This window comes from Prionailurus bengalensis, chromosome E4, assembly GCF_016509475.1.
Source record: "Prionailurus bengalensis isolate Pbe53 chromosome E4, Fcat_Pben_1.1_paternal_pri, whole genome shotgun sequence".
In the NCBI taxonomy this organism is placed as follows: Eukaryota; Metazoa; Chordata; class Mammalia; order Carnivora; family Felidae; genus Prionailurus; species Prionailurus bengalensis.
The window spans coordinates 25427070-25499158 of NC_057360.1; the positions used below are offsets into that span (position 1 = coordinate 25427070).

The 72089-nt window shown below is 39.8% G+C and overlaps 1 long non-coding RNA gene across 1 annotated transcript; it reads right to left on the bottom strand.

The window, feature by feature from the left end:
• Positions 1-2151: 2151 nt before the first annotated feature.
• On the bottom strand, positions 2152-59131 carry LOC122475751. The gene is made up of 5 exons (XR_006295300.1): positions 55435-59131; positions 55218-55339; positions 49021-49103; positions 16544-16696; positions 2152-2775 (listed from the first exon to the last, which is right to left on the bottom strand). It is a non-coding gene; the product is annotated as an uncharacterized LOC122475751 (long non-coding RNA).
• Positions 59132-72089: the final 12958 nt, after the last annotated feature.

Sequence of the window (72089 nt, forward strand, 5' to 3'; positions counted from 1 at the left end):
AGTCCTGTGGGGAGCTCACAGGGTTTGCTCTCTTGGGCTAGCAGTGATTTGTCTGTTAATGGGATTAGGTTTTGTAAAGGGGTAGTATTTACAGTAAATGGACTAGTGGGTATATGTGGGTTTATTTTCCGCAATTCTATTTACTGTACAAGTTTGGTTGTTTTTCTGCCTGTGTAGCTTCTGAAGCATTTTTTGAGTTTCTATGGTTATAATTTGTTTTCAAGGGTGGTGGTCTAAATGGTCTAGGTAGCCAAAAGGGCCTTGTAGATTTGGGTCTAGATGGCCTATTTTGATTGCCTTTTTTTTTTTTAATTTTTATGAGGCATAGGCTTCTATTGTCTATATACGTAAGTGTTCAAATTATCCTTTATATCTTGACTTAGTTCCTCAGCTGTCCTTATCAAGCCAATCAGTTCTCCTGTTTCTGGGGCCTACAAATACTATAAATAATGCTGTTGTGACTGTGGGCAGGGGAAGGGGTACAGCTTTTAGACTTCTTAATTCTCTTGCTTCCACATTTAGCAGTGTTGGTTTCTGCCCTTATCATAAATCATAGTTAATAGTCCTAATTTCATTATATTAGTAGCGTCCCCTGCTGTTTCCTATGGAGGTGTTGTGAGGGATGATATATTTGGAGTAGACCATCTTCATCTCCAGGTTGCTGCTACCCAAAGATTTTATAAATTAGTACTGTTTTCCCCCAGATGCTCTAAGGTATTGATTCAATGTAGCAATGCTGGTAATGGGTTTGAGGTTCACAATCTCTGCTCCTGTGAGGATCAGGTTTTGTCCTCCTTTGGACCATAAATCTAATAGTCACTGAGTTTGTAGGTCAAAATCAGTATGTTGGAATTCCAGTTTTTGTTCTTTATTGTTTGGTATAAGGTTTCTCTTTAGTGATTCTGATTGGTTCCATATTATCATTTGTTGTGGTTTTGTCTATTTTCATCGGCCTAGCTTCTAGGTAGTTAAAATGAACAGGGTCAAAAAGGGTTAAAATAATCAGCTCAGGGTGTGGGTTGGTGCCCTAAGGAGCATTCTACCCTGGAGATCACTTTTTGTGCTGGCACTTTTCCTTTCTATCTATAGGCATCTATGCAAGCTAATGCTCTTAATAAGAGTGCTGTGATGTCTTTAGTTGGTCTTTTTAATACAGGATGTAACTCAGTGGGTCAGGTGATCAGGCCAACATCTGGAGTCTCAAATTTTGTCCAATCTAAAATTTCAATAGGTCTCTCAGAATCCTCTGAAGTTAATTATGTAATCTATTCTACCCCTAAACCGTCTCTTGAGTGATTTTGGTGGGATTAGTGAACAAGGCATATTTTCAATCTGTTCCCATTCAGAACTATGTTCAAAATAGGTTTTGTTATGGAAGTCTGCTGATGGGGAGGAAATAGTGCATGTGCAAGACAAGCAAATCAGAGTATCTAGGGACCTGTTTCAGAAAACTTGTCAGGGGTAGCCTGGTCATGGCAGTAGGCCATTGGGGGTATAGGGCATCTTCCCAATTCTAAGCCCTAACCTACACCAATGTGTAGATTCTCCCTGAAGGCAGAGGAGGAAGACCTAGACTGCCTTGCACAGTTTGCTTGTGCAAAGTGGCCCAAGTATCCTATAATAAGGGACACCTGGGTGCCTTGGAGAATCCCAGAAGCCATCAGAAAACCAGTGAAAATATAAACTTTCACCAGTTTAAAGCTGACACCTCAGAAATATTTTTGGGGTTGGCCTCTCAGTGCCCTGGTAGTGATATAGGTAAGATTGGGGACCAGCCAGAGCTCCACAGACCTGGGGGCCCTTGCTACCCAAAGGCTGGTTGATAGGTATTTATTATTCATGCACAGGTGAGGCAGGACAGTATAGCCAGGGGCCTGGAACATAAAAAGTATCCAGAGAGTCCAGATGTCCAGAGCAGGCTCTTGGGTGTCCATGGCATCTGCCTATAGCCAAGCCCCAACCTACACTAAATGCATGTATTCTCTCTGAGGGCAAAGTTGGAGCAGTGTGGGGCCAGCTGGTCTGGCTGGGGTACCCTTCATTAAGAGGCACCTGGGCGACTTGATTATTGTTTTTGGGGAGGAAGAATTTTCTTTTCTACCCTTTTCTTCCCTTCAAACTAGTCTAAGAATTAAATTGACATGAGACAGATTAACACAAGAAAAAAATTTTTATTTTGTATACACAGATGTCCAATAATGAAATTGAGACTCCCCACATGACCAAAGCAAGCAGCTGTTGTATGTTTAGGCAAAGAACCATAAATCTGTGAGGAATGGACAAAGCAGAGAAAACTTATGTTCATTGGCTTTAATTAGCATACAATTCTAAACAGAATTTGGGCTGAGGTAGTAAACTAGTAAAAGTAACAAGACTTGTTGATTTATACAGTCTTCTTGGCTCTAAATACCTATTTCAGGTGATAAGGATGTCTTTCTGCTCCCTGATGCAGGAAGGATAGCTTTCACATTGGAGATTTATTTCCTGCTATCTGGAGACAAAGAGAGTCAGAATGTTCTTCTGTTCTTAAATAGCTTTAATTCAAAATAACATGACAAAGTGGCATATTTTAGGGTGGCCTGGCCTGGGCCCCTAGAGTTCCTTAGAAACTCCACATACTAAAATGTGAGCTGGTAGATTGTTTTATCTCACTGAGCTAGTCTCTTAGAGTTGAAAATAGGTCAGTTCTACTAAATTCATTTCAGGAAGTGGTGATGGATGTGTGTTCCCAAAGTTAGGCTCATGGTTCAAGCAGGTATTAAATAAGAGGCATTTCTGTGGAAACAAGAGAAAAACAATGGTTAAGGGTTGGAACAAATTATAAACCAGTTTCAGAGTTCTGAGGGTACCCAGTTGAGATGAGTTTTAGATGTCAAAGTATCTTTAGATGGATTGAAAGCAGGCAATGGCCATCTTCCAGATTTTCTTGGTTTGTAGTTTGAATGTCTCTGATGATTATTTTTCTTCTTCTTTTTCTAAATATGAAATTTATTGTCAAATTGGTTTCCATACAACACCCAGTGCTCATCCCAACAGGTGCCCTCCTCAATGCCCATCACCCACTTTCCCCTCCCACCCACCATCAACCTTCAGTTATTCTCAGTTTTTAAGAGTCTCTTATGGTTTGCCTCCCTCCCTAACTTTTTCCCCTCCCCAACCCCCCCCCCCCCCGGTCTTCTGTTAAGTTTCTCAGGATCCACATAGGAGTGAAAACATATGGTATCTGTCATTCTCTGTATGACTTATTTCACTTAGATAACACTCCCCAGTTCCAACCACGTTGCTACAAAAGGCCAGATTTCATTTTTCTCATTGTCAAGTAGTATTCCATTGTATATATAAACCACAATTTCTTTATCCATTCATCAGTTGATGGACATTTAGGCTCTTTCCATAATTTGGCTATTGTTGAAAGTGCTGCTATAAACATTGGAGTACAAGTCCCCCTATGCATGAGCACCCCTGTGTCCTTTGGGTAAATTCCTAGCAGTGCTATTTCTGGGTCAAGGGTAGATCTATTTTTAACTTTTTGAGGAGCCTCCACACTGTTTTTCAGAGTGGCTGTACCAGTTTGCATTTGCACCAGTGTCTATTTATGTTTTCTGCCCATTTCTTCACTGGATTATTTGTTTTTTGGGTGTGGAGTTTGGTGAGTTCTTCGTAGTTTGGATACTAGCCCTTTATCTGATATGTCATTTGCAAATATCTTTTCCCATTCTGTTGGTTGCCTTTTAGTTTCATTGATTGTTTCCTTTGCAGTGCAGAAGCTTTTTATCTTCATGAGGTCCCAGTAGTTCATTTTTGCTTTTGTTTCCCTTGCCTCTGGAGACATGTTGAGTAAGAAGTTGCTGCGGCCGAGGTTAAAGAGGTTTTTGCCTGCTTTCTCCTTGAAGATTTTGATGGCTTCCTCTCTTGCTTTTCCGTCTTTCATCCATTTTGAGTTTATTTTTGTTTCTAGTGTAAGAAAGTGGTCCAGGTTCATTCTTCTGCATGTTGCTGTCCAGTTTTCCCAGCACCACTTGCTGAAGAGACTGTCTATTCCATTGGATATTCTTTTCTGCTTTGTCAAAGATTAGTTGGCCATACTTTTGTGGGTCCATTTCTGGAGTCTCTAGTCTATTCAATTGGTCTATGTGTCTGTTTTTGTGCCAATACCATGCTGTCTTGATGATTACAGCTTTGTAGTAGAGGCTAAAGTCTGGGGGATTGTGATGCCTCCCACTTTGGTCTTCTTCATCAATATTACTTTGGCTATTTGGGGTCTTTTGTGGTTCCATACAAATCTTAGGATTGCTTGTTTTAGCTTCGAGAAGAATGCTGGTGCAATTTTGATTGGGATTGCATTGAATGTGTAGATAGCTCTGGGTAGTATTGACATTTTAACAATATTTATTCTTCCAATCCATGAGCATGGAATGTTTTTCCATTTCTTTGTGTCTTCTTCAATTTCCTTCATAAGCTTTCTATAGTTTTCAGCATACAGATATTTTACATCTTTGGTTACGTTTATTCCTAGGTATTTTATGTTTCTTGGTGCAATTGCGAATGGGATCAGTTTCTTTGTCTTCGTTGCTTCATTATTAGTGTATAAGAATGCAACTCATTTCTATACATAAACGTTGTATCCTGTGATGTTGCTGAATTCATATATCAGTTCTAGCAAACTTATTATACATCGGTTTTTCCATGTATTATAATATGTCATCTGCAAAAAGTGAAAGCTTGACTTCATCTTTGCCAATTTTGATGACTTTGATTTCCTTTTGTTGTCTGATTGCTGATGCTAGAACTTCCAACACTATGTTAAACAACAGCAGTGAGAGTGGACATCCCTGTCATGTTCCTGATCTCAGGGGGAAAGCTGTCAGTTTTTCCCCATTGAGGATGATATTAGCTGTGGGCTTTTCATAAATGGCTTTTATGATCTTTAAGTATGTTCTTTCTATCCTTTCTCAAGGGTTTTAATTAAGAAAGGATGCTGAATTTTGTCAAATGCTTTTTCTGCATCGATTGACAGGATCATATGGTTCTTTTCTTTTCTTTTACTAATGTCATGTATCACATTGATTTGCGAACGTTGAACCAGGTCTGCAGCTCAGGAATGAATCCCACTTGATCATGGTGAATAATTCATTTTGTATGCTGTTGAATTTGATTTGCTAGTATATTGTGGAGAATTTTTGCATCCATATTCATCAGGGATATTGGCCTGTAGTCTCTTGTTTTGCTGGGTCTCTGTCAGGTTTGGGAATCAAAGTAATGCTGGCTTCATAGAATGAGTCTGGAAGTTTTCCTTCTCTATTTTTTGGAGCAGCTTGAAAAGAATAGGCATTATCTCTGCTTTAAATGTCTAGTAGACTTCCCCAGGGAAGCCATCTGGTCCTGGACTCTTATTTGTTAGGAGAATTTTGATAACTGATTCAATTTCTTCGCTAGTTATGGGTCTGTTCAAGTTTTCTATTTCTTCCTGTTTGAGTTTTGGAACTGTGTGGGTGCTTAGGAATTTTTCCATTTCTCCCAGGTTGTCCAGTTTGTTGGCATATAATTTTTCATAGTATTCCCTGATAATTGCTTATATTTCTGAGGGATTGGTTGTAATAATTCCATTTTCATTCATGAATTTATCTATTTGGGTCATCTCCCTTTTCTTTTTGAGAAGCCTGGCTAGAGGTTTATCAATTTTTTTTTCCAGAAAACCAACTCTTGGTTTCATTGATCTGCTCTGCAGTTTTTTTAGATTCTATATTGTTTATTTCTGCTCTGATCTTTATTTCTCTTCTGCTGGGGTGGGGTGTCTTTGCTGTTTGCTTCTGTTTCCTTTAGATGTGCTGTTAGATTTTGTATTTGGGATTTTTCTTGTTTCTTGAGATAGGCCTGGATTGCAATGTATTTTCCTCTCAGGACTGCCTTTGCTGCATCCCAAAGCGTTTGGATTGTTGTATTTTCATTTGTTTCCATATATTTCTTAATTTATTCTCTAATTGCCTGGTTGACCCATTCATTCTTTAGTAGGGTGTTCTTTAACCTCCATGCTTTTGGAGGTTTTCCAGACCTTTTCCTGTGGTTGATTTCAAGTTTCATAGCATTGTGGTCTGAAAATGTGCATGGTATGATCTCAATTCTTTTATACTTATGAAGGGCTGCTTTGTGACCCAGTATGTGATCTATCTTGGAGAAGGTTCCACGTGCACTCGAGAAGAAAGTATATTCTGTTGCTTTGGGATGCAGAGGTCTAAATATATCTGTCAAGTCCATCTGATCCAATGTATCATTCAGGGCCCTTGTTTCTTTATTGATCCTGTGTCTAGATGATCTATCCATTGTTGTAAGTGGAGTGTTAAAGTCCCCTGCAATTACCATATTCTTATCAATAAGGTTGCTTATGTTTGTGATTTATATATTTAGGGGCTCCCGTATTTGGTGTACAGACATTTATAATTGTTAGCTCTTCCAGATAGACCCTGTAATTATATAATACCTTTCTTCATCTCTTGTTACAGCCTTTAATTTGACGTCTAGTTTGTCTGATATAAGTGTGGCTACTTCAGCTTTCTTTTGACTTCTAGTAGCATGATAGATAGTTCTCCACCCCCTCACTTTCAATCTGAAGGTGTCCTCAGGTCTAAAATGAGTCTCTTGTAGACAGCAAATAGATGGGTCTTGTTTTTTTTTTATCCATTCTGATGTCCATCCTATGTCTTTTGACTGGAGTATTTAGCCCATTTACATTCAGTGTGATTATTGAAAGATATGGGTTTAGAGTCATTGTGATGTCAGGTTTCTTGTTTGTAGTGATGTCTCGGGTACTTTGTAGTCCTTGAAATATTTCACTCACAGAATCCCCCTTAGGATCTCTTGTAGGGCTGGTTTAGTGGTGATGAATTCCTTCAGTTTTTGTTTGGGAAAGCCTTTATCTCTCCTTCTATTCTGAATGACAGACTTGCTGGATAAAGGATTCTTGGCTGCATATTTTTTTTCTGTTCAACACATTGAAGATTTCCTGCCATTCCTTTCTGGCCTGCCAAGTTTCAGTAAGTAGGTCTGCCACTAGTCTTATTGGTCTCCCTTTATATGTTAGAGCCTGTTTTATCCCTAGCTGCTTTCAGAATTTTCTCTTTATCCTTGTATTTTGCCAGTTTCACTATGATATGTCATGCAGAAGATTGATTCAGGTTACATCTGAAGGGAGTCCTCTGTGCCTCTTGGATTTCAATGTCTTTTTCCTTCCCCAGATCAGGGAAGTTCTCAGCTATGATTTGTTCGAGTACACCTTCAACCCCTTTCTCTCTCTTCTTCTTCTTCTGGAATTCCTATGATATGGATATTGTTCCATTTGATTGCATCACTTAGTTCTCTAATTCTTCCCTCATACTCCTGGATTGTTTTATCTTTTCTCAGCTTCCTCTTTTTCCATAATTTTATCTTCTAATTCACCTATTCTCTCCTCTGCCTCTTTAATCCGTGCTATGGCCGCCTCCATTTTATTTTGCATCTCATTGATAGCATTTTTTTTAGCTCATGACTCTCTCTTAGTCCCTTGATCTCTGCAGTCCTCTATTCATTTTTCAAGCGCAGCAATTTTAGGACATTATTCTAAATTCTTGTTCCATTATATTGCTTAAATCAGTTTTGATCAATTCATTAGCTGTTGCTACTTCCTGGGAGTTTCTTTTGAGGAGAATTCTTCTGTTTTATCATTTTGGGTAGTCATTGGCGTGGCTCCAAACTGCAGGGCACTTCCCTTGTGCTGTCGGGAGTAATTTGTGTTGGTGGGCGGGGCTGCAGTCAGACCCAATGTCTGTCCCCAGCCCACCGGTGGGGCTGCAGTCAGACTGGTGTGTACCTTATGTTCCCCTCTCCCAGGGGCAGGACTCATTGTGGAGTGGTGTGGCCCCTGTCTGGGCCACTTGCACACTGCCAGGCTTGTGGTACTGCTTTAATGGGATCTGGCCAAGGGGCTATTAGCAGGGGTGGATCCACAAGGTGCACAGGGGTGGGAGGGCAGGCTTAGCTTGCTTTGGCATCAGTGGTCCCCTGTGGGAGGGGCCCTGCAGCACGGGAAGGGAGGCAGACCCCTCGGAGAGATGGATCCACAGAAGCACAGCGTTGGGCATTTGTGCAGTGCAAGCAAGTTCGGTGATGGGAACTGGTTCCCTTTGGGATTTTGGCTGGGTGATGGGAGAGGGAGATGGCACTTACCAGCACATTTGTTCCCTCACTGAGCTGAGCCCTGTCCTCCAGGGCTTGACAACTCTCCCTCCCAGTGTCCTCTTGCCCTCCCTGCTCTCCGAGAGCAGAGCTGTTGACTCTTAACATTCCAGATGTTAGTCCTGCTGTCAGAACACACTCCGTCCGGCCCCTCTGCTTTTGCCAGCCAGACTCGGGGGCTCTGCTTTGCTGGGCGGGCTGCCCCTCCACCGCCCCGGCTCCCTCCTGCCAGTCCGTGTAGCACACACCACCTCTCCACCCTTCCTACCCTCTTCCATGGGCCTCTTGTCTACACTTGGCTACAGAGAGTCTGTTATGCTAGTCTGCTGGCAGTTTTCTGGGTTATTTAGGCAGATGTGGGTGGAATCTAAGTGATCAGCAGGACAAGGTAAGCCCAGTGTCCTCCTACACCTTGATATTCCTCTTGAATACTCTGTTGATCTTTTTGAGTGGACACACAGCAACCTGCACAAAGATCATCCATGCATGTGCTGTTGTGACAATTTCCCTGAAGTTTACATCAAGTCATTCATACTCAGTTTGGAAGGCCTCAGGAAAAAGGGCAGATTTCATTTTCAATGATTTCAAGTCCAAAGGATGGGAGAAAATTGTAAATGTTAGTTTGGATGAAACCAGAAGACTTCAGGATCTGGTCAAGTTTACAGGTAGAAAACAAAATCTCAGAAACGACGAACAGAAATAGAATCTAGAATCCAAAAGTACATTTCATAGTTTCAAATGAAACAGTTTTTTTCTCTGTACACTTACAATGGTTATCACTGATAGAAATGAGGGTAAGACTAATTTGTTTGCCAATTACGTATAGTTTCAAGAAACCTGATTATTTACAGAGTGCAGCAAGAGTAGCAATTGGTCATACAAGCTCTTTTAAACCTGCTTTGGTGGAACTTTCCATCGGGAATCTCCAGACTGAACTTTTATCAGCCTCTTGAAGCAAAGAAGCCAACTCAAATACTTGCCATCAGATTTGCCTGCAATATCTGTAGAATTAAATTCTTTCTTTCTTTTCAAGATCTCCCAAATATCCTGATATTTCTCCATCTGCCAGATGTGACCTTACTCACCTGGTAAGGCTGCTGAGATCCTTGTAAGCAAGATAGCAGGCTGATATTCCTAGGGGGATTTATTGGCTCCATTAAGTCATCCTTAGTTCCATAAAGCATAGACTCATAAATCTGAGTCTATGCATGTTTGTCTCAAATATGACATTTCAGTCAAAGCCTTGGTAATATAACCAATGTTTCCAACTGTGTCTTGTCACAAAGAGAAAAGATTCTTATTGATCTTAGGCAAATATTTCTATGAAACCATAAGAATGCTCACTGAGAGATTCCAAATTCTGGAGAGATCAGGTAGGGGAGAAAGATAGATGTTGCAATTCTGCTTACAAAGGTACAATTTACCAAATTGCTGTGAGTCATATTTAGTTTAAGAGGAAAGGCTTTCTTATATCTGGAAAACAAAAGATGAAATAACAAGCAGTACTGCCAACAAAAAGCCATAAAAATTATCATCATTCTCAGTTTATTCATTCCTATGTGATAATTTTTTGATCTTGATCTTTTGTTAGTTTTAAGAAGCCTTCAGTTTCTGTTAGAGTTCTATAAATTCTTACCCAGTTCAATGGCATGATCTTAAAGTTAGTAGAGACCTGTATTCGAGAGCACTTGTCAGAGTCCTTTCCCTGAATCTCTTTGAAGATGAAACTTTTGCAGTGGCATCAGAGTTAACCTTTTGTCTGTAAATGACAAAAGTCTTAAAATTGCAGTGGTTAAGGATCTGATCAGAGTTCATTACAATGTTACTGACAAGGTAATTTGGACATTTCTATCACACAGCACTTCAAGATTAGAACTAGAATGGCAAGCGATAACATATTGAGACATATCCGATTTCTAGGAGTTTCATACAATTTCTAGAACACTAATCTTAACATATTTACACAAATATAATCTAAGAAAGGTTAGCATCACTTATTTGACATTACTTCCCAGGTGATTCAACATACCAAGTAAGACAATTCTCTTTCTTTTACAAGGAGAACAAATCCTTCAAATGTCCTAGGGATCTGCTGGAATATTTCAAAGTTAGTTGGTGGTCAAGACTTCATTTTAAAATTTGATTTTGGGGGGCGCCTGGGTGGCGCAGTCGGTTAAGAGTCCGACTTCAGCGAGGTCACGATCTCGCGGTCCGTGAGTTCGAGCCCCGCATCGGGCTCTGGGCTGATGGCTCAGAGCCTGGAGCCTGTTTCCGATTCTGCGTCTCCCTCTCTCTCTGCCCCTCCCCCGTTCATGCTGTGTCTCTCTCTGTCCCAAAAATAAATAAACGTTGAAAAAAAAATTTAAAATTTGATTTTGGGAGGTTTGTCAAATATCAAAAAGTTTGGACATTTAATTAAATAGGATCACAGATCATTATGAAACCATACTTAGTTATCAATTTAGCCAAAGTGCCAATTAAAGACTTCAAAGACAAACACAGGTAGTTACATGGCTGTAAAAGCCTTAGCTCTTTTAATATTAAATAGAAAAAAACCCAAAGACCTTATAAAGACAGCACAGACTCTTTGTTTTCCTAGGTAGATTACATAAATGGTAAAGAAAAAAATTACTTACAACTTCTTATTAAAAGAAGACCAATAATCTAAGTTTATCCTTTTAACAGAGAGAGAAGTCAAATTTTAATTTTGTACAAGCTTACTTTTGATATTAAAACTCAGTTTTAAAAAATGTTTATGAGAGAGAAAGAGTAAGAGCATGAGTTGGGGGGGTTGTGGTGCAGAGAGAGAGAGAGGAGGCAGAGATCCCAAGCCGTGCTGTATGGACATCAGAGAGCACAATGTGGGGCTCGAACTCACAAACCATGAGATCATGACCTGAGCCAAAGTCTGACTCTTAACCAACTGAGCCACCAGGTGCCCCTTAAAACTCGTGTTTAAACTAAATTCATTTTATTTTTTAATTTTTTTTTTTTTTAGAGAGTGCGTGCAAGTGTGAGTTGGGGAGGGGCAGAGAGAGGAACAGATAATGCTAAGCAGGCTTCATGCTCAGCATGGAGTCTGATGAGGCACTTGATCTCATGACTGTGAGATCATGACCTGAGCTAAAATCAAGAGGTGGACAGTTAACCAACTGAGTCACCTAGGTACCCCTAAATAAATTCATTTTAATCTTAACCAACTGACCACACATTAAAATCTCTTTTTAAAGATTCCTTTTTCAGAGATGAAAAACGTATACACTGAAGACTATAGAAAGCTTATGAAAGAAATTGAAGAAGACACACAAAAATGGAAAACTATTCCATGCTCCTGGATTGGAAGAATAAATATTGTTAAAATGTCAATACTACCCAAAGCTATCTACATAGTCAATGCAATCCCTATCAAAATAACAGCAGCATTCTTCACAGAACTAGAACAAACAATCCTAAAATTTGTAATGAGCCAGAAAAAAACCCGAATAACCAAAGCAATCCTGAAAAAGAAAACCAAAGGTGGAAGCATCACAATCCCAGACTTCAAGCTATATTACAAAACTGTAATCATCAAGACAGCATGGTATTGGCACAAAAACAGACACATAGACCAATGGAATAGACTAGAGAGTCCAGAAATGGACCCACAAAAGTATGGCCAACTAATCTTTGACAAAGCAGAAAAGAATATCCAATGGAAAAAAGACAGTCTCTTCAGCAAGTGGTGCTGGGAAAACTGGACAGCAACATGCAGAAGAATGAACCTGGACCACTTTCTTACACTAGAAACAAAAATAAACTCAAAATGGATGGAAGACGGAAAAGCAAGAGAGGAAGCCATCAAAATCCTCAAGGAGAAAGCAGGCAAAAACCTCTTTAACCTCGGCCGCAGCAACTTCTTACTCAACATGTCTCCAGAGGCAAGGGAAACAAAAGCAAAAACGAGCTACTGGGACCTCATGAAGATAAAAAGCTTCTGCACAGTGAAGGAATCAATCAGCAAAAACTAAAAGGTAACCAAGGGAATGGGAGGAGATATTTGCAAATGACATATCAAATAAAGGGTTAGTATCCAAAATCTGTAAAGAACTTATCAAACTCAACACCCAAAAAACAAATAATCCAGTGAAGAAATGGGCAAAAGACATGAATAGACATTTTTCTGAAGGAGACATCCAGATGGTTTACACATGTGTTTTAGACACATGTCGAAAATGCTCAATATCACTCATCATCATCAGGGAAATACAAGTCAAAACCATAATGAGATACCACCTCACACCTGTCAGAATGGCTACCATTAACAACTCAGGCAACAACAGATAGGCGAGGATGTGGAGAAAGAGGATCTCTTTTGCATTGTTGGTGGGAATGCAAGCTGGTACAGCCATTCTGGAAAACAGTATGGAGGTTTCTCAAAAAATTAAAAATAGAACACCTTATGACCCAGCAATTGAAATACCAGGTATTTATCCAAGGGATACAGGTGTGCTGTTTCAAAGGGGCACTTGCACCCTAATGTTTATAGCAGCACTATCCACAATAGCCAAAGTACAGAAAGAGCCCAAATGTCCATCGATGGATGAATGGATAAAGATGTGGTATATACATACAATGGAGCATTACTCGGCAATCAAAAAGAATGAAATCTTGCTATTTGCAACTATATGGATGGAACTGGAGGGTATTATGCTAAGTGAAATTAGATCAAGACAAATATCATATGACTTCACTCATATGAGGACTTTAAGAGACAAAACAGATGAACATAAGGGAAGGGAAACAAAAATAATATAAAAACAGGGAGGGGGACAAAACATAAGAGACTCATAAATACGGAGAACAAACAGAAGGTTACTGGAGGGGTTGTGGGAGGGGGGATGGGCTAAATGGGTACGGGGCACTAAGGAACCTACTCCTGAAATTGTTGCACTATATGCTAACTAATTTGGATACAAATTAAAAAAAAAATTTAAAAAAAAAAACAGTTGTGGTTAGATCACCCACAAACACTTCATGAGATATCACAGAAAGTCAGCCAGTCTTCCAAGCTATTCTGTTCTTGTTGGCATATTTTGTAACCTAAATAACATCAACTTATTGACTTTCAGTAAACCCAAGCAGAATGAAAGTTTTAATTTTAACGCTGATACTATAAAGATATTTCTATTTTATTAAATTAACCTTAAATAAATTTTCATATTGAATATTTTCCCAGATCATTTGAACCTGAAATTCATTTGGACTATTTCTGAGAATTTTTATCATACTAAATTTCTTTCTTTTTTTTTTTTTTTCATACTAAATTTCTATAAACAATTTTTAAGCCAATTCAATAGAGCTGTTTACAAATAATTTTTGGAAACGAGAGGTAGAAAAACACCGCATCTATAATGCACATACATACACAGACACAGCTTCTATTTTAAAACAATATAAAACTCACTAGTTTATAAAGTATTTTACTATTTGTGGAAAAGACTTAGAGTTTGGGCACAAACTTTAGTGGTTTGTTTTTAAAAAGACCTGCTCCTTTTTTCCCTTAAGTCTAAGGTGACTGGGGTTGTGCTTATATTTCAAGAGCATAAAATGCATGACTTTAAGGGACAGAGAAAGAATGCAAGTTGTTTATTTTTTTATTTTTATTTTTTAAGAGATTCAGTGTTAATTGCTATTTACCTTTTTGAAGCAAGGGGAATTTTGTCCTAATATCCTGATTTTTTGTCATATCTGCAAGCATTTTGAGAGAAATAGACAAAGTTTGAGGATTAGTAAAGTAGGTTTTGACTTATTTCTAGAGTTGCATTTCTGGTTTCCTAGAGATTTGCAAGGCAAAGGCAGTTGTTTTTAATTCCCTCCAAAGAACTGGGTTACAGCCTGAATACTAAGGGACTGACTCACCTTTTTAAATTAAACTAGCTACTTTATATCAGGGAGATTTTACCCAAAATGGCAATCAAAAGACTTATGGCTTTGTAAAGTCTGTAAAGCATTTTAACAAAAGCCTTCTTTCTGAGTACATAATTCAACCTTGGCTTCTATCAGTCCCTAAACATGGGCCTTCTGCTGATCATTTATAGGAAGGCCTAGGAGATTTTGGTCACCTGTTTTTTGTGTGTGTGGGGGGGGGAGGGGTGGTGTTGTGAATGGCCATTAATCTTTTAATTCTTTTCTAAATTTGGGGAGAAAGAGGATGGAAGTAAAAAGTCTCTATGATTGAAAAGATCTGCTGTTGTTCAGGGGAAATAAATGTGTTGCCTTTGGGTCGGGGGTCTAGGATATATCTGCAAAGGACACTGCACAGGAATGCCTGAAGCTGGTACAACCTGATTACGGAGCCCTGGAAAACAGGAGCAAAGGGAGACTTACTGCCAGTGACCGGAGCTTGTGTTGATTCATTATGTGACTTTCAGTACTTACATGAGTAATCCCTATACTTTGAACCTAAAGATTAGGCCAGAATGCTCTCTGTAAATCATATAGGGAAAGGGAAGTTAAAACAGGTAGATGGGGCCAGAGTGTGAGAAGGATAATTTACATTAGATGTAGGATTTCTGTTCTCTCATCTTGTCAAGGGAATCCCTAAGGTTAGCTGTTAAACCCATAAGACAATTAAGAGATCTCTATAAATAATTTTCTCTTTTTGCAAATCTAGCCAATTAAGGAACTCATCATCTGGCCATTGATAAGTAAGATCTTATTTGTCTGTATTCAGACCAATACATCTTTTTTTGGAAAAACATGAAAGCAACTTTCCAGGCTTAGACCATGGACACAAGAAGTATCCCTAGAGAAGCCTTAAATGATGCAGTCCCCATGGTCCAAAAGTTTACTCCCCAAAATAGTTTAAAAAAGCAAAAACAGAGGCACCTGTATGGCTCAGTCAGTTAAGTGTCTGACTCCTGGTTTTGGTTCAGGGCATGATCTCATGGTTTGTGAGTTCAAGCCCCACGGCAAGCTCTGTGCCAACAGTGTGGAGCCTGCTTGGGATCCTCTTTCTCTGCCCCTTCCCTGCTTGTGCTCGCGCGCGCTCTCTCTCTCTCTCTCTCTCCAAATAAATAAATAAACTTTAAAAAAAAAAAAGTGAAAACTTTTTTTTTTTTTTTTTTTTTTTTTTGCACAGGCAGTAAGAATGGTGCAGTAAAGACTGTGTCCCAGATCTCTCCTGAAAACATAAGACCCCTCCAATTACAGACCCACTAATCTGGGACGCTGGACAAGCACTAGTGGAATGGGACTTTCCAGTACTAACAAACAACAAAGATTAAGATGATAAAGGTCCCTTATGAGCTGGGACCGCTTATGACAAATTCCCCTGAGAGCTGACACAGCCAAACAAAGAAAGTGCTGTTTGTAATTTTGTCCCTCAGAATCCCAGTCTATTCAACTGGCCACCAAGGTAAACCCAGATTGACCCTTGCTACCAGGACTGGGCTGAGCTGGGACCCTCTCACCCTCTCCAGCTATCTATCTGAGGGCTTGGCTGGCAGACCCAGCCCCGAGCTGACACCTTTGGTAAATAAAGCCACATCCACAATTTAAAAAAAAAAATGGAGCACCTGTTTGGCTCAGTCGGTTGAGCTTCTGACTTCAGCTCAGGTCATGATCTCATGGTACGTGGGTTCAAGCCCCACAACGGGCTCTGTGCTGACAGCTCAGAGCCTGGAACCTATTTTGGGTTCTGTGTCTCCCTCTCTCTCTGCCCCTCCCCTGCTCACACTCTATCTCTCTAGAACAAACAAACAAACAAAAAGCATCATACTTTGTGGGGGACTCACAGCACAGGAAATTCTTGGTGTGTGGGATGGGGTTAGAAGTAAAGCAGTTTCTTCCACACACCCTGGATTGTGGAGACCAGAGAGAATAATCTTACTGGTCATAAAGCCAAGCTCTTTGGACACAGAAGATGACAAAGGAAAAACTTCATTTTGTTTTTATGTAGAGGACTCACAGTAGATTTTGTCTAAACAGATGCCAGTCTTATGAGAACCACGAACCCATCACTTTTTGAGGCTGGCTTGAACAGAAGTCTTAAAAAGACCTAAGACCTGTGTTCTTTCTCTCTAGTAATTTCTTTTTATAACAAATGACTCAAAAGACAGAGACAAAGAAAAACCATGACCATCTCTATGAGGCAATGAATCAGCCACATGAAGAGTACCCTACCAAATCTTACCAGAATCACCAAGACCAAGAAACCAGCTCCACAAATATTTTCTTTTGTTGATATAAATTTAGAGAAGATAGATGTTCACCAATATCACTCCATTAGACCATGCAGGCAGAGATCAGGAGGCTGATGTGGTAACAACTTAAGAAGCCTGCCAAGGATTCTTACCTTCTGCTGGCTGTTTGTCAGATGTTCCAGGATGTGTCAGCTGCAAGAGCCTCAAAGCAAACAGTGTCCAGTGAGGGAAGTGTATCCTACTGACTATGCCAAATGTTGGGAAGGAAAACTTTTATTCTACCCTTCAAGGTTCTTCTAGGTGGCCTAAGAGTTAAAAGTGATATGAAAACATGTTAATAGAATAAAAAAACACTCCAAAGTTTATTACATGTGCACAGAGGCCAACTATTAATACTGATACCCAAAGAAATAATCAGGTCACACAGCTTTTGAAAGTTATAGTCAAAGAAGCATAAATCTGTGAGGAAGTGACAAAACAAAATCTATGTTTAAGAGCTTCAGTTAGTAAGGAATTCTAAACAGATTTGGGCTGTGACAGTAAATCAGTAAAAGTAATAAGGTTTGTTTATTTAGGCTTCTTTGAATTTCCTGTCTCTGATGAAAAGGATGTCTCCCTACATCCTGGTGCAGGGAGGCTCCTCATGTGAGAGATTTATTCATTGGTTTCTGGAGACAACAGAGAGTCAGAGTGTTCTTCCTATACTGGCTGTTTTTTAGGTAACTTTAAATGAAAATGATTAATATGCCATTGTTGAACTTTTTGGGGTGGGCTACTTTGGAAAGCTATACTGGTAAACCTGTGACCCCACCAGGCAGCAGATCAAATGAAGACTGTCCCTGGTTTAAAGCTACCTTTCCAGAATGATTTTCTTGGTGTGGATTTTCTCTGCCCTGGAGGCTATGCAGGTGGTTTGGGAAGGTTGCAGCTACACAGCCCAGAAGTCCTAGGCTGCCCAATGCCTGATAGGATAGGTACTCTGCATGCACAGACTGCATAGGTCAGGGTAGCTAGGGACCTCTTAAAGGTCAAGTGTCAAGCAATGCCAGTCACAGGAGAGAGCTATTAGGGGTATAAAATATCTTCCTAATTCCAAAGTCTGACCTATACAAATACGCATATTCTCTCAACAGCAGAGCTGCAGGAAAATGGACCACCTTGCCAGGGTGTAGTCTGGCAAGACTGATGGAATATCCCTGAATAACAGACAGCTGGGAGACTTGATAACTGGTCCCATTCTGGCAAGGCCATCCAGTTTCCTCCAGGGATGCCTTCAGGAGGAATATGAACATTTGTTTAGGTTAAAAATTGGAATTAGGCAGATGCCAGGGACCTCCAAGAGCTTACTCTCGACACCTAGACACTCTCAACAGTTGCCCAGTTCTGGGTTCCTGGCATCCCTGACCCATGTGGCCGGCACATGTGCCATAGGTACCCTGTCAGCCCGCCGGTGTCTAGCCGGACCCCTTCGCCCTGTGGAGCTGGGGCTCATATCCAACCACTCACCTAGCTTCCAGAACAAAAGAACCCACTTCCAGGAAATCTTTCTGAGGTGGCAGCTTTAAAATGGCTACAGTCAGTACACATTTGGACCAGTTACTTGATAGGGTCCCAGGCTTCTCCAACAATCAAGACTCTCAGGTGTCTTTTAGTGGTGGGTACCCGGTCCAGTCTGCTCAGCCCCACTCTGGCAAGTCAGTCCAGTTTTCATCAGTTCTGTCTTCAGGGGCATTCTTCACATTTGTGTAGTTTATAGCTTGGAATCAGGCGGTGCCTTGTACCCCCAAAAGTCCTCTTCAGTGGCCTGGCCTCTCAAGACCGGTGCTCTATTCCAGTTCAATGTCTAACCTGAAGGAAGCTGCACTGAAAGCTCAGTACACAGTCTGTCAGCCATCCTTGGGAAGCTGAGGCCCTCTAGGCCTGTGGAGCTGGGGCCAATGCCTGACCACCGGTGTGGCCTCCAGGGCAGAGGGAGCCCACTGCTCATAAATCCTCTTGAGGTGGCAGCCAATCCATTGGTTGCCTAAAGAAGTTCTGGATTTACCACTGATCATGGCTTTCAGGTGTTTTTATTTATTTTTTTACTGAGAGAGAGCATGAGCAGGGGAGGGGCAGAGGATGAGAGAGACAGAATCTCAAGCAGGCTCTAGGCAGAAAGTGGAGCCATATGGATCCCGAGCCCTGTGGACCATGGGATCATGACCTGAGCCGAAATCAAAAGGTGGACTCTTAGCTGACTGAGCTACCCAGGCGCCCCATCCCAGGTGATTTTTAGTGAATGCTCCCCTGGCTAGCCAACAGTCTGGCCTCATTCCTAGAAAAGCAGTCCAGATTCCTCCAGCTTTGCCTTTGCTATGTATTGGTTTGATATGATTTCAAACCCATTTGTTTATGACTAAGACAAAAAGTATTTTCAGAGGTAAGTTGTTTTGATAGAAGAATAAAGTCAACTGTGTCAGGAAGTCATTATGTCATCTGTTCTCACAGATAAGAACTAGTAGCTCAGCAGCTGGGAGCTTGTCAACAAAAACTCATGAAGAAGTAAGTATGCCAAGGGGACATTAGATTACGAATACTGAAAGTTTACGGGTTGATCCGAGAATGATTGGTCTGCACAAGTCTCCACTTTGCTGATCTAAAATAGCTCTCTGAAGATGCTGAGACAATTAGTTCCTGCCATGGTAAAGGTGATCCCTTTACTGACAGCAGCAAAAACCACGCAGAGGCCTTGCTAAGATCATCATTTTGCCCATCAACACCCTAGCCACCGTTCCCTAGTAACCTGCTCTAGCAACACAGGACTTTTCCTGTTACACTGGCAGCTAGACGTCAGCTCTCAGTTGGCTAACCTGTCCCACCCCAGTATCAACTCATATAAAGCGTTTAAAGAAGAAACAAGTAGTCCAAAATGGAGTCCTTTGCCTTCAACCTCAGCGAACCAAAACCTTAATGACAGTTTCACCCTATCCCAGGAATGTGGTCTTTTAAAAGTCAGTCTGAAATTTCCTGATCAGTACCAGTGAGGTGGTGACAGAGAAACAAACCCTGCTGGTCCCCACCCTTATCCTTAAAAGAAGCCATCCTGGCCTGAAACAATCCTTTCTTTTCTTTTGCTAATAACATCTTTGCCCCACCCTCCTTCCTATTAAAACCTTCCATTTAGTACAACTCCTCGGAGCAACTCTTTGCTTGCTAGATGGGATGATGCCTTATTAATGAATTGCTTAATAAAGTCAATTAGATATTCTGATTTATTAGGTTGAGTTTAGTTTTTTAACAAATGTTCATCTCAACTAAACTTAGACTTTGTTCCTTTCATTGCCCTTTGCCTGGAACAATAGTGTGATTAATCTGTGATTGATTCGGAGTATGCTATTTCTTTATTGGCTTATTAAAAGACATTATTGTATGTCCTATTGGCTTATAAAATTCCACACTGAACTGTGTTAAATATAGAACATTCTTGTAATTTGATGCTAATGTTGCCCACAATAGTTACCTTAATACTGATTAACCATAATATGAACCATTTGGAATGCTCTATTAAGCATCTTGATGATAAAATATCATAGATATTTGTGATTAGCAGAGGAAATAGTAAGTATACTGAAAGGGCGGGCCTACGCCAGCCGACTCCATCTTGTTCTGTGTCCTTCACCTTGACCACACCTCCTCCCCTTGAGTAAACCCTCCCTCACCTGCCGGACCCTTCCCCAGGACCCCTCCCCAGCCAATCGGCTGAGGCCATAGCCATTACCTCACCAACTGCCCCCAGGCCCCAATAAAACCTTTGTCCTTTTGAAACTCGCTCTCTTTCCCTGGTATCTCACCGCTGCGTCGGTGCAGGTAGGGGATTGAGCTCGAGCTAGCTCGAATAAAGGCTCTTTGCTTTTGCATCGGACTCGGCTCCCTAGTGGTCTTTGGGGATCACGAATTCTGGGCATAACAATACCTTGCTCACAAACCCTACCAAAATTAGTCAATAGGTGGTTTAGGGGTAGAACGGGTTGTGTAGTAACTTCTGAAGATCCCTAGAGACCTACTGAAGATTTCATCTGGGCAAAACTGAAAATTAAGGAAACTCCAGATGTTAGACTGATCATCCAACCCAGTCAGTTGTATTCTATATTAAAAAGTACAACTGAGGAAGATGTTACCAAGCTCTTCTTAGGAGCATTAAGTTACATAGATTTCTATAGGCAGAAAGGAAGAGCACTAGTGAGACAGGGAAGCTGCAGGACTCCATAAACATCTGTTTTTTCGGTCACCTGAGTGGCTCAGTCAGTTAGGCGTTCAACTCTTGGTTTTGGCTCAGGTCATGATCTCACAACTGGTGAATTCAAGCCCCGCACTGGACTCTGTGCTGATGCATGGAGCCTGCTTGGGATTTTTTCTCTCTCCCTCTCTCTCTGTCCCTCCCCCACTCACTCTGTCTCTCTCCAAATAAACTTAAAAAAATTTTTTTAAAGATTTAAATTAAAAAAATCTGTTTTCTGCCTTTTCCTGCTTCTATTCTTGCTAGAACCAGCACCCCCACTTTACACATGCCTCATAATGCAAACTGTACATTCTTCTTGTAAGGGTCAAGGAGTTCTTTAGAATAGATCCCATCTAAGGAAGGACCAGGTGAGAATGACCAGACAAAGCCATCATATGTGCATTCCAGACCACTGGTACTTGACAACTCAATGCCAAGCCCCCCTGGCTCCAAGGAATAACACCTGGGCCCCCATCTTTGTTCTCACCAGTTCCTTGATGCCTGAGAGGACACATACAATAAACCACAATCCTCAATAAAAACCCCAGGCCCCAAGTGAAGTTGAGACTCTCTTCTTTCCTTTCTGAGTCTCCCAGATACCCTGTATCTATACTCCCTCTATACCATCAGTAAACTCTGCTTTCACTTTCTGCTGGCTCACATATCATTTCTATCCTGTGTGCAGCCAGGGATCCTCCTGGCTTGTCCTGCAAGGACCCCTCTGGGTCCTGGGATCCAGCCTGCTGGCATCACTAACACAAAAAATGTATCTCCAGTCTTGAGAAACTTAACAGAAGACCATGGGGGAGGGGAAGGGGGGAAAAAAAAGTTAGAGAGAGGGAGGGAGGTAAACCATAAGAGACTCTTAGATACTGAGAATGGACTGAGGGTTGAAGGGGAGTTGGGGAGAGGGGAAAGTGGGTGATGGGCATTGAGGAGGGCACTTATTGGGATGAGCACTGGGTGTTGTATGGAAACCAATTTGACAAGAAATTATATTTAAAAAGTTTATCTCCAGGATAGGAAGAAATCCAGAACCTTTTGCCTCTGAGGGACTAATTCACATCCTGAAGATGACACTTACTTTAACTTTTTTGACCCTAGTAACATTAACTAGAAGCTAAGCCCATGATAATAGACAAAATGACAAATGTGATAATAGGGAACCAATCAGTCCTGAAGAGAGAGCTTATACCAGGTAAGAGATGATAAAAATTAAAATGGAATCCCAATAGGGGTGCCTGGGTGGCTCAGTTGGTTGAGCATCTGACTCTCAATTTTGGATCGGGACATGACTTCACAATTTTGTGGGTTTGGGCCCCATGTCAGGCTCTGCATAGGCAGTGCCAAGCCTGCTTGGGATTCTCTCTCTCTCTCTCTCTCTCTCTCTCTCTCTCTCTCTCTCTGCTCCTCCCCTACTCATGCTGTCTCTGTCTCTCTCAAAATAAATACATAAAAATTTTTTAAAAAATAAGAAAAATAAAATAAAATGGAATCCCAACAAACTGATTTGGATACAGAAACCCAGTGGCTATTAGATTTATGGTTCAAAGGAGGACAAAACCTGATCTTCACAGGAGCAGAGGTTGTGTACCTCAAACCCATTACCACTGACACTAAATTGAATCAGCACCTTAGAGCAACTGGAAAAAATAATATTAATTTACAAAGATCTTTGATTGGGTAGCAGCAACCTGGAGGTTAACATGGCCTATACCTAACATATTATCCCTTACAAACATCTCCATGGAAAACAGCAGGGGAAGCTAATATAATAATGAAATTAGGACTATTAACTGTGATTTATGAAAAGGGACAGACACATACACTGCGACATGTGGAAGCAACAGAACAAATTAAGAGGTCAACTTTTAAACTGCATCCTGGTGGGACAGAACAGCATTATTTACAGTATTTGCAGGCACCAGAAACCCAGGGGAACTGATTGATAAGAACAGCTGAGGAAGTAAGTCAAGATAGAGGCTGTAAGAGAAAGGCTGTAAGGGGTGCCTAGCTGGTTCAGTTGGAAAAGCATGCTATATTTGAACCCCACTTTGGGTATACAGAATACTAAAACAAAACAAAACAGACAAAAAACTTAGAAAGATAAAGCCTGTAGCTTGTAGCTTTAACACTCCTCTTTATAGACAACAGCTACAGCTAATAAAATAGACCCAATCAAAATAGACCATCTAGACTATCTACATAGTCCATCTACAAAATAGACCATCCAAATCTACAAGGCATATTTGGCTACCTAGACCATTTAGACCACCACCCTTGAAAACAAATTATAAAACTAGAAACTAAAATAGATACCCCTGAAATATATAGGAGAGGTAGGGAAACAGAAACAACAAATCTTCATAGTAAATAGACCTACAGAAAATAAACCCACATATACCCACTAGTCCATTTACTGTAAATACTACCCTCTTATAAAACCTAATCTCATTAGTGGACAAATCACTGCTAGCCAAAGAGAGCAAACCCTATGAGCTCCCCATAGGGATTCAGCAGTCTCTTCCTCTTGGCTCAAGCCAGAGACAATTGTTTGTACAAATAGAAACCTCTTCTGCAAATAAAAACACACTATGTATACCACTATGTCGTTAGATACTGGATCCCAATAACAGTGATACAAGGAGATCCTACTAATTTAGAAAAATTAAACAAAAAAAAAGGACTGATTGAAGGATTAGAAGGAAAACTAACCCCCATACACATGGGTATATATGTAGATTCCTAACAATGAGGACAGACTTTAAAACTAAATGCCTTATAAGTCCCAATTTAGAAAACATTCTTAGACTGGATATAACAGGACAAACAAATAAAAGGAAAACATTCAGGAACTTCTAAAGGAACAAATGATTGTGTCTCCTATTTTATAATATAAATAACTCAATCTGGCCTGTGAAAAAGTCCAGAAAGGTCATATAGATTTATAGATTTTAGGAATTTAGGAAAATAATCTCCCCAAATTGAGGGAGCACTCCCAAATAAGGGCATTATCATGAACAATATCACCACTGGATCTGGCACTGATTACATGGGGTAGACTTAGCTGTCATGTTCTTTGCTATTCCAATTGATTAAGACAGCCAACCCAAGATGCATTCACAAGGGAAGGCAGATGATATGTTTACTAGGTTACCAACAGGAGACCTTAACAGCCAGTAATAGCTTGCAACTTTATTTCTTTTTCTTTTTTTTTTAAGTATATGAAATTTTTTGTCAAATTGGTTTCCCTACAACACCCAGTGCTCATCCCAAAAGATGCCCTCTTCAATACCCATCACCCTCTCTCCCCTTCCTCCCACCCCCCATCAGCCCTCAGTTCTCAGTTTTTAAGAGTCTCTTATGCTTTGGCTCTCTCCCACTCTAACCTCTCTCTCTCTCTTTTTTTTTCCTTCCCCTCCCCAATGGATTTCTGTTAAGTTTCTCAGGATCCACATAGGAGTGAAAACATATGGTATCTGTCTTTCTCTGTATGGCTTATTTCACTCAGCATAACACTCTCCAGTTCCATTCACATTGCTACAAAGGGCCATACTTCATGCTTTCTCATTGCCACGTAGTACTCCATTGTGTATATAAACCACAATTTCTTTATCCATTCATCAGTTGATGGACATTTAGGCTCTTTCCATAATTTGGCTATTGTTGAGAGTGCAGCTTGCAACTTTCTAACACAAGACATCTAGGCCATTTGGGAAAACACAACACAACACAACACACACACACACACCAGCATTTCTTATATTGATGACATGCTCATTTATGGTGCTAACTTGGAACAGACTAGGGTTGTAACAGAGTTCATTGAATTCCTTATACTCAAAGCATGAACAATTAACTCAAGTAATGTCTAAGGACCCTACACTACAGTAAAATTTCTAGGCACAATTTGATCCTCTGAAGGCAGAAAAATAACAGAGCCAGTCATAAACAAGGTAGATTGCATCCCAGCTCCTACCACAAAAGAAACAGCTCAGAAACTGATAGGACTGGGGTGCCTGGGTGGCTCAGTCGGTTAAGCACCCAACTTCAGCTCAGGTCATGATTTCACGATTCATGAGTTCGAGCCCCGTGTCGGGCTCTGTGCTGACAGCTCAGAGCCTGGAGCTTGCTTTGGAATCTGTGTCTCCCTCTTTCTCTCTGCCCCTCCCCCACTCATGTTGTCTCTCTGTGTCTCTCAAAAATAAACAAACATTTAAAAATTGAAAAAAGAAAAAAGAAACTGATAGGACTGTTTGGATATTGGAAACAGCACATATCGCTAATGGGATATTTTCACATGGTCCAAGACCAGATACTAACCAATTGAAAGACTCACCTGGGCACTCTATGAAGCCCTAAAAACTACATAAGCCAATTATACTGAAACTCCGATAGCTTATTCTGGAGTAAAGCAGACCCCTGAGAGAGAGGAATTATTCCTGACCATAAATTCCTAACATAGAAAATGTATATTTCCATGCAGGACTAATGGATGGAGGGTCAGCTCTCTGCATGAATTGAGAAAATCTCCACAATTCCAGACATAGATTTTACAGAATTTCCGAGGGGTGAACCTATTGAAGCTTGAGCAGTTGGGCAATGGGGACCACTCTGGTCCATGGCACTCAACAATGCTTGGTTTTTAGATGGATCAGCTTCCAGGACACCATCAAGAGAATGCTGGCCTTGAGGACTAGTGATGGTCTTACCTTGACAGAATCAGGTTCTGGAGAACACAATGTGCTTAACAAATAGCCATAAATTGGTGAGTAATATGGGAAGTGAGAGTAAGGTAGACCTTTCCTCAGACTTATAGACAGTAGCTAATGGAACAGCAGTTTTGGACATGAACAGGGCAGAAAAATTACTAAATAATACCAAATAAGAACATAATGAAGTAAGGACATAGGGCAGAAAATAGCACTGGCTGGCATCTCCATGTTTATCACTGATGTTTCTGCATATCAGAAGAACAAGTCTGAAGTAACCAAATTTAATAGCCAGATAGACAAACTCGGTAGGTAAACTAAAGAAGTGGAGATACCTAAAATTTAACTTAAATACCCTAATAATTTATGGCGAATGAGGAAACCAATTCAAAGCATAACTATACATAAACAAGAAGGACAATGGACTTACAACCTGAACACACAGATATGCTGAATAACAGAATCATCCCATGGGAACAACGTCAAAAAGATCTTGTGGCACACATGGCACTGGAACATGTTAGAGGTAAGAAACACGTATGAGCCTACCAAATCCCTCAAATTTCATATTAAGAAATGTGGGAATTGCTGAAAGTTTAAAGCGTGCAGGTCATTAATGAATACTCCAGATGACATCAAAGCTGACAGACCCTTCCAAATTATACAAATGATTACATAGGACCCATGCCTGTATCAGAGAATAAACTGTATGCATGCACCATTGTAGACATGGTCAGGAATAGGATTACCCTGTTCCTGCAGAAAAAATAATTAAAAATCTGCCATCAGAGCATTAGAAATCTGGGTGCTTGCTACAGTAGCCCAGCCATCACAAAATCAGATCAGAGCACCCACTTTACAGGAAAGTGAATATAAGATTGGGCAAAGAAACAAGGCATAATGTGGAAATTCCACATACCCTACAACCCTACTGCCTCTGGGTCAACTGAAAGGTATAATTATTTGCTCAAGCAAAAGCCTAGGTTGCTTCCTAACAATCTAGATGTGAAAGCTTGGACTAAAGCAATCTGGGAGGTGGCAAGATCTCTAAAGCATAGATATAGAAAGCATGGAAAAACTCCTATTGAATGAATATACAACACTGGGGAAAGGAAGCACCTGCCACTAACAAAACCTATTGGGTGACCTAATGAAAAGGAATATTACATCAAATTAAGGAAAATAATACAATGATTCTATAAAAATTTCATTATAGATATATACCACCTTTTATTATATCAACACTATAGGTCTACTATTTACTCTAGCATGATGCAGTGTGATTATGCCTGGGGAAATATTGGCAATAATGGTTATAATGACTATAGATATCCTTGAACAGCAAGAAAAATAGGAAGAAATTAAACATTTTGAGGACAGTGATTTTATTTTGTAGGTATAAAACCTCTGTGCATCTTCAACTCTAACAATTATGAAGTAGATCCATGCAGCACACTGCTTGCTGGCCATACTATTTTACCTATTGCTTACTACTGGATATCATACTTGCTGTATGTATGGACACTCTTCCAACAGACTCAGCAATAGCAGTTATGCCACCATTCCAAAGTGGAATGCACCTACTGGTCCATGTACAACTCCACTGTCTGTGACATCCTCTACTTCCTTCACAGATCACCATCTTGGGTCATCTTATTATAACTAAGGACTCAACAGCATCACCAGCATCATCCATACGTCCAAGTCCAACCCCTCTCCATCTCACCCTTCAGTATCAGCACTGTCTACTCACTGAGAAACCTTTAATCAATGGAAAAATCAAATACTAGGGAATCTAGTGGAAGTCTCCAAAGAATCTCTTCAACAATATCCCCTACTAGACACTGACTTGAAGGATGAAGGTTGGCCTGAGCTACTAACTGGTCCCTGTTATAACCCAGCTTATATACTAAGACAATCAGGTACTGACTTTTCTACTTTCCTTATCATACCTTACTGAATTGAGTATAGCAATGGACACATGAAAGACTGTGAAAACCTCAATTTAATTTCTGAGATACTTTGTATGCTAGTATTTTATAAAAGAGTAACAGTTGAGTATGCAGAATGGGCAATTATATCTTTAAATATTAACAGGCTAGAAACTGATCAGTTACTATACTCAATTAACACTGTTTAATCCATATCCACCTATTAGAAAATAAATCAATCCATAGATACCATGTTTGGCCTTTACAAGAATAAGGACAAGTTGTCAGGTGTATAGCAATATATAGGAAACTTAGCATATAACACTTACCATTATCCTTCATGGTAGACATCAGGTTTCTCTCTCACACTGCAGGTTTCTACCCCAAGAACATAGGAACCTAGGTTACTAAAACCTATCATGGTCATATTGGAACCTATAATAGCAGGCTATGCTTTGATATTTAGTATGTATAACTTTAAATAAGATACAGATCCTCAAATTTTGTTGTTTTTATCCATATTTGATTATGCTCAATTTATAACATCTGCCAGAAACAAATTCACTGAAGGAAGGAAACTCTTGCAGTTCTTGCAGTCCAACTCTTGTTGGACTTGTAGGAAGTTTAATTGGAGGAACAATGGCAGTCATTTTTTTTAAGTAGGCTCCATGCCCAGCATGGATCCCAGCATGGGACTTGAATTCACAACTCTGAGATCAAGACCTGAGCTGAGATCAAGAGTCAGACACTTAATGACTGAGCCACCCAGGTGCCCCTGGCAGTTACTTTTTTACTAACATCATACTTAATGATGAAAAGCTGAATACTTTCCCATTAAGCTCAGGAACAAGGCAAGGATGTCCACTTTCTCCACTTTTACTCAGAATAGTGCTGGGAGTCCTGCTACACCTATCAGACATTTCTTTTTTTTTTTTAATTTTTTTAACGTTTATTTATTTTTGAGACAGAGAGAGACAGAGCATGAACGGGGGAGGGGCAGAGAGAGAGGGAGACACAGAATCGGAAGCAGGCTCCAGGCTCTGAGCCATCAGCCCAGAGCCTGACGCGGGGCTCGAACTCACAAACTGTGAGATCGTGACCTGAGCTGAAGTCGGACACTTAACCGACTGAGCCACCCAGGCGCCCCACCTATCAGACATTTCTATTCACTACTAGCAAAGTAGAAGAAATAGAAATTAATAATCTCTTTTACAATTGAACCAAAAAGGATAAAATATGTAGGGATAAATTTAACCAAGAAGGTGAAAAATTATAAAACACTGATGTGAAATTATAAAACACTGATGAAAAAAATGAAGAAGACACAAACAAATGAAAAGATAATACTGTGTTCACAGATTGGAAAAATTAATATTGCTAAAATGTTTTACCCAAAGCAATCTATAGATTCAATACAATACCTGTCAAAATACCAACAGCATTTTTTATAGATAATCCTAAAATTTGTATGGAACCACAAAATACACCTAATAGCCAAAGCAATATTGAGAAAGAACCAAACTGAAGTTCTTAAAATCCTAGATTTCAAGATATAATACAAAGCTACAGTAATCAAAACAGTATGTGCTGGCACAAAAATAGACACATCAATAGAACACAATGGAGAACTGAGAAAGAAACCCATGCTTATATGATTAATTAGTCCATGTGAAAGGAGGCAAGAATACAAAATGGGGAAAATATAGTTTGTTTAATAAATGGTGTTTGGAAAACTAGACAGCTACATGCAAAAGAATGAAACAACTTTCTTACACCATACACAAAAATAAACTCAAAATGGATTAAAGACCTAACCATGAGACCTGAAACCATAAAACTCCTAAAAGAAAACATAGGCAGTAATATCTTAGACATCCACCTTAGCAACATTTTTCTAGATATGTCTCCTCAGACAATGGAAGCAAAGCAAAAATAGACTATTGGGACTACACCAAAATAAAATCTTTGCACGGCAAAAGGAAAACAACAACAAAACTAAAGGCAACTTACAAATTGGGAGAAGATATTTGCCAATAAGGGATTAATAGCCAAAATATATAAAGAGTTTATGGGGTGCCTGGGTGGAATCTGACTTCGGCTCAGGTCATAATCTCACTGTTTATGAGTTCAAGCCCCACATCAGGCTCTCTGCTCTCAGCACAGAGCATGCTTGGGATCCTCTGTCCCCCCCTCTCTCTGCCCTTCCCCCACTTTCTCTCTCAAAAATAAACATTAAAAAAAATTTATGCATCTCAATACCAAAAAAATAAAAAACAATTAAGAAATGGGCAGAGGACCTAAACAAAATCCTAAGACATACAGATGGCCAATAGACACATGAAAAGGTGTTCAACATCACTAATCATCTAGAAAATGCAAATCAGGGTGCCTGGCTGGCTCAGTCAGTAGAGCATGCAACTCTTGATCTCAGGGTCATGAGTTTAAGACCCATGTTGGGCACAGGGCTATTTACAAAAAAAGAAAAGAAATGCAAAATAAACCATAATGAGATATCACCTTACATTTATCAGGATGTCTAGTATCAAAAAGACAAGAAAGTAATATTAGAGAGGATATGAGAAAAAGGGAACACTTGTGCACTATTGGTAGGAATATAAATTGGTGCAACCACAATGGAAAACAGTATGGAGTTTCCTAAAAAAAAAAAAATTGAAAATAGAATTACCATATAGTTCAGTAATTCCACTACTGGGTATTTACCCCCCCCCCCCCATAAGAACACTAATTTGAAAAGATATATGCACCCCTAGGTTTATTGCAGCATTATTTACAATAACTGAGATATGGAAGTAAACTAAGTGCCTACTGATAGATAAATAGATTAAAAAGTCGGTATATGGGGGTGCCTGGGTGGCGCAGTCGGTTAAGCGTCCGACTTCAACCAGGTCACGATCTCATGGTCCGTGAGTTCGAGCCCCGCGTCAGGCTCTGGGCTGATGGCTCGGAGCCTGGAGCCTGTTTCCGATTCTGTGTCTCCCTCTCTCTCTGCCCCTTCCCCGTTCATGCTCTGTTTCTCTCTGTCCCAAAAATAAATAAAAACGTTGAAAAACAAAAATTAAAAAAAAAAAAGTTGGTATATGTACATAATGACAGAATACTACTCAGTTATAAAATATGAGATCTTGCCATTTGTGACAACATGGATGGATCTAGAGGGTATTAAGCTAAGGGAAATAAAAGGAAAAAAATATGACTTCAATTTTTGTGGAATCAAAAAAAACAAATGTACAAACAGAAAAGAAATAGAATCATAAATATGGAGAATAAAATGAGGATGGGTGAAATAGGTGAAAGAGATAAATAGGTACAAACTTCCATTTATTAAATAAGGCACAGAGATGACAAGTGCAGCCTAGGGAATATAGTCAATAATATTGTAATAACGTACGACAGATCACAACTATACTTATTGTGAGCATAGAATGTATTATTGAATCGCTATGTTGTACATCTGAAACTAATAACATTGTATGTTAACTATCCTTCAGTGAAAAAAGACAAAATATGTTTCTCTATAGATTGTCAATTGTTGCAATTAAATTTTGTTAATGTGTGGACTACTCTTAGAACAGCTATAATCTTGGGGCAATACTGGTCATCTGAGATAACAGACAACCCAACCAGAAGTAAAGTAGATATCACATACCCTAATGGCTGTGATTTCTTGGGCAACTGAAAATTAGAAGCAAAAATTTTTACATCATTAAAGGAAAAAAGAATCCCATGATATTGGGGTCCACACTTTTGCCATTCCATAATATCAACAGGGAGAGTGGAGCCCACAGGCCACAGACAGCTTCCTTATGATAAAAGAAAAACATGTTCCTAAGTTGTTGTTGGAATGGAACCAAAGTACCTTTATTAGACAGTGGATATACCTATGGTAGAAGTACCTATGACTATGGCCATGATGGTCCCTCAATCAGTTACATATACTATGGGAAGCTGACTGGGATAGTATGCACTAAGCCAAGCCTCATCCTAACCTATTAGAGTCAAGGGAAAAATAAGGAACACATGATGGGATGTGTAAAACTAAAACAGGTAATGGATCCTACAGTAAAAAGAAAAATATGTTATTCCAGATCAATAGAAGGTAAAGGAACTATTAAAATAACTGGAGAAATAAAACTTAGGACAAGAAAACTTAGGACAACTTAGACACATTTGGAAGATGACACGAATAAAGTCAAAATAACTTTGCAGGAATTGAAAAGAGAACAAAACATGCATCCCTAAAATAATGACATCCCTGAATTCTGATGTTCACAATTGAATGTGTGTTTAATAATGCTATGCAAGCTTATAACATGGAGCATTATAAAAATGGTCTCTACCTGGGTATATATTTGTCAAGAAGTTAAACTGAGTGGTTTAATAAGGTTAAGTTTTTGTTGTTTGGTCTTTAATGTGGTACCATGCTAAAGAGTTCTTTATTATGTTGATGTTGTTATGGTTGTTTAAACTGGTCATTAAACTGTGGTGTAAAAGAGTGTGCATCAAGGGAAAAATACTCCCAAAATATGACCGTTTGTGATTAAGATTATAAGTGATGTGGAATCAAGATGGAATGGTATTTTTGTGAGCTTAGATTTGTATTGGGCATTACACCCTTAGTATTAATTAGCATGTGAGCGATTTGGAATGATGGGATGTTGTATATTGGTTTGATATGCTTTCATATACACTTGTTTATGACAAAGACAAAAAAAAGTTTTTAGGAGCAAAGTTTTTTCAATATAAGAAAAAAATATGTGGAGTCAGGATGTTATTAGCATGTCTGTTCTCACTGAAAATAACTCAATAACTCAGCTGCTGAGGGAGTCCAGTAGTGGGGGGGCTTATTAATAAAAACATAAAGAAACAATTATGGCAAGGGGGCATATAGACTATAAACGCTGAGGGTCTGTGAGAATGATCTGGGATTCATTGGTCAGGGCGAGACTACACTGTGTTGAACTGATAGCCCTTAAAGACCTTGGGGCAATTAACTCCTGCCTGGCAAAAGCAACTCTTTCATAGGCAGTGGAGAAAGTTGTACAGAGACCTCTCACAAAGATCATTTTGCCCATTAACACTAGCACAGTTGTCCCCTAGCAATCTGCTCTAACAACACAGGACGTTTACTTTTGTACTAGCGGCTGGACTTCAGTTCTTGGTTGGGTAAGCGGTCTCTGCCAGGTACCAACTCTGATAAAGGTACATATCAACTAACTTTGGACTTGACTGCTTCCATCTCTCCTTGCCTGGAACAATAGTGTGATTCAACTGACATTGGTTTGAAGTAGACTTCTTTATTAGCTTATTAAAAGACATTATCCTGTGTGCTATTGGCTTGTGAGGTTTGCACAGTAAATCAGCTTTGAATACATTGTTGGCAGGGCATCTGAGTGGCTCAGTTTGTTAAGCGTCCAACTCTCGATTTCAGCCTGCCTCAGGCTCTGTGCTGACAGCATGGAGCCTGCTTGGGGTTCTCTCTCTCCCTCTCTCTCTGCCCCTCCCCTGCTCTCTCTTGCTCACTCTCTCAAAGTAAAAAACACTTAAAAACAAAAATTACATTGTTGGCAAAGACAAATCAGTCTGTGAGCATTATTTGCTTCCCTAAACGAAACAGCCTCCAGGGGGAATATGTGCATCTGTGTAGGTTAGGGCTTGAAATTGGGCAGATGCCTGGTACCTCCAAAGCCTATTCCTGTGCCACAGCCTCAACCAACATTGCCATGTTCCCGGTCCCCGGATACCCTGACCTGCATCACTTGGCATCAGCAGTCCACACCCTGTCAGCTGCCCAGGTCCAGCTGGGTACCTCCAGGACAGTGGAGCTCAGGTAGGTCCTGAGCATCCAACCTCATTGCCTCAAGGACAGAGAAAACCCATCCCCTAAAAATCACTCTGAGGTGGCCATTGAATGGGCAACAGTCAGTCCCCATGTGTACTTACTGTTTGCTGGGTTCCAGGCTTCTGTGGCAATCAAGGCTCCCAGAAGCCTCTCACTGGAAAATATGTCAGCCAGCCTACCTAATCCAGCCCTAGCAAGGTGGTATATGTTTCTCCAGCTCTGCCTTCAGGGGAATATATGCATTGGTATAGGTTAGGGCTGGAATTAGGCAGATGCCAGGTATCCCCAGTAGCCTTGTCCTGTGACCTGGCTTCACAGTACATTGCCCTGTTCCATATCCTTGGGTACCCTGACCTGTACCTTCCATGCATGTGCAGTCCACATCTTGTTAGTAGGCTTTTGGCTGCAGGGGCCCTGCAGGGCAGTGAAACTCAGATTGTTCACAACCACCTACTTGGCCTCCATAGTGGAAAGAATCCAATCCCCCAGAATTTGAGGTAACAGCTTTAAACTAGTGACTGTCAACCTCCATTTTGGACTGGCTTCCTGATAGAGTCAAGGCTGCTCCAGACTTCTGGGATCCTTCCTCAGTCTATTATTGGAGGGTACCTTGGCCAGCCATCCCATCCCTACCTGGCAAGCCAGTCCAGATTTCTCCAGCTCTGCTTCAGTGTGAATATGCACAGTTGTGCAAGGGAAAACTTGGAACTAGGAGGATGCCATGTGTCCCCAGTAGAGTGCTTCTGTGACCTGGCCTCACCCAACATACCCTTGCTTCAGGTCCCTAGCTACCTTGACCTTCATGCTATGCATATGTACAGTCATTCCTGCGCCACCTGACTCTGGACTGCAAGGGAAACTCCAGGCCTGTGGAGCTCTGGCTGAACCTCAACCTTCAAAATGACCTTAGGGTGAAGAAAGGCCTCTCTGCATAATCTTTCTGAGGCAGCAGCTTTAAACTGGTGTCAATTAGTCCCCTTTTCATGCTGGCTGCCTAATGAGGTCCAGAACTTCTCCAGCAATCACAATTCCAATGGGAATGGAGGCGGGGGGGATGCCCAGGTCAGCCCTCCTGGTCCAATCCTAGCAAGGCTATTAAGAGTAATCCAGCTTTAACTTTATGTGTATTTGTGTAGGTTGGTCCTTGCGCTGAAGCAGCTACCATGGACTCCCAATAGCCGGTTCCTGTTACCAAGCCTCTCTCAACAATTGTCCTGTTCCAGATCTCTGCCTAGCTTGGCCTGCATAGCCCACACATGTGCACTATGAACCTGGCTGGCCAGGGCCTTCCAGGCCTGTGGAATGTGGGCCTATCCACAAATAACAGTATAGAAGTTCAGCTCAAAGCATCTTCAGAGAGAGTGAGGGTAGGCACTGTCAATCTTATAAATTTGCCTGTAGTTTGATGGTCTCTGGTGATATTTCTGAATGGCCTATAGAACAACAGGCATGAAGATTATCTATATTCAAGCTATTGTGGGGATTTCCCTGAAGTTTATATCAGGTCATTCATTTTCAGTTTGCAGGGCTTCAGGAAAAAGGGAAGTTTTAGTTCTCGACGATTTTAAATTGAAACGATGGGAGAAAATGGAAAATGTTATTTTTGAGAGTTGTATAGCCGGACACGGGAGGAAAATAAAAGAATTCAGTATCTAGTCTCATTTACAGAACCTCAAAGATGATTAATAGAAATAGAATCTAATATCCACAAAGGGGTGTTATTAAAACATAAGTTTTTTCTCTAAAGTGACCACATTTAAAAAAAAAATTTATTTATCTTTGAGAAAGAGAGAGAGTGCAAGCAGAGAAGGAACAGAGAGAGAGAGAGAGAGAGAGAGAGAGAGAGAGAGAGAGAGGGAGGCACAGAATCCAAAGCAGGCTTTAGGCTCTGAACTATTAGCACAGAGCCTGATGCGGGGCTTGAACTCATGAACCGTGAGATCATGACCTGAGCTGAAGTCAACACTTAACCACCCAGGCACCCTGAAGTGACCACATTTTTAAAGCTAGCCAAATTAACATTTTTTGCAAAATAAATTTAGTTTTAATAAACCTGACCTGATCATTTACATAAGTACAAAATAACAATTGATGAGATAGACTCTTTTATAACTGCTTTGCTGGAACTTCTCATAGGAAATATGCAGATTGAAATTTTAAGTCTCTTAAGGGTAAAAGGCCAAATACTTGCCATCAGACTGCCTGTAATACACATAGATTTGTGTTACTTCCTCTCTTCTTGTGGTTCTCAAAATATTCAGAGGTTCTTGCATTTGCTTGGAAGTAATCTTGTTTCCTTACCTACTAAGGCTGCTAAGAATCCTATAAACGATGTATCAGGCTGTTTTTCCAAGGGGCTTTATTGGCTTTATAAAGTCAACATTGGTTCCTTAAAACTGGTTATATCTGAGTCTAAACAATGCTTCCAATATTGTCCTGTTATTAGGAGATCATATGCTTTTAAACTTATGCAAATCAGTATAAGGCCCTGCAAAGTGTCTCCTGCCCCACATACCAGACAGACCTGGCCTGGACAGGTACCACTTCAAATGACTCTTGCCCTGGGGGTGGGGGTGGGAGGCTGAAGATGAGGTTGGAGTGGGCAACACATGTCAGCACACATGACAATTTCTGCAGCCAGATCTCTGCACAGGGAAAAGCCCTCCCTTCGGTGGGCCTGCAGCGATGGCAGAGACGAACTGCAAGACAAATAGGCCCACTGCTAGCCCCACCCACCAAGAAGCTTGCAGTGGCCACAGGCAGGTCTCTGAACAGAACAAGGAGTAACCCTGTCCACTATGCCCACAGCAGGCAAAGTGGGTTATTGCAGCTGGCTGGACTGAAGGCAACTGAAGATCATCCACAACAAGAGGACATACCCAGTCCAACCAGGGGACACCCTGGAGTACCTGAAGCTGGTGATTTGGTGGGGAGGAATTATGCTATAGGGCACCACAGGACTTCTTCTACACAAAGCCACTGTTTTCAAGACTAGAAGACATAGCTGACCTAATACATAGAAATAAACACAAAGAATTAGACAAAAGAGACAGAGGAATATGTCCAAAATGAATGAACAAGGAAAAACCACACCAAAAAAAACTCCTAAATGAAATGGAGATAAGCAATATATCTGATAAACAGTTCAAATTAATAGTCATAAAGACACTCACTGGACTTGAGAAAAAAGTGGATAATTCAATGATAACTCAATGAGAACAAAGAGACAGAAATTAAATTAAGTAGTTATTAAAATTAAATTAAATAATTAAAATGAAAAAGGACCAGTCAGAGCTGAAGAATTCAATAGCTGAAATGAAAAATATGCTAGAGAAAATCTATAGTAGATTACAGGTTACAGAAGAACAGATCAGTGATCTGGAAGAAGGGTAGGGGAAAGCAAACAAGCAGAAAGACAAAAAGAAAACAGAATGAAAAATGAGAATATGTTAAGGAAGCTCTGTGACATCATCAAGCATAATAACATTTTTATTATAGGGATTCCAGAAGTAGAAGAGAGAAATAAGGGGTCAGAAAACTTATCTGAAGACTTAATAGCTGAAAACACTTCTAATCTGGGGAAAGAAACAGGCACCCAGGTCCAGAAACCATAGAAAGTTTTAAAGAAAATGAACCCAAGGAGGATCACACCAAGATACATAATAATTTAAATGGCAAAATGTAAAGATAGAGAATTTTAAAAACTGCAAGAGAAAGGAAAACAGTTACACACAATGGAAACTCCAGAAGGCTACTCGCTGACCTTTCAGCAGAAACTTTGCAGGCCAGAAAAAAGAGGCATGATATATTCAAAGTGCTAAAAAAAAAAAACCCAAAATACAACCAAGAATATACTACCCAGCAAGATCATTCAGAATAAGGAGAGATAAAGAGTTTCCCAGACAAACCAAAAGTGAAGGAGTTCATCACTCCTAACCCAGCCTCTCAAGAAATATTAAAAGAAATTCTTAAATGGAAATAATAGGCCATAACTAGAAGAAAATTATGAAAGGAAAAATTTTTAATTAAAAGCATACATTTGGTAAAGATAGATTAATCACTTATAAAGCCAGTATGGAGGTTAAAACACAAAAATAATAAAATTATATTGTAGATATAAAATTATATCTACAAAAATTAGTCAAGGAATACTCAAAATAAAAACATGTGAAATATGACCTTACATACATAAAACATGGAGCGGGAAGGAAAATGTAGTGCTTTTAGAATATGTTCAAACTTAAGTAACCATCGAATTAACATAGACTTCTATATAAGTAAGATGTTATATATGAACCCAATGGTAACCAAAAGTCAAACTCCTATAACAGATAAGCAAAAAATAGAAATCCAAGCTTAACACTGAAGAAAGCCATTAAACCACAAGGGAAGAGAGTAAAAGAAGAAGAAAGGGACAGAGAACTACAAAAAACACCTAGAACACAATTAATAGAACGGCAATAAGTATATACCTATCAATAATTACATGTAAATGGACTAAATAGTCTAATCAAAAGACATAGAGTGAATAAATGTATAAACAAACCAGACCCATCTATTTATTGCCTACAAGAGACTCACTTCGAACCTGAAGACTTATACAGCCTGAAAGTGAGGGGATGGAAAAAGATATTCCATGCAAATGGAAGTGGGGAAAAAAACAAAGCCAGGGTAGCAATACTTATATGGGATAAAATAGATTTTAAAACAAAGACTGTAGGGGTGTCTGGGTGGCTCAGTCGGTTAAGTGTCCGACTTCGGCTCAGGTCATGATCTCACGGTTCATGGGTTCAAGCCCCATGTCCGGCTCTGTGCTGACAGCTCAGAGCCTGGAGCCTGCTTTGATTTTGTGTCTCCCTCTCTCTCTGCCCCTCGCCTGCACACACACACTCTCTCTCTCTCAAAAAACATAAAATAAAAAATAAAATAAAATAAAATAAAAACAAAGACGGTAAGGGTGCCTGGGTGGCTCAGTTGGTTGACCGACTGACTTCAGCTCAGGTCATGATCTCACGATTTGTGAGTTTGAGCCCCGCATAGGGCTCTGTGCTGACTGCTCAGAGCCTGGAGCCTGCTTCAGATTCTGTGTCTCTGTCTCTCTCTCTCTGCCCCTCCCCCACTCATGCTCTGTCTCTGTCTCAGAAATAAATACACATTAAAAAAAAATTAAAACAAAGGCTGTAGCGAGAGACAAAGACAGGCAGTACATAATGATAAACATCAATCTGACAAGAGGATATAACAATTGTAAATATGTATACATCCAACATAAGAGCACCTAAATACATAAAGCAAATATTAACATACATGAAGGGAGAAATTGGCAACAATACAGTAACAGTAGGGAATGTTAACACCCTGCTTATATCAATGAATAGATCATCCAGACAGAAAATCGCCAAGGAAACATTGACTTTGAACTACACATTAGACCAAATGGACCTAACAGATACATGCAGAATATTCCATCCAAAACAACAGATTACACGTTTTTTTTCTAGTGCACGTGGAACGTTCTCCAGGGTAGATGTCAGACCACAAGTTACCATATGTTAGACCACATAGAAAGTATCAATAAATTGAATAAGTTTGGAATCATATCAAATACCTTTTCTAACCACAACAGTATGAAATTAGAAATCAATTATGAGAAAAACACAAACATATGGAGAGTAAGCAACATGCTACTAAATAACCAAAGGGTCAGTGAAAAAATAAAATATGAAATTAAAATTACATGGAAACAAAAAATTGAAAATACAATGGCCCAAAAACTTTAGAATGCAGCAAAAGTAGTTCCAATAGGAAAGTTTATGGTACAAAGGCCTTCCTCAAGAAATAAGAAAAATCTCAAATAAACAGCCTAAACTTACACCTAAAGGAACTTGCAAAATAACAAATTAAACCTAATGCTAGTAGAATGAAGTAAATAATAATGATTAGAGCAGAAATTAATGAAATAGACAAAGAAAACAATAGAAAAGATCAACCAGAGCTAGTTCTTTGAAAAGATAAAATTGATAAACCAGTTTTGTTCACCAAGAAAAAAAAAAGAGAGGACTCAAATAAAATCAGAAATGCAAGAAGAGAAATAATATTTGACACCACAAAAATACAAGGATTGTAAGAGACTACTATGAAAAATTATATGCCAACAAATTGGAATAGAAGAAATGGACACATTTCTAAAGACCTACAATCTTCCAAAACTAAATCAGGAAGAAATAGAAAATTTGAATAGACCAATTACTAGTAATGAAATTGAATTAGTAATCAAAAAACTTGGAAACAAACCAAGGTTTGGGACCAGATGGCTTCATAGATAAAGTCTACCAAATAAAGAATAGTTAATGCATATTATTCTCAAAGCATTCCAAAAAAATAGAAGAGGAAGGAAAACTTCCAAATACATTTTATGAGGCCAGTATTACCCTGATGCCATAATCCAAATTACGATAAAAAAAGAAACTTCAGGCCAATATCTCTAATGAACATAGATTTTTAATCCTCAACAAAATATTAGCAAAATGCATTCAACAACACATTAGAAGGATAACTCTCAAGAATCAAGTGGGATTTATTCCAGAGATTCAAGTGTGGTTCAATATTCACAAATCAGTCATTGTGATAAAACATATTAACCACAGAAAGAGTAAAAACCATATGATCTCAATAGATGCCAAAAAAGCATTTGACAAAATTCAAGTTTATGATAAAAATGTTCAACAAAGTGGGTTTTAGAGGGAATATACCTCAACGTAATAAAGGCCATATATGACAAACCCACAGCTAACATCATACTCAATGTTGACAAACTGAGAGCTTTTCCTTTAAGATCAGAACAAGACAAGAATATCCACTCACCACTTTTATTCAACGTAATGCTGGAATTCCCAGCCATACCAATCAGACATGAAAAATAATTAGGGTGGGAGGAGTTAAGATGGTGGAAAAGTATCAGGACCCTAAGCTTTCCATTCCCCTCAAACACAACTGCCTTGAGGTCAGATCAGTTGGAACACCCAGAAAACTGATCTCTGGAGTGGCAGAAGGATCCCCACAGTTGGAGGGAGACAGTTTGACAGGTAGTAGGTGTGTGGAAGTGAATTAAGAGAGAGAAAAACAGCAGTGCTGTGGAAGGAAGGAAACCCTTTTCATGGAGAGACAAAGGGAGAGAAAGAGAGAGGGGTTGAGAAAGCGCAGCATTGAGTTCGCACAAGAGAAAAACCTCTCTGGGGAGAGCGCACCTGGGGAGTAGGGAGCTGGCCCTGGAGTGCATAGTGTCAATGTGGGGATCTCTGGGGTACACTGGGAGAGAACATTCCCCTTCCTGGAGTACTTTTGGAAGAGGGCATATTGCCTTCCCAAGGACAAAAACCCTGTAGGCACTAGTCAAAGGCCTTTCATCAGCAGGGGACAGACATGCACCCAGAGGAATGTAACCTTCAGGGGTGCTACACCATAGATTCCACATACTGTGCAGGCGTGGGACTGCTTTTCAGGGACAGGATTTCAGACACAGCATGGAGAGGCTCTACTCCAGAGGAGGGGAGTGGATCTGCACAGTGCCAGGTCCTTTAAGACTTCGGGTTTTGAATCCCAGCCACATGCCAAAGAAAAAAAACGCAGGGGAGTGGTGCAGGGTAAGCTGACTGCTATTAGGAGAATATATTTGCAAATGACATATTAGATAAAGGGTTAGTATCCAAAATCTATAAAGAACTTGTCAAACTCAACACCCAAAAACAAGTAATCCAGTGAAGAAATGGGCAGAAGACATGAATAGACACTTTTCCAAAGAAGACATCCAGATGGCTAACAGACACATGAAAAGATCCTCAACATCACTCATCATCAGAGAAATACAAATCAAAACCACAATGAGACACCACCTCATACCTGTCAGAATGGCTGAAATTAACAACTCAGGCAACAACAGATGTTGGCAAGGATGCGGAGAAAGGGGAACACTTTTGCACTGCTGGTAGGAATGCAAACTGGTACAGCCACTCTGAAAACAGTAGGGAAGTTCCTCAAAAACTTAAAAATAGAACTACCCTATGACCCAGCCATTGCTCTATTAGGTATTTATCCTGAGGATACAAAAATGCTGATTCAAAGGAGCACATGTACCTCAAAGCTTATAGCACCACTATCAACAATAGCCAAATTACGGAAAGAGCCCAAATGTCCATCAACACACTGGAATACTACTCAGTGATCAAAAAGAATGAAATCATGCTATTTGCAACAGCATGGATGGAGCTAGAGGGTATTATGCTAAGTGAAATAGTCAGAGAAAGACAAATACCATAAGATTTTACTCATATGTGGAATTTAAGAAACAAAACAGAGGAACATAGGGGGAGGGAAAGAAAAATAAGGTAAAAACAGATAGGGAGGCAAACCATGAGACTCTTAAACATAGAGAACAAACTGACAGTGGCTGGAGGGAAGGTTGTTGGGGCGAAGGGCTAAATGGGTGATGGGCATTAAGGAGGGCACTTGGGATGAGCACGGGGTATCACATGTAAGTGATAAATCACTGGGTTCTACTCCTGAAGCCACTAGTACACTGTATGTTAACTAAATTAAATTGAAATAAATAAATTAAAAAAAAAAGAATTAAAAGGCATATAAATTGGTAAGGAATAAGTAAAATTGTCACTATATATAGAAAATCCTAAAGACTCCACCAAAAAAAAAAAAAAACCTATTAGAAATGATAAATAAGGTCAGTGAAGTTGCAGGATACAAAATTAACATACAGAAATATGTTGCATTTAAAAACAAATAAACATTAAAAAATTTTTTTAAAAAATGGGGCGTCTGGGTGGCTCAGTCGGTTGAGCGTCCGACTTCAGCTTAGGTCATGATCTCGTTGTCTGTGAGTTCAGGCCCCGCATCAGGCTCTGTGCTGACAGCTCAGAGCCTGGAGCCTCTTTCAGATTCTGTGTCTCCCTCTCTCTCTGCCCCTCCCCGCTCATGCTCTCTCTCTGTCAAAAATAAATAAACATTAAAAAAAAATAATAAAAGGAAATATGTTGAATTTATACATGTTAATAATGAAGTAGCATAAATAAAAATTAAGAAAATAATCCTGTTTATAATTACACTAAAAAGAATAAAGTACCCAGGAATAAACTTAACCAAGGGAGTGTAAGACCTATACTCTGAAACCTCTAAGAAACTGATGAAAAAAATTGTATATGACACAAATGGTGATACCACATTGTTGAAATGCCCATACTACTCATGCACGTTCAGATTCATCAAAATACCAAGAGCACTTTTCACAGAACTAGAATAGTCCTAAAATTTGTATGGAATAGCAGATACTCCCAGATAGCATTAGCAATCTTCAGAAAGAAAAACAGAACTAGAGGTATCACAATCTCAAATTTCAAGGTATATCACAAAGTTACAGTATTCAAAACAGTATGGTATTGGCACAAAAATAGACACATAGATCAATGAGACAGGATAGAGAGTCCAGAAATAAAGCTGTGCATAGATGATTAATTAATCTATGACAAAGGAGGAAAGAATATACAATGGGTAAAAGACAGTATTTTCAATAAATATTGTTGGGAAAACTGATGGCTACATGCAAATGAATGAAACTAGACCCCTTTCTTATACCATACACAAAAACTGAAAATGGAATCAAGATCTAAATGTGAGACCTGAAACCATGAAAGAAAACATGGGTAGTAATCTCTTTGTTATCAGCCTGAGCAACATATTTATGGATATGTCTCTCTAGACAAGGGAAAAAAAACACAAACTATTGGAACTACACCAAAATGAAAACATTTTGCACATTTCATTAATGAAATGAAAAGGCAACCTACTGAATGGAAGAAGATATTTGCAAATGATAGATCTGATAAAGGGTAATATCCAAAATATATAAAGAAATTATATAAGTCAACACCAAAAAACAAAAAACAAACAAAAAAACCCCAATCCAATTAAAAAATGGGCAGAGGACCTGAATAGATATTTCTCCAAAGAAAACAGACAGATGGCCAACAGACACATACAAAGAAGATCAACATCACTCATGATCAGGGAAATGCAAATCAAAACCATAAGGAAGTATTACCTCACAACAGTCGAATGGCTAGTATCAAAAAGACAAAAAAATAAGTGTTGGCAAGGGTATGAAGCAAAGGGAACTTTCTTATACTGTTGGTGGGAATGTAAATTGGTGCAACCACTGTGGAAAACAGTAAGGATGTTTCTTCAAGAAATGAAAAGATAGAAATACTGTATGATCCAGTAATTTCATTTGAGTATTTCCCCAAAGAAAACAAAAACTCTAATTTGAAAAGATATATGCATTCCTATGTTTATTGCAGCATTATTCACAATAGCCAAAATATGGGAAGCCCAAGTATCCATCCATAGATGAATGGATAAAGAAAATATGGTGTGTATGTGTGTGTGTGTATGTATTTGACTATTACTCAGTTATAAAAAAGAATGAGATCTCACCGCTTGTGACAACATGGATGGACCTAGAGAATATGTTGCTAAGTGAAATAAGTCAGACAGAAAGACAAATCTATGACTTCATTTATATGTGGAATCTAAAAAACAAAACAGTGTCTTAAATACAAGAAACAAACTGGTGGATGCCGGAGAGGAGACAGTGGAGAGCTTGGCCAAAATAAGGAGGAATTAATGGGTACAAACTTTCAATTATAAAATAAGTCATGGAGATGAAAAGTACAACCCAGGGAATATGGTCAATATTGTAATAATGTTGTATGTGACAGATGGTGACTATACTTATTATGGTGAGTAATGTATAGAATTAATGACTATGTTGTACACCTGAAAGTCATGTAGCATTGTATGTCAATTATACTTCAATAATAACTAAAACATGAAAAGGAAAAAACTTTTTACAATGTCTTAAAAGCAAACTGACAGTCCAAGAAAACTTTATGTTATTTATTTACTTATTTATTTATTTATGAGAGACAGAGACAGAGAATGAATGGGGGAGGGATACAGAGAAAGGGAGACTACAGAATTCGAAGCAGGCTCCGGGCTCTGAGCTGTCAGCACAGAGCCTGATGCGGGGCTTGAACCCATGAACCATGAGATCATGACCTGAGCTGACGTTGGATGCTTAACCACCCAGGCACCCCAAGAAAACTTTGCTTGTTAACAAAGAGAAAACCCAGTTTTAATTTTGCATCGGTGTACTTTTGGTATGAAAACTCATTTACTTAAATTTACTCCCATCTTGAAGCAGGAACCCTCTTGCACCATTGGTGGGAATCCAAACTGGTGCAGCCACTCTGGAAAACAGTGTGGAGGCTCCTCAAAAAGTTAAAAATAGATCTACCCTATGACCTAGCAATAGCACTGCTAGGAATTTACCCAAGGGATACAGGAATGCTGATGCATGGGGCACTTGTACCCCAATGTTTATAGCAGCACTTTCAACAATAGCCAAATTATGGAAAGAGCCTAAATGTCCATCAACTGATAAATGGATAAAGAAATTGTGGTTTATATATACAATGGGATACTACTTGGTAATGAGAAAGAATGAAATCTGGCCTTTTGTAGCAACGTGGATGGAACTGGAGAGTGTTATGCTAAGTGAAATAAGTCATACAGAGAGAGACAGATATCATATGTTTTCACTCTTATGTGGATCCTGAGAAACTTAACAGAGGACCATGGGGAAGGGGAAGGAAAAAAAAAAGAGGGAGGGAGCCAAACCATAAGAGACTCTTAAAAGCTGAGAATAAACTGAGGGTTGATGGGGATGGGAGGGAGGGGAAAGTGGGTGACGGGCATTGAGGAGGGGATGAGCACTGGGTGTTGTATGGAAACCAATTTGACAATAAATTTCATATTAAAAAAGAACACACACAGTACAAAAAATTTACTCCCATCTTAGCCAGTATTAACCAGATATAAATTTCCTTTTCAAAGATTTTTTCCATAAACCGTTTACAACTTTCTTTTTTACACTAAGGCTTTGTCTCATGTTCTCTCTCTTTTCCAGCCTCTGTTTGGAAAAACTTACTTTTTTCTCCCCTCAACAAAAGTGCATTTCCATTTTTCATACCTTCTTTTAACTGAAAGCATACATCCTCCTTTTTTATATGGAGATGTTTCCTTTCTTATTTCTAGCAGCTTTAACCACACATATTAATTAGCATATGTGCTGCCAAAGTGAGGACTCATATTAATTAAAATTCTTAACTCTTAGAAACTAATTTCTAGTGAGATCTTAGTAGTAACCAATTATAAACTGTTACACCTGCTTTTTTTTGATTGGCAAATTTATGAATACATTTTATTCTAGAAATATGTGCTTCTTCATAGTACGATCTTTCAAATAAACATAAAACATGTCTACTCACAAACCCAAAATGTATCTTTATTATTTTTTTTAAGTTTATTTACCTATTTTGAGAGACAGAGATAGAGAGAGCGAGCTCAGGGAGAGAGAGAAACCCAAGCAGGCTCTGTGCTGTCAGCACAAAGCCCAACAAGGGGCTTGAACTCACCAACCGTGAGATCATGACCTGAGCCAAAATCAACAGTTGGATGCTTTAACTGAGCCATCCAGGCACCCCCTCTTTAGTTTCTTTTAATTGGGAAGACCAAAGTAGATAAACCTACATTCAGTAATTAATGTTTCACTATTTTATCTTATTTGGAAATAATGTGGATATTCAATGAATTTAAATTATCACCCAACTTAGCAAAATTGTATAGTTCCAGGTTACCAAAAATTTTTGGAAGCTATTTAAAAAAATTTTTTTTAATGTTTATTTATTTTTGACAGAGAAAGAGAGAGAGAAAGAGCATGACAGGGAGAGGCAGAGAGAGGAGACACAGAATCGGAAGCAGGTTCCAGGCTCTGAACTGTCAGCACAGAGCTCAAATGTGAGATCATGACCTGAGCCGAAGTTGGAGGCTTAACCAACTGAGCCATCCAGGCACCCTGGAAGCTATTTTTAAGTATGCATACCATAAAATACCATTGTTGTTTTTTAATCTATAAATATTTATATTACTTACATCTATTTAAATCCTTTGCTCCCAAGAATTATGTTTAGATTACCCACAAAAACTTCATGAGACATTAGACAAATTATTATTCTAAGTTATTTTTTGCTGACAAATTTTGTTACAGGGATAACATGAACTTATTTAATAAACCTGGATAGAATAAAAGTATTATATTTAATACTGATAACTCTAAAGACATATCTTTTTTTTTTTTTAAAGACAGGTCTATTTTCAATAAACCAACAATCTTAAATTAGTTTTAATACTAAATATTTTCCCAGATCATATAAACCTAAAATTCATTTGTTAGTGTTTCTATTTTTGAGAATTTTATGAATATTGGATTTATATAAGTGTTTAAATTTTTTAAGCCAAGTAAATGGATTTCCTTTGTGAATTAATTTTGGCAATACCTTCCAGAGGGAGAAAAATACCATATATATAATGTATATACATACACATGTGGAGATGACTTTTAAGATTTTTCTTTGTCCCTGGAAGTAACCTCAAGAAGGCTGTGCTGGTAGAGTTTGGGCACAAGATCCCTTTCAGCTGTGTGGATTTTAAAAAGGCCTCTATGCCTTTTTTCCTTCAAGCTCACATGACTGTGGACTGTTTACGTTTCAAAGACTTGGTAAGATTTCTAACTTTGGGGAACAGAGAAAGAATGCATTTTTTTTTCTAAGAGTTTCAGGGTAATTGTAATATACCTTTTAGAAGTACAGGACAATTTTGCTTCAATATCCTCATCTTTATCTACAGCATTTTGAGAGAAATAGGTGAGGTTTGGAGGTTAGTAAAGATACATTAGTAAAGAGTTACATTTCTGGTTTTGCAGAGATTTACAAGACAAAGACAGGTTTTTTAATTGCCCCCAAAGACCTGAATTACAGCCTAAGTATTAGGGGACTGACTCACCTTTTTAATCAAACTTGCTACTTTATAGTAGAGGGATTTTTAACTAAAATAGGTATCAAAAGACTTATGCCTTTGTAAGGTCTGTATAGAGCATTTCAACAAAAGCCTTGTTTCTGAATACACAATTCAACATTGGTTTCTATTAGTCCCGAAACGTGGCCTTCTGTTGATCTTTTGTAGGAGATTTTGGTCGCCTGTTTTATCTGTGAGGAGAATGTTGAGAATGGCCATTAATTTTTCTAATTCCTAATTGAGTAAGATCTTCTGAAAGTGGAGGTAAAGGGCTGTATAATCTAAAAGATCTGCTGTTCAGGGGACATGAATTTCATTTTGGTGGGGGTCTAGGATACATCTGTGAAGGACATTGCATAGGAACGTCTGAAGCTGGCAGAGCCAGATAACAGGGCCCTGAACAGTAGGCACAAAGCCAGCCTTACTACCAGTCTCAGGAGCTTGTATTAAATTCATTTCCTCGCTTTCAGCATTTATATGAGAAACCTGTACACTTTGAACCTAGAGATCAGTCCAGAGCACTCCCTGTAAATCATGTAGAGAAAGGGAAGTTAAAACAGGCAGATGACACCAGATTGTGAGAAGGGAAATTGACATTAGGTGCGGACATTACTTTCTGTGTTAAGTCTAATTTCTTTTCTTTCATCTTATCAAGGGAATCCCTAAGGCTAGCTGTCATACTTACTTATAAGACAATATTGAGAGCTCTATAAGGATTTTTTTTCTTTCAAATATAGCCATTTTGAAGGATCCATTGTCCAGCCATTGACAAGTATCTTACTTATCATCAATAGCTACCCATAAGCCTTTTTATGGAATGACCGGGAGGCAATTTTCCAGGCTTAGACCATGGATGCCAGAGGTATCCCTGGAGAGGGCATAGATGATGTGGACCCAAAGATCCAAAAGTTTACTACCAAAAATAGTTTAAGAAAGCAAAAGCCTTTGTTGTACTGGCTTACTACTGGGTGGTGTAGTGAACATGGTGTCTTTGGTCCCAGGGAAACTTGAGACACCCCCAATCACAGACCTGCTAACTTGTGATGCTGGGCACATGCTACTGATACGTTTCCAGCACCAGTAAACAACAAAGGTTAAGATTATAAAGGTCCCTAAAGGGCTGGGACTTCTTGTTTATTTTTTTGAGAGAGAGGGAGAGAGAGAGAAAGAGAAAATGTGACTGGGGGAGGGACAGAGAGAGAATCCCAAGAAGGCTCTGTGCCACCAGCACAGAGCCCAAGGCTGGGCTTGAACTCATGAACTGTGAGATGATGACCGGAGCCGAAATCAAGAGTCGGTTGCTTAATTGATTGAACCACCCAGGGGCCCCAAGGCTGGGACTTCTTATGAGAAATTCTCCTGAGAGCTAGCATCAATACTGCTAGCAATTATGTGTCCTGAAACCCTGGTCGGTTTCATCAGCCACTAAGGTACACCCAAGTAAAAGGTACACCGAAGTAAATATACCCTCCTGATGGTGGAGACCAGAGAGAATATTCTCACAGGTCACAAAGCCAGGCTCTTAGGACATAGAACAAGGCGAAATGAAAAACCTCATCCAGTTTTTACATATAGGAACCACAGCAAAATTTGTCTAAACAGACTCCAGCCTTATGAGAATCATGAACTCTCCACTTTGTGAGGTTGGTTCAAACAGAAGGCTGATAGATCCCATACCTGCCTTCCTCTATGGCAATTCCTTTTTATGACAAATGATACGAATACAAAGAAAAACTGTGACCATCTCTGGAAGAAAACCAAGGGTATGCTACCAATTTACCAGAGTTGCTAAGCCCAAGGAACTAGTTCCATGAATATTTTCTCCTGCTGATCTAAATTTAGAGAGTAAAAGGACTCTCCCAGGGGCGGATATGGCAAGAATTCCTACCTTTTGCTGGCTTTTTGTCAGATGTCCCAGGATCTCTCAGCTGCAGCAGTATCCCGCTAGGAAAGTTTATCCTGCCAACTATGCTGACTGTTGTGGAGGAAAAATTTTTTCTATTATTCAAGATTCTTCTAGCTGGCCTAAGAATTAAATGGACATATGACCGATTAACAGAAGATAACACAAAATTTAATTAACTGTGCATGGAGGCTCAGTACTAAAATTGAGACCCAAAGAAATGACTGAGCAGGTAGCTTTCATATTACAATAAACTTGAGGAAATGACAGTAAAAACAAAATTTATGTCTGAGACCTTCAATTAGTAAGGAATTCTAAACAGAATTTGGGCTGGGGTAGTAATTAGTAAAAGTAACAATGTTTATGTAAATAGCCTTTTGTGCTCTAAATTCACTATTTCTGGTGTTAATGATCTCTTTCTACTTTCTGTACAGGAAGGGTATCTTTCACATGAGAGATCTATTTCCTGCTTTCTTGAGACAAGAGGGGCTTTGGGTGTTCTTCTTGCACTGGCTATTTATTAAATGACTTCTAATTCAAAATGATCAATATGCCAAAATGGCACATTTTGGGGCAGACTACCCCTGACCCCCATATGCACATTTGTGAAGATTAGGACTTAGAATGAGGCAGATGCCATGGACCCTCAAGAGACTGCTCTTTAGACCAGGATACTCCAGACACTGTTCAGTTCTAGGTCTTTGGCTTCCCAGACCTGTGCAGCAGGCATGTACGTGGTATGCGTTTTAACAGCCACTTTTTGCAGCTGGGCCCTCCGGTGTGGAGGCTGGGCTGGTCTATACCACCTATATAGCCTCCAGGGAAGGCGGAACCTACCTTCAAAACCTTCTGAGGCATCAACTTTAAATTGTAAGCAGTCAGTCTACATCTGACTAGCCGCTCTGATGAGGACCCAATTTTTTTCAGCAATCAAGGCACGCAGGTGTCTCTTACTGAAGGATACCCCTGCCAAACTGCCCAGCCTCACCCTGGAAAGGCATCCAGTTTCCTCCAACCATAACTTCAGGGGGAATATGCGCATTAGTGATGATTAAGGCTTGGAATTAGGCAGATGCTTTTAATCCACAAAAGCCAACATGCCATCTTTCAATACTTGGTCTGTTCCAGGTCTCTGGCTGTCCTGACCCGCATGGCCCACACATATGCTGTATGTCCCCCCGCCCCACAATATCCAGTCACAGGAATCCAAGGCCTTCCAGGCACGTGAAGCTCAGGCTAGTCCTCAACATCTGCATAGCTCCCTGGGTGGAAGAATCCCTTACCTGAAAGTTTTTCTGAGGAGGCAGCTTTAAACAGAAAGGCAGTCCACATTTGGACTGGCTCTCTGATGAGGTTCCAGATTTCCCTAGCAATCAAAGGTAACTGGTGTCTCCTATCGGAGGACATCTGGCCATCTGCCAGGACCTACCCTGGTAAGGCAGGACATCTTACTTCTGATCTGCCTTCATGGGAAATATGAACATCTGTTTAAGTTTGAGCTTGGAAATAGATACCTTGTACCCTAAACAGCCCCCTCATGTGACTGGGCTTGTGCCCATATTTTTCCTGCAACAGGTTCCTGGCTACCCTGACATGTACAGCCTGCGATGTGCAGTATGTACCCACCTGTCAGCCTTGGGTAGCTGGGGCACTGTAGGCCTCTGCAGCTCCAAATGGTCCTCATCCACTTGCATTACAGGGCAGAGTGTGCAGAATCCCAAAAAGTCTTTCTGAGGCATTAGCTTTAAGGGTGGAAAGAGCTCCCATTTGGACCAGCTATCTGACGGGGTCCTGGGCTTACCAACAAGCAAGGCTCCTAGATGCCTTTAGTAAACGTTTCCTAGTCAGGCCACCTGGCTCAGTCTTGGCAGTCCAGATTAATAGTTTTATCTTCAAGGAAAACATGCAAATTTGTGTAGGTTAGGGTTTGCAATAGGCCAGATGCCATAGACTTCCAAAAGCCCATTCATGAGACCGGGATTCTCCAACATTGCCTAGGTCCTGGCTTCCTTACCTGAGCATCCCATGTATGCTCAGTATGTCTCCTGTCATCTAGACTTGGTCAACCAGAACCCTCTAGTCCTGTGGAGCTTTGGTCAGTGCCCCATCTTCAAAGCATTCAGTGTGGTGATAGCTCATCCCAAAACGTATTTCCAAGGTTCCATCCTAAACTGGCATTGTCAGTCCCCCTTTGGACTGGCTACCTGATGGGATCCTGAGTTTCCCGAGCTATCAAGGCTCCCAGGTATATCTTTTCAGAGGGCACTCCAGAAATCCCACCTGATTCCTCCAGCTGTGCCCTCAGTGGCAATATGCACATTTGTGTAGCTTAATGCTTGGAATTAGACAGATGCCAGGGACTGCCAATAACCCATTCTTATGACCCAGTGTCCCCAGACACTTGCCCTGTTTTAGGTCCCTGGCAAGCCTGACCTGTGTGCCTACACATGTGCAGTATGTATCCTGTCAGCTGTCCATGGGCAACCCAGGCGCTCCAGAACTGTGGAACTAAGGCCCCTCTACAACTACCTGCATAGCCTCAATGTTGGAGGGAGCCCATTTCATGAAAATTACGGAGGTGGCTGCTGAAATGAGATAGTTCCCATGTGGACTTAATGTCTGCTGGGGTCCCAGTCTCCTACACCAATCAGGGCTCCTGGGTATCTCTTATTTGAGGGTATCCCACAGCACCCTACTTGGTTCTACCCTTGAAAGGCAAGCCAGATTCTTCCATCTCTATATTTAGTGGGAATATGCACTTTCTGTGTAGGTTAGGGCTTAGAATTAGGGAGATGCCAGATACCCTAATTCCACACTCTTGTGACCTGCCCTTTGCCAAATCTTGCCCTATTTCAGGTTCCTGGCTACCATGACCTACATGATCCACACATGCACAGTACATGCCCTGAAAGTCACCCTTGGGTACTTGGGGCCCTCCAGAACTGTGGAACTAAAATTTATTTCCAACCATTGCATTTCAAACATACATTTAAAACACTGGTGGAAGGAGCTCATTTCCTGAAAATGGCCCTGAGGTGGGCATTAGTTACTTCAGTCCCCATTTAGACTTACTGTCCACTGTGGTCCCTGACTTTTATAGTAATCAAGCCTCTAAGAGGCATCTTATTGGAGGATACCCTGGCTAGGTAACCTTATCCAGCCATGGCAAGGCAAGCTGCATTACTCTAGCTTTGCCTTCCGTGGGACATTGTGCTGGGTTAGGGCTGGTAATTAGGCAGATGCCATGTAACCCAAGAGCCTGAACCTATGAGCTCCCCTCCCTGGATGCTTGCCCTGTTCCAAATACCTGGACACCCTGACTTGGGGGAGACACACATGCATAATTGTATCCTGTAAGCCAGCCTTGAACAGACTGGACTTTTCAAGTTTGTGAAACCCTGGCCAGGCCCCAACCACAGTGTAGAGGGAGCCCACCTTTTGAAAAACTGCTTTAATCAGAAAGCTGCAAATGGGTGACAGTCCCCATGTGAACTTCCTGCCTGTTGGATTCAGGGCTTCTCTAGGATCAGGACTCCCAGGTGTCTCTCAAAGGAGGATCCCCGTCCTGCTGGCATGGCTGTTCCATGGCAATGCAGTTGAAAAACTTACAGCTCCGCCTCCTGGGGGAATATTCCAGAATGGGTAGGTTGTCGTTGCACATTAGGCCAATGCCTTATAACCCAGAATGCCTCCTCCTGTGACCCAGCCTCTCCTGACACTGCCCAGTTCAGGTAGCTGACTGCCTTCACTTTCACAGCCTGTGTACTTCTCACTCTGTCAGTGAACTCTGGGCTGTAAAGGGCTCTCCAGGCTCTGAAACTCTGGCTGGAATCCGACTACCTGAATGGCCTCAGGATGCAAGGAACCTTGAAAATCTGTCTGAGGTGGCAGCTTTAACCTGGTGATGGTCTGCCCCATGTGGACTTGCTGCCTGATGTGGTCCCAGGCTTCTCTAGGAACAGAACTCCCAGCTGTCTCCCATTGGAGGACACCCTGTCCTGCAGGCATGGCCCTTCCCTGGCAGGGCATTTGGAAAACCTCTGACTCTATCTTCAGAGGGAATATTAAACAATAGGTAGGTGCCCTTGTGCCTTAGGTTTATGCCTTGTTCCCACGGTAGCATCCCTCCTATGACCAGCCTCCTTGTCAGTCATTGCCCAGTTCCAGGTCCCTGGCTATTTTACTTTGTGGAGCTCATGCCAGTGCACTTCATGTCACCTGGCCTTGGGATGCAGGAAACACTCCAGGCCATAACGCAACCACCTCAATGGTTTAAGGAGGCTTGAGGAGTGTGGAGGGAGCACTCCCCCCCCCCCAGGCTGTCCTGAGGTAGCAACTTCAATCCAGCAATAGTCTGTCCCTATTTGGACTGGCTGGCTGCCTGATGTGGTCCCAGGCTTCTCCAGCAATCAAGACTCCTGGCCATCCCAACCAGTCATGCCCTGGCAAGGCAGTCCAGATTTCCCCATCTGTACCTTCAGGGAGACTATGTACATTTGCATAGGTTGAACTTTGGAAGAAGATAGAACCCAGGTACCCCTACCCAGCTCATGTGACCCAGACTCCCCTGACACTTGCCCTGTTACAGGTCCCTGGATACTCTAACTTGTGGGGTTTGCACATATGCGATAAACCCAGAATGTCCCCTTTGTGCACCCAGGGCTCTCCAGGCCATCCCTAACTACCTGCATTACTCAAGGGTGGAGGAGGCCTATCACGTCAAAATCATCTGAGGCGATTGCTAAAATAAGTGACAGACCGCATGGAGACTTCATGTCAAACACCCCCTGGGCTTTTACGGCAACCAATCCTCCCAGGTGTCTCTTATGGGAGAACATCCCAGCCAGCAGTGCCTCCTCCAACCCCCCCCCCCCCCCAGCCAACCCAGGCACAGCACTTAAGATCCCTCCAGCCCTGCCTTCAGGGGGGGTTATTTGTATTTGTGGAAGTTAAGGGTTGGAATTAGGCAGAATCCAGCTACCCCTGTGAAACTGAGTAAAGGAAACCTTACTAAATATTCAGGGGCATCCCTGAAGAGGGAGCAGCCTGCATAACCAGCAAGGGGAAGGAAGAGAACTCTTATCTCAGCAAGGGAGGACACTTTCCACATAGGAGTTTCTTTCCTGCATTTGAGGAAGGAAGAGCTCTCCCCACCCAGCAACAGTGCACTGACCACCTCTTACAGCCAATGAGAAACCATCACAACCTTGAACTTTCCTCTAATGAAATTTTGTTCAAAAACCCTCCCCAGTTTCTTCCTAAAACCTAATAAAAGCTGACCTTCCTTTTGTCTCTTCCAACTTGCCTGTGGCTTGCCATCGTTTGCTTGTCCTGAATTGTAATTCCTCTGCTATTCCCAAACTCATTTTGCTAGCAAAATAACTTGCAATTTTATTTTTTTGTTGACACCCCCAATAGCCCCCTCCTGTAACCCTGTTCTGTGGAATATTACCCTGTTCCATGTCCTGGGCTGCCCTGACCTTCAGGGCCTGTGCACTTACAGTCCCCACCCCCGGTCTTGGGCTTCAGAGGGCTACACTGACCTATGCAGGCTGCTCAGGTGTGGCCTGCATGCTGCCAGCTGGTATAGTGCTGCCCAGGGCACTCCAGGCCTGTGGAGCTCTGGCCAAACTTCAGCCACCTCAGTCGTCTTACGGTGGATGGTGGCCACCACCTGAAAATCTTTCTGAAGCCCCAGCTTACAGTGGTGACTGTCTGTGCCCTTTTGGACTGGCTGCCTGCTGGGGTCCTGGGCTTCTCCAGTAATCAAGTCTCTTAGGTGTCACTTACTGGAGATTCCCTAGCCATCCTGCTGGGCCCCACTCAGGCAAGGCAGTCCTGATTCCTCTAGCTCTGTCTTCAGGCACAAGATATGTGCATTTATGTAGGTTAAGGCTTGCATTAGGCACATGCCAGGTACTTGCAAGTACCTGTGTCCTGGTGGACAGGCCTCACATGACACTCACCCTTTTACAGGTCCCTGGCTACCCTCACCTGGTGACCCACACATGCACAGTCCCCACCCTGTAAGCATCAAGTAGATTAGACCCTCCAAGCTTGTGAACCTCTGGCCAGGCCCCAATCACCTACATAGTCTTCAGCATGGAGGGAGCTCATCTTCCAAAAATTGCTCTGAGCTGAAAGCTGCAAATGGGTGATAGTCAGTCCCTATGTGGACTTACTGCCTGATGGGGTCCTGGGCTTCTCTAGGGACCAGGACTTCAAGGTGTCTCCAAATGAAAGGTAAGCTGTCTTGCTGGCAGGTCCCCACCCGGGCAAGGCAGTTGAAAACATCCAGCTCTACCTTCAGAGGGAAAAATCGCACAATGCATAGGTAGGTTTTATGCATGAGGTCGATGCCTTGTACCCCCAATCCCCCCTCCTGTGACCCAGTCTCACCTGATATGCTCTGTTCCGGGATGCTGGCAATTATGACCTGCCAGCTGTAATGTACATTCCACACCGTCTGCCAGCTTTTGGCTGTTGGAATCCTCCAGGCCTGTGAGGCTCGAACCAGTTGCCTATCACCTGATAGCCTTCAGGGTGGAGAGAGCCCACACCCCCCCCAAATTTTTCTGAAGCCCTAAGTTAAACTGGGAACTGTCAGGCCCCGTTCGAACTGTCTGAAAGGGAGCTGACTTCTCCAGCAATTAAGGATCCCAGCTGTGTCTTATAAGGGGGCATTCCAGCTGGTCCTAGTAAGGCCGTCCAGATTTCTCCAGCTCTGCTTAAAGGGGAAAATACACATTTGTTAGGTGAAGCCTTATAATTAGACAGATGCCTGGTACTTCTAATAGTCTGCTCTTGTGACCTGGCCTTACAAGACACTCACCTTTTCTCAGGTCCACATCATGCACAGCCCACATCATGAGGAGTATGTACTCCATTAGCTGTCCTTCAGCAGCTGGGGCCACTAGGCCTTTGGAGCTGAGACCCATCCCCAACCACCTGCACAGTCTCAAGGGTGCAGGGACCCAACACCCTGAACAGCCTCTGAAATGGGAGCTGGGCAGAGCCCATGAAGACTTAGTGTCGGCTGGGTTCTGGGGCTTCTGCAGTAATCAAGGTTGCCAGGTGTCCTTATTAGAGGATACTCTAGCCAGACCACTGATTAAACCTGATCAGGCACTCCAGATTACTCCAGATCTGCCTTCAGTGAGAACGTCTATTTGTGTAGGTGAAAGTTTGGGATTAGGCACATGTCCGTTACCTCCAAAGCCCCCTCAGGTGACTGGGTCTTGCCCAACATTGCCCTGTTCCATGTCCCTGGCTTTACCTGTGTAGCCTGTACATGCGCATTATGCACCCAGAAGCTGGACTTGGGCAGACGCAGCTCTCTAAACTTGTCAAACTCCCTCCAGGCTCCAATCACCCTCATAGCTTTTAGCATGGAGGGAGCCCACCTTTCAAAAATCACCCTGAGTGAAAGCTGCAAATGGGCAATGGTCCCCATGTGAACTTGCAGCCAATGGTGTCCTAGGCTTCTCTAGGGACCAGGACTCCCAGATACGTCTAAATGGAGGATATCCTGTCCTGCCAGTGTTCCCTCCCTGGCAAAGCAGATGGAAAACCTTCAGCTCTGCCTTGTGGGGAAAACTCCATATGGGCTCGTAGGCCGTGCATATTAGGCTGCTGACTCATACTCTGAATAGCCTCATCCTGTGACCTGGCTTCCTTCAACATTGCCTCATTCCAGGCTATCCTGACGCATGCAGTGGGCACATGCAGTCCACGCCTCATCAGCAGGACTAGGGCTACAGGGGATGCTCCAAGCCTGTGAAATTCTGTTCAGAACCCAGTCACCTGAATTGTCTCAGGGTGTAGGGAACCCTCCACATGAAAGTCTTTGTCAGGAGGCAGCTTTAAATTTGTGACAGGTTGTGCTCATTTGGATTGGCTATCTGATGGGGGTCCTAGGCTTCTCCAGCCTCCCAGGTATCTATCATCCAAGGATATTATTCCCGGCCCCCAATGGCCAGACAGTCCAGATTCTTCCAGCTCTGCCTATGTTGTGTATTGGTTTGGTATGATGTCAAGTCCACTTGTTTATGAGAAGGACAAACTGTTTTCAGAGGTAAAGTTGTTTTGATATAAGAATGAAGGAAGTTGTGTCAGGACATCATCATCTCATCTGTTCTCGCCCATCAAAACTCAGCAACTAAGCTGCTGAGGGGCCTGGCTGGCAGCTTATCAATGAAAACAGATGATGTAACTGTCAAGGAGACATGAGACCATAAATAATGAGAGCTGTGGGGACTATTGGAGAATGCTTGCTCTGAGCAATCATAAACTTTGCTGATTTAAAATAGTTCCCAAAGACCCTGAGACAATTAGTTTCTGCCCCCAGTAAAGGCAACTCTCTTAAAAGCAGGGGCAAAGCCAAGTAGCATCTTAGGGAAGATCATCTTGCCAAACAACACCTGTGCCCTTGTTCCCTAGCAACAAGCTCTAGCAACACAGAACTTTTTTGCACTGACTTCTGGATGTCAGTTTTCACTTGACTAAGCCTCTCTTGAGTGTCAACTCCTATAAAGTATTAAAAAGAGAAATCCAAAATGGAGTCCTTTGCCCCCAACAACAACAAACCAAGATTTAGTTACAATTTCACCCTATCCCAGGAATGTGACCTTTTATTTATTTTTAAAAGTACTCTCTAACACCCATCATGGGGCTCTAACTCATGATCCTGGTATCAAGAGTGGCATGTTCTTCTGACTGAGCCAGCCAGTTGCCCCAACAATGTGACCTTTTAAAAGTGAATCTGGGGGTACCTCGGTGGTTCAGTTGATTAAGCCTTGGACTCTTGATCTCAGGGTCATGAGTTCAAGCCCAAGCTGGCCTTCATACTGGGTGTGGAGCCTACTTAAAAAAAATTAAGTCAATCTGAAATTTCCTGATCGGCATCAGTGAGGTGATCTGCATGATAACAAACCCTGCTGGTCCCTCCCCACTTCAAAGAAGCTTTCCTGGCCTGAGACTAAACTTTCTTTCCTTTTGCTGATAATTTCCTTGCCCCATTCTCCCTCCTATAAAAACCTTCCATTTGTACAACTCCTCAGAGCATCTCTCTACTTGCTATTTGTGATGCTGTTGGATTCATAAATTGCTTAATAAAATCAATTAGATATTCTAATTTACTCAGTTAACTTTTTTTTTAACAAAAGTATGCCTCAACTAAATTTGGACTTTATTCCTATCATCTCCCTTTTCCTGGGAAAATAGTGTGGTTCATTTATCATTGGTTCGGGCTATAGCATTTCTTTATTGGCTTTATTAAAAGACATTACTACCCTGTGTGCAGGTGGCTTGTAAAATTCCCAGTGAAGCTGTGTTGAGAACATTTTTGGCAAAGACAAACTCAGTCGCTGAGCTTTAATTCACCTCCTCAAACAAAACAATTGGTATAATCTGCAACCTGAACCAAAGTAATAATAATTAACAGCAGTCATTCCTGTGAAATATGTCATATTCCATTTAAATTTAAAACAAGTGATAAATTGTAATGAATTTATATTAACAAAAATCTGAAAAAGCCCATTAATGGCTTGACAAATTTTAAACTTAAGATACTGTTTACTATTTATGGCATCTTATTGAAATTATAACCAACCTTTGAATAGACAAAATTGATAGGGCTAGTATAATTTGGATGCTAATGTTGTCCGCAACAATTATCTTATTCTGCTTTACCATAGTACGAATCATTTGGAATCTTATTAGGCATCTCTCTGATAAAACATATATTGAACATACTTGTGAAAGGCAGCAGAACAATAGCAAATATACCCGACTTACGAACCCTTCCAAAATGATCCAAGAGGTGATTTAGGGATAGAACAGATTATATATTACCATCTGAGGATCCATAGAGACCTATTGAAGACTTTGGGCAAAAGTTAAAATTAAGGAAACTCCAGATATTGGCCTGATCAACCAATGCAGTCAATTATATCTTGCATTAGAGCAAGTAAGGAAGATCTCCTAGTGCTCTTATTAGAAGCATTAGAGTAACACAGATGCAAACAGGCAGAAAGGAAAAGTACCAGCACAAACAGTTATCTCCAGGGATGCCTGGGTGGCCCAGTTAAGTGTCTGACTCTTGATTTCCACTCAGGTCACGATCTCACAGCACAGGTCTCTCTGTCCCTCTCTCTCTGCCTCTCCTGCACTCGCATACTCTCTCTCTCTCTCTCTACCAAAATAAGTAAATAAACTTAAAAAAAAAAAGTTATCTCCAGGTTAGGAAGAAACCCATACCCTTTTGCCTCTAAGGGCACCAATCTACATTTCAACCATTTTGACCCTCATAACATTAGCTAACTAGAAGCTAAAAACCCATGATAATAGACAAAATTACAACACATGATTAATATGGAACCAATCAGAGTCATTGAAGAGAGAGCTAAAACCAGATAAGAAATGACAAAAATTAGAATGGAATTCCAACAGATTTGGACACAGAAACTCAGTGGCTATTAGATTTGTGGTCCAAAGGAAGACAAAACCTGATCCTCACAAAAGTAGAGATTATGCACCTAAAACCCATTATCATTGATGCTAAAATGAATCAATACTCAGAACATCTGGGGAAAATAATATTAGTTTACAAAGATCTTTGTTTATATAGCAGCAAACTGGAGATTAAGATGACCTATACCTAATATATCATCTCTTAACAATATCTCCATGGAAAACAGTGAATGCTATTAATATATTTCATTTCATTATTATATTTCAGTAGTATGAAATTAGGACTATTAACTATGATTTATGATAGGGGCGGACATCCTTACTGATACATGTGGAAGCAACAAAACAAATTAAAAGTTCAGCCTAAAAGCTGTGCACTACAGGATAGAACAGCATTATTTACAGTATTTGTGTGAGGCAGAAAAACAGAACTAATTGACTTGATAAGAACAGCTGAGAGGCTAACTTAAGCTAAAGGTGATAGCTTTGGGACACCTGGGTGGCTCAGTTGGTTAAGCCTCCAACTTCGGCTCAGGTCTGATAGCACCATTTGTGAGTTCAAGCCCTGTGTCAGGTTCTGTGCTGACAGCCTAGAGCCTGCTTTGGATTTTGTGTCTCCCTCTCTCCCTGACCCACTCCACTCACACTTTGTGTGTGTCTCTCAAAAATAAATAAAACATTAGAAAAAAAAGATAAGGCTATAGTTTTAAGCCTCATGTATATAGACATAACAGGCTTACACCTAATGAAAATAAACCAAATTAAAATAGACCATTTAGACCTAAATCTATAAGGCCCTTTTGATTCCCTAAACTATTTAGACCACCACTCTTGGAAACAAATTATAAAAACAGAAACTCAAATAAGAACCTGAGAAAGTGTGTACAGTGGCAGAGAAATGGAAACAGCCAAGCTTTTATGTTAGACCTATAGAAAATAAACCTACACATAACCACCAACCCATTTACTGTAAATACTAACTGCTTTATAAAACCTAATCCCATTAATAGACAAGCCACTGATAGCCAAAGGAATGCACACCCCACGAGCCCCCCATGGGGACTCAGTGGTCTCTGTCTCTTGGCCCAAGTCAGAGACAATCGCCCATATATTACAATGGCCATATCAATAGAAACCCCTTTTGCAAGCAGAGATATACATATGCCACTATGTTGTTAGATACAGAGTCCCAGGTAACAATGATACAGGGATATCCTACTCATTTAGAAAATTTTAACAATAAAAATGGATTAATTGAAGGATTAGGAAGAAAATTAATTCCAGGGAATGGGTATATAGATTTTAACAATTGAGGATAGAGTGTGCATTAAAGCTAATTGCTTATAAATACCAATTTAGAAAACATTCTAGGAATGGAGGTAATAGGACATAAAATTTGAGGAAAATATTCAAGAACCCCTAAAGGAACAAATTATAGTGCTTATTAGTTCACATTATAATAACCCAATCAAACCTATTAAAAAGCTGGATGAGGGGTACCTGGGTGGTTCAGTCGGTTGAGTGTCCAACTTTGACTCGGGTCATGATTTCATGGTTCATGAGTTCAAGCCCCGTGTCTGGCTCTGTGCTGACAGCTCGAGGCCTGGAGCCTGCTTCGGATTCTGTGTCTCCCTCTCTCTCTGCCCTTCCCCTTCTCATGCTCTGTCTCTCTCTCTCAAAAATAAATAAACATTCAAAAAATAAAAAGCTGGACGAGTGTTATAGGTTTATAGTAGATTTAAGAATTTAAACAAATAACCTCCCCAAATTAGGGGGCAGAACCCAGATATAGGCACTTTCATAAGCAATATCACTACTGAATCTGGAACTGATTATATAGGAATAGACAAGGAGAGCTAACCCATGACTGCATTCATGTGAGAAAGCAGATGATATCAGTTTATTAGGTTACTAACAGAATAACTTAACAGCCAGTAATAGCCCACAACCTTCTAATACAACATCCAGGCCTTTCAGGAAAACACAACACACACACACAAACCAGCACTTGTTATATGATGACACCCTTATTTGTGGGGATAACTTGGAACAACAGACTACAGTCACAATACAGTTAATAGAATACCTTACACTCAGAGAATGAACAATTGACCCACATAATTTTCCAGGACCCCACACTACAGTAAAATTTCTAGGCATAATTTGATCCTCTGAAGGAAGAAAAATAACCAACACAGTTATAAAGAAGACAGCATATGAACTCCTACCACAAAAGCAGTAGCTCAGAAACTGATAGGACTGTTTGGGTCCTGGAAAGAGCACATACCACAGATGAGGATCGTATTAAAACATATTTATAAAATAACTAGGAAGAGTGGGAGGGGTGCCTGGGTGTCTCAGTCAATTAAGCCTCTGACTCTTGATTTCTGCTCAGGTCGTGATCTCACAGTTCGTGGGTTCAAGCCTCGAGTTAGTCTCCACACTGTCAGCTTGGGATTCTCTCTCTCTCCCTCGCTCTCTGCCCCTCTCCCGCTTGCTCGTACACACACTCTCTCTCAAAATATATAAATAAACCTAAAACAAGAAAGAGTAGGGGATTCAGATGGACAGAGACTCAAGAGGAAGCCTTAACTTATTTCAGAAGTGCTGTCAGAACTTTTAATACATTGGTACCAGCCGGTGAGGACTCTAAATATAAATGAAAGTGCCTATATTCCCAAAAGATTGCAACATGGTGTTTGTGAATGAAAACACTGCAGGACCCCAAATTTTACCTGATAGCATTTGGTCCTAAGTACCTATGGTCCAAGAACAGGTATCAATCATTTGAAAGTCTCACCTGGGCACTGGATAAGGCCCTATAAAATACAGAACCACTAACAGAAAATAAACCAATTATATTTAAATTCTAACAGCCTATTCTGGAGTGAGTAAAGCAGACCCCTGACAGAGGGGAAATACTTCTGACCAGAAAGCTCTAACACGGAAATTGTATATTTCTGGGTGTTGATTTCCTATGTTAACTGAGGAAATTCCAGCAATGACAATAGTGGAGTCTCTGGAATTTCCATGGGGTGAGCCTATCCAAGCTCAAGCAGTTGGGCAACAGGAACCTTGGTCCATAGAGCTCAACAACACATGCCTCCATGACACCACAGGGAGTACACTAGCAGGCTTCAGTCTTGAGGACTAATGGTGGTCTTACCTGACACAATCAGGCTCAGGAGAATCAGTACAATATGTTGAACTAATGGTCATAAAATGGAAGAATGAACAATCTGAAAGAAAATCAGAATGAGGTATACACTTTCTCATACTCATGGGAAGAAGCTAATTGAATAGCAATTTTGGTCAGGAACATGGTGGGAAAGTGGAAAATAGGAAATAATGCATAGGGTAAGGACATATGGTAGAAAATAGCACCATATGACATCTCCGCACTCATAACACATGTCTTTGTACCTCAGAAGGACAACTCTGAAGTAACCAAATTTAATAACTAGGTAGGCAAATTCAACAGGTTTAGGCAAAGATTCCTAAAAAAAATTTTTAATGTTTATTTTTGAGAGAGGGGGAGAGAGAGAGAGAGAGAGTGAGTGTGTGAGCAGGGGAAGGGCAGAGAGAGAGGGAGACACCGAATCCGAAAAAGGCTCTAGGCTCTGAGCAGTTAGCACAGAGCCTGACGTAGGGCTCGAACTCATGAACCTTGAGATCATGATCTGAGCCGAAGTCCAATGCTTAACCGACTGAGCCATCCAGGCACCCCAAAGATTGCTAAAATTTAACTTAAAAACAAAATAATTCATGGCAAAAGAAAAAATCATTTCAAAACCCAACTATACATAAACAAGAAGGACAATGGAATATACAAACTGAACCCATAGATGCAGCAAATATTAGGATCATTCCACGGGCACATCATCAAACAGTTCATATTGGCATATATGGCACTAGAACATGGATAGAGAAAATAAACATGTTTTACCTACCAAATACCTCCAATTTGAAAATTTTTAAAAAGGTGAGAATTGCCAACAGTTTAAAGCTTAGAGGTCATTCATTATTGAATACTACATAAAAAGTCAAAGGTGACAGACCCTCCCAAATTATGCAGATTGATTATATAGGACACTTGCCTACATCACAGAATAAATTGTATGCTTGCACCATTGTAGAAACATCATTAGGAATAGGATCACCCTATCCTTGCGGGAAAAATTATTTTTAAAAATCCAGCAGTAGAGCATTAAAATCTGGATGATATCCTATCCATCATATAATCAGATCACGGCACCCACTTCACAGGAAAGTGAATACAAGAATGGGTTAAGACAAGACATAATGTAGAAATTCCACTTACTTTATAGTCCTACCACTTCTGGATCAATTGAAAGGTGTAATGGCTTGCTGAAGCAAAAGCTTAGGTCGCTTACTAACAATCTAGATATGGAAGCTTGGACTAAAACTATCTGGGAGGTGACAAGATCTCTAGGCCATAGTTACAGAAAGATGGAAAAACTCTGATTGAATGACAATTACAGGCATTCACAGAGATAAGAACTAGCAATAATCACACCTCAGAATCTACATCAAAAGGCAAGGTATTAGTTTAAAAAAATAATGATATATATAGTGTTCGGGAAATTATAGCACCTGTTACTAATAAAACCTACAGGGTGACCAAAGGAAAAGGCATATTACATCAAATTAAACAAAATAATAAGATGCCTCTATAACAATTTCAGGATGGGAGAAGACATCTTTTACTGTATCAACACTACATGCCTAATATTTAGCCTAGCATGATGCAGGGTGATTATGCCTGGGGAAATATTAGCAATAATGGCCATAATAACTGTATATTTTGCTGAGTGGCAAGAACAACAAGAATGAACTAAAAATTTATAGGACACCTACCTTTATTTTGCAGGTGTGAATCTGCTGTGCATCTTTAACTCTATCAGTATTACCAATTGCTACTGGATACCATATTCATTGTAGCTATGGATACTCTTCTGATAGCTCCAGCAAGAGTAGTCGTGCCACTGTTCCAAAGTGAAATGCAACCTTCTGGCCCAGATACAGCCTAACTGTTTATGACATTGTCTACTTTCTTCACAGATTACCATCTTGGTCACATTATTACAACTGAGAACTCACCAGCATCACCAACATCACCAAGCCCAACCTCTCCATTCCAACCTTTACTGTCAGTCCATCTACTTGCTGAGAATCTTTCAATCAATGGAGAAATCAAATAGTAAGGAAGCTGATGAAGCAGTGGAAAGCTCCACAAGAATCAACAAGTTTCCTGACTAACACTCCCTACTAGACATTGACTTGGAAGATGAAGATTCACCTGAATTACTAACTTTGCTATTATAACCCAGTGTATATACCAAGACAACCAGGTACTGACTTTTCTAGTTTTCCCTTGTCTTATTGAATGGAGTGCAGCATTGGACACATGGCAGAGTTTCTATGAAAACAATCCTGATTTAATTCCTGATTTTCTTTGTGTGCTAGCATTTTATTGTAAAAGAGCAGCTGCTTAATATGCAGAATAAGCAATTACAACTTTAAATATAAATAAGCTAAAATTGATCATTTACTGTACTCCCAACTTACACTGTTTAATCTGTATTCACCTATGAGAAAATGAACAAAAGATTTGTGGAAATCATGTCCAGGCTTTAAAAGAACAGAGATACCTTGTAAAGTGTATAGAAGACATATAGAAAAAGCATTTATCACATATCACTGTCGTTCACAGCATACATGAGGCTTCTGTCTTAAACCACATATTTCTAAACCAAGAATATGGGAACTTATGTTAATAAAACCTGTCCTGGTTATGTTGGAACTTACAATAGTAGGCTATGTTCTGAAATTTAATATGCAGGATTTTCAAGCCAGAGATAGATCCCCAAATTGTGGTCCATTTTATCCATTGTTTTTATGCTGAATTTACAACCCACACCAAAAACAGATTCACTAAGAGGGAGGAGACACTTAGTTTATTGTTGGACTGGTAGGAGGTTTAATTGGAAGAACAATGATAGCTAACTTTTCTTAATTCCAAATAGAGTTATTTCAATTTAAAAAAATTGAAAACCAGACAATCTCAATTTAACACCATGCAATGGCAACTTGTCGTTGGGTACACAGATGGACAAAATTAGCAATGTATTACAAAACACAAATAAATTTCACGTGAAAGTAAATAAAGCAATGGAAATACAGCATAAAACAGTTGGAGAAAATAGTAAAAGTAATGAAATATAAAAAATGAAATATAAAAAAAGGACATAAAATATCTTTATAGATTGTCAGTTGTTGCAGTGAAGATTGGTTGATATGTGGAATACTCAGAAGAGCTATAATCTTGGGGGCAATCCTGGTCACCTGACATAACAGACAACCCAACCAGAAGCAGATACCATATACCCTAATGGCTGTGATTCCTTGGGCAACTGTGAAATTAGAATATTGGCCTTTAAAGGAAAAAACATGATAATGGGTTTCCACATTTTTGTGGTTCCCCAATATCGACAAGGAGAGTAGAACTCACAGGCCATAGAAAGCCCCCTTATAACTGAAGGAAACACGTTCCTAAGGATATGTTGTTGGAATGGAAGCAAAATACCTTTATTATTGCTAGACTGTTGATATAAGTACCTATGACTATGGCCTTGATGTCTCTTCCACCAGTTATATATAACATAGGAAACTGACCAGGATAGTATGCACTAAAACAAACTTCACCCTAACCTATTGGAGTCAAGGGAAAAATAAGGAACACATGATGGGATATGTAAAACTACAACAGGTAATGAATCCCACAATAGAAAGAACAAGATGTTATTCCAGATCAATAGAAGATAAAGGAATTATTAACACAACTGGAGAAATATTTGACATTGTACCTCTTCAAATTAACCCAAGAAGTGTAAGTCATACATTAGAAAACTTAGGGCAAGTAAAGGCACATTTGGAAGATGAGACTAATAATGTCAAAATAACTTCAGGAATTGAAAAGAACAAAAATATGACTTCCTTAAAATAGCAAGAGCTGAATCTGATATTATGGCAATCAAACACATGCTTGTTTGTGCAATGCACGTTTGTACCCCAGGAGCTTTATGCAAATGATATTTACTTGGAAATGGATGTACAAGTAGATGTACGAAGGCCTGACATAGAAAGTGGTAGAGTCTGGAAATAATATAAGGACATCTCATTTAGTTAGACATGTGCAAGGCTTGTCCTGTATATGGTCACAAATGGAAAGATTCATTTTGTGGAAATCTCAGCTAAAATTGAGCATAACGTGGAATCAGAATGTCCAAAAGGTATCAGTTTTTTCGTGACTCAGGACCTTCTTAAAAACTTAATCTTCATTCCAAGAGATCCCAAGACATTGCTTAGTCACACGCTTTATCACCTTTCCTTCTTGACCTGCTAAAATAAGTAGACAACCCACAAGAATGGTGGAAGTGGTGGTTGTGGTGATGGTGACGGGCTGGGATTAACATTTATTTATTCAACATATGCTGTAAGTCCAGTGTTATATTAGGCTGTTACATATTTTGTACATTGACACAATCATTCTGAAAGAGTATTGTTTCTCCCTTTTACAGCTGGGAACATGAGGTGCAGAGAGTGAGTGTAAGTGGTCTGTCCAGATCACACAGCTAGTAAGATCCAGAAATGGAACCTGTCTGGCTCAGAAGCCTATGGTCTTTCCTCTGTATGCATTTCCTCCTTTCACTGGAACTGGTTAGTAGTTTTATAAACTGGAATTATCTGGCTAAGAATTATTTTTGTACAATGCATTACAGCCCACAGAAAAGCATTCTCTCATTGAATCATCCTTGTCAACATAATGCAAAGATGGCTCCTTCCTTTAGTTCTTAAAAGATTTTGTGTATCAACTTTAATTAACTGACCTCACTTAGAAGTATAAAGGTATTTACTAGAAGGTTTGAATAAAAAAAAAAAAGATAGCAATTCCACAGGGGTGTGTGGCATTACCATCCCGCCCACTTGAAGATGGTAGCCGTACTGCAGGGTTCTGAAGTCACTGACATATGGAATATATTATTTCGCAGTATTATAGTTCACTTCTGCTCTGGATTGGAAGTCATCTCCTCAAGACCTGCTCAATATATACACCTCATCTCCATTTGGCTGATTCAGGCAGCCTTTGTGAGCAGGCCAGTGGCCTTAAAAGCAGCTTCTTTATCCACCCCAGAATTATAGATCAGGTCTTTTTGGCTGACTGGCATTTCTCCCATGCCATTTAGGGCAACATGAAAGGCTAGTATTTTGGGGGGAAAATATGCAAAGAGTCCCCCCTACAACATTGGTGTTATATACTAGCGTGTCTTTTATGCCAATCTACATGGTAGCAAAGAGGCCCCAGAGGGCAGAGCTTATTTTCCATTGTCCTTGAACTGTGTCCTCAGTTTGCTTTCCACCTTGGTGGCCCAAAGTAATGAATAAATCATGGTCCTCCGTGGTGAAGTTCTACTAGCCCCAAGGTAAGAATAGCAACCATCCTGCCCCTTCCTTCAAGTTAGGTGGTCTAATGCCCATTCAATAGATGCAACACAGATTCAGACATGTTCAATGATTTGCCCAAGACTACAGAACCAGTGGCAGGGCAGGTCAAGGCCAGGGTCCTTCCAGACTTCACCTTAGATTCTTATATGTTCTTGGATGGGAAGTGAATCAAAAGCAAAATAAAACTTGTTGAGTGTTCGGTTTATTTTTTTTAAATAAGTAATGTGAGTCAAAAATAACCAGAATAGAAATAAACTTGAGTTTTAAGGTACAAACTAATTTTTAATGAGAGTAATCAAATTTATTATAAGATGATTTATAGCTGTGTCTTGTGAGAAGTCTAATTTGTACCATAATTCATATTGTTTGATAAATAATACCATGAGAGCATCAGAAATGAAAAAACACACCCACACTTTCATTATGGTAACAAACTATTTTAATATTCCATATTTCACCTCAGACTTTATTTACATGCATAGGGGAGTTTTGCGTAATTGACATTCTATTGTATTGCTCCATTGTGAGGCTGCCTTTTAAAAAAACTTAATATAGTACAAACACATTATATTGATTTATAGTAATCATTTAAAATGACTGTATGTCAATTACGGTATCAAAGATTGTTTAGACATTTCTTTTTTACATATTTTTATTTGCTTCCTCTTATTAATATGAATAACATTTGAAGAAGCTACTCCAAGCACATAACTTTGTCCTTTTGCAAATAAAAAAATTATAGCTGTTGCTTGAAATATGTGAGATATGTGTCTATGTGTGTGAATATTTAATTTTAGTTCATTAAAGGAAAGTTAAGTTTAGAAAAGAAGAAAGAAGAAAATAGATACCACCTTATAATCCCAACACCTAGAATAATTGCTGTTAAACTGGTATCATAAAAATGCATATTCTTTATGTGGTAACCTTAATAATAATTGGAACTCACATATATGTATGTTATTAATAATAGCTTGGGTCATAGCATAATATTGTTTCTGCATCACTTCCATATGTGAATATATTATCTCATTTTATTAAATATTTGTTTGTAGCCTTCACCATGATTTATTTAATTGCATCCTTCTTGTTGGACATTAAGTGTTCTTAAAAAAACTCTCTATAATTAACACCACCACAATTATTTTTAAATCAGTCTTTGTAAACACATTTGGTTAGTTTTGTCAAGTTAAATTTCTAGAATTGGAATAACTGATTTAAGGGTTTTTAAAGAATTTGATATATATTACTATTTGCTTCCCAGAAGAGTTGTATCATGTAAACTTCTCCTTTCTTTATATGAGAGTGTGTTTTTTCCCTCATGCTAGCAAGAGGCAGTTTCTTTATTTAAAAAAAGAAGAAGAAAAAAAATCCAAAACAGCTGTTAATTTGGTAGGTAAAAATGGACTCCTCTGTATAATTTTGAATTTTGGTGACTGTTTCTGAAGCCAAATATTTATATCCTCCATTTGTGAATAATATTTTTATGTGAATGTTATGTTATTTATTTATGTAAAAAATTTTGCAGTATTCACTTTCTGTCATTTTTAAAAAGCTTTTATATAGATTAATGGTATTAATTCCTTTATTGCATATGTCCTATGTATTCCTCCTTTTAAATTATACTTTCAATTTTGTTTATGGGAAATTTTTATGAATAAAAATTTTATTTTTTTACTTTTTTAATTCTGTTTTTGAGAGTGTGTGTGCGATCAGGGGAGGGGCAGAGAGAGAGGGAGGGGGAGCACCTCAAGCAGGCTCCACGTGGGGTTTGATCTCACAACTGTGAGATTATGACCTGAGCCAAAATTAAGAGTCAGAGGCTTAACTGACTGGGGAACTCAGGCTCTCCTGATGAATAAAAACCAGATCTTTAAGCATTATAATTTATCAGGTTTTTTTGCTATAGTGTTATGCTTAGAAAATCTTTCCCTTTCTGAGATTACATGACTTCACCTTAAATTTTTATTCTATTTTTTAAAAAAAATTCATCCTTAATTTACCTGAAATGCTTTTGATACATGGCCTTCCTTCACTTAAATTGTATGTGTACATTGAAGGTGGTTAAAAATTTCCATGGACATTTATTAATGTCAGTTGTGAAAAGAATGTCAGTTGTAAAATATTTATATGTGTATATAGGAATATATTGTTGGTCAAGTATTCATTTATACATATATGGATACATTGGTTAAATATATATACATATATATACAAATGTACATTTATATGTATATATAAATATGGTTATGCATGTGTATATATAAATGTATTAAATGACAACAATGATACAAGAGACTGGAGAGAGGAATTAGAATTATTTTGTTGTTACAAGGTACTCACACCACCCAAGAAGTGGTTTAGTGTTATTTGAAAATAGACTTGAATTAGTTATAAATGTATACTGCAAACTTTAGGGCAACCATTTAAAAAGCTTAAAAAAAAAGAAGTATACCATATGTTTTCACTCATAGGCGGGTCTTGAGAAACTTAATAGAAGACCATGGGGGAGGGAAAGGAGAAAAAAAAAAGTTACAGAGAAGGAGGGAGGCAAACCATAAGAGACTCTTGGGTACTGAGAACAAACTGAGCATTGATGGGGGGTGGGGGAGAGGGGAAAGTGGGTGATGGGCATTGAGGAGGGCACTTGTTGGGCACTTGCATGGAAATCAATTTGTCAATAAATTATATTAAAAAATAAATAAGTAAAACAGAGAAAAGCTCTACTTAAGGAAAGGAAAATAAAAGTTCACTATATTACAATGAAATTTTTGATAACATGGACATATATTTATTTTTTCTGAGTTAAACACCTGTGAAAGATGTTAGCCCAAAGTTAAAATGTGGCTATCATACAAAATCAAACCATTTTATTTGTTTATAAATTAAATTCCTCCTTTCCAAAAACCCGTAAACAATTTAAAAAATAAATAAAAATAAAAAATAAAAAAAGAAGTATAACTGATATGCCAAGAAAGAAAATGAAATCATTCAAAATGCTCAATTAAACCACAAAGGACAAAAAGAGTAGAAGACAAAATAAGAATAAAGAAAGAGGGAAATAAGTAGATAAGAATAACAAATATAGTAGATATTAATCCACCTATATCAATAATCACTTTGAACATCAATCATTTAAATATACAGAAATTATCAGAGTGGGTCAAAAAAACAAGACCTAACTATATGTTGTCTATAAGAAACTCACTTTAGATATAAAACTACATGTAGATTATAAGTAAATGAATGGAGAAAAACACATCATTTTAACACTAATCAAAAGAAAGCAAGAATAGCGATATTAATTTCAGACAGAACAGATTTCAGAGAAAGGAAAGTTATTAGGGATGAAGAAAGAAATTAAATAATGATATTAGGGATCAAATAACAAACCTCCAAGAATGTGTAATAATTTTTTACATGTATGCACCAAACAATAGAGTGTCAAACTACACTAGCAAAAACAATTATAAGGAGAAATAGATAAATCCAATATCATGGTTGGAGACTTCAACACCCCTTTATCAGAAATGGGCATATCCAGCAGGCAGAAAATCAGTAAGGGGATAATTGAACTCAGCAATACCATCAACTGGATACAACTGACATCTATAGATGATTTCATCCAACAATAGCAGAATACACCTTCTGCTTAAACTCACATGGAACATTTAGCAGGACAGCCCACATTTGGGGTCATAAAATACACCTTAACAAATTTAAAAGAATAGAAATCATACATACAATGTCTACTTTCAGTATGCATTGAAACTAGAAATCAGTAACAGAAAGGTAAACAGAACATCCCCCAATACTTGGGAGATTAAACAACATACTTCCAACAACATACAGGTCAAAAAATAAATATCAAAACATATTTTAATATATTTTTCACTAAATAAAAATGAAAACACAACTTATAAAAATCTGTGAGATACTGTAAAAACACCACTTAGAGGGAAATTTATACTACTGAATGCATATGTTAGAAAATAAGAAATATATAAAATTAATAATCTGTTTCTACATTAGGAAACCGGAAAAAGAAATGCAAGTTAAAT